Below are 72,089 nucleotides of genomic sequence, written 5' to 3' on the forward strand. Positions count from 1 at the left end.
AATTGATAGAACGGACGGAGACATCTAGAGCTCAAATAGATGGAGGGCACGCGTTCAAGTTGGTCATCAACGACCAAACTATCAACAGCATCAAGCAACGAGTAACCGGGATGGACAGAATTAAATTTCACAAGACCAAGGCAGTACCATGGAAAAAACATAACAGGAGAGGTTTTGAGAAAATAAAATTTCATGAGTTCAGACACAAGCACAACCCAAAGACCAACCAACGTCCCCAAACTCCAGTTATTTCCCACCCGGACAGCTAATCAAATTAAAAGGAACGTGAAATACGCCTCAGATCAGTTGACCAGCAGGAAGAAGAGGAACCATGTCCTACACAACATAACCTACCAATAGCCCGTCAGGACCTCGACACAAATCGGACTAAAGATAAGTGACATCACCCTGTTGCTCAACAGCAGACAGGTACCTATCTCCATTTCCCAAGGAGATGAGGTAAATAAAAGAATAAATGGTAGAGACGAGGCAGGACGATAGAAAAAATATTCCATAAGACTAGGAAGAAGGAAGGAAGGCTACCCACAAACCTCATGATCCTTTAGCGGAAGGACGCTAGCATACATCCAGAGTTTCCTCAAATAATCCCATACTTATTCGGAGAAACACCGAACGATAGATGTTAAAACGACCATATCAACAAGCATCGAAATCCACCAAGCAACACCTAGAGCGGTAGGTCGACATTAAATGAACTTATAGCAATAATAAAGGAATACATGATGACGTCAGAGAAACAGGTTATGCATGAAAACAAAGGAATGGCAGAAACAAAATACAACAGGAAACCAGTTACCTAAATCTACCTTCATACAATACTACAAGAGTTGCGTGCAACCTAAAAACAACAATTCCCAAATCTACCAGGACACAGGAGAAATCAGAAGGCCGTACAATCTTCCATCAAGTGTCATAACTACCCAATAACGACTACACAACATCAAAACGACAATAACTTCCAAAAACATGTGCCAGCCCATCAGGGTTTAAAAGATTTCACAATCTTCAACACCATGTTAAGAAGTCAACATGCGACCATCAAAATTTTACACATCAAACAACACCTCGGTACCGAAATAACACCACCAGATACAGGCCCAACACCAAACCTATCGCGGCTAAAGAAGTAGAATTCTCAGGTTAAGGACCTTACCTTGACAACCAAACGCTACAACAACAGGTAGATAAGGTAGGATACTCGACATACTACAAGAGCACACAACTCGCATAGAACAGCACAGAACAGGAAACAGACCAAATAATTTGAAACAAGGAACCTGGCGAAGAAAGCTTCCAGAGGAGCACGGAACTAAAACATTATCGTGGTGCTACAGAAAACAATGATGAAAAGGAAATTTCCAACAGTTATCAAATTGAGTACGAAGAACTATTAGGAACAACGAGCTAGCTACGAGCCAATCTCAAAAGGAACTCACAACTCCCAAAGACATGGGAATAGTAAGGAACATAACATTAGATGAATTAGCAAGGGAGGAGCACCTATTACCAACCGTCAGGCAGTGGAGAACCAGGAAGACGCAAGTCCATGCACAAGGCAAACAGGTTACCACTCTCAACACCAATCAACAGAGCTCCTTCACAACTAATCACATCCGCCAAAGATTTAACATAAAGAAGGCTTCACTGACATTAGAAGGATTTTTCAACCTACACCAATTAACAAATGATATTACAAGGGAAACCAAATCCTGGGATGACACCTTACTATCAGCAGGAAAGAGCAATCTTACAGTAGAAATGAAACAAACAGCCCAGAGACAGAAGAATCAGAGAAATCAGAGATAATGATAATGTACAACATCTCGAAAGGGAGCCCTAACCCCACATTGCATACGCAAATCACGATGAAAATCAATAGCTACAGATTATGCAGACCTATTTTTTTTTTTGGGAGAACAATCCAGGGTTGTAGACAAACCCAAGCTACCCTAGAATGGGAACAAGAAATAGAACCTAGCAGGGCACGGAAAGATAGCACAAGCAGAACGATTTTAACCAACAAGTTTTAACTTAACACGGGTAGATAGACTAGAAATTCACCATATAGCGGAGCTACAAGGTCTGCATAAGATAATAAGCTTCACATGCCAAGTCCGTTTCATCACGAAAAATCAACAAGAGACCTTACAGGATAATTTTTCCAGACCTATCAAAGGAAAAGCTCACACAGGAAACCATCATAAGCCAGGGAATCAATACAGGGATTAAAAATCAGAAAATATTACACGGTTTACACACTACCAATGAATTAACCCTAATTAGCCCACTAAAGGTAGTTCTTAGGCGCATCTTCAAACCGTACACCACATCCTACCAAAGGTTGTACCAAACACCAAAATTAAAGGGAAACCAAAGGGAAACTACACCTTAACCAGATTTGATTTGAGACAGATGAACCCGCCTAATTCTCTTAGCGATGGGATCACTAACTAACACTGATACAGGGGACAAGAACTGCAAAATGGTACAAGGTCCTTGGTACCTGGGAGCCAGTTTAGCAGTAAATTTTTTGATAGCTTTACTAATTGGGTAGCATTTAATGAAGACTTGGTCTCCAACCTTCAAACTTGTTGATTTTCTACCCTTGTTGTACCGTTTCTTAGCCTTCTCGTACGATACAGACAGATTTTTCCTCGCTTCATCCCAAATTTTCTGAAGATCATTGGGCTTAGACAGGTCAGGAAGAAGGTCATCGATTCCAAGTAGGTTGGACATGGGCGAATACGGAGGGTAACCAAACATCAGAGACATAGGCGTCTTACCATGAGTTTCGTGTAAGGCTGAGTTGAACGCATGGGCCAACCAGGGCAGGCAAGAATCCCACTTGGACTGATTGTTATGATGAAACGCAATCAAGGCGGACTTTAGATTCCTGTTCATTCTCTCAGCGTAAGATGGGTTAGGATAGTATGGAGTGGTAGTTACATGTGAGATGCACAACTCAAATAAATATTTCCTGAATGAATGGCTGGTGAAAGCACTGGCGTTGTCGGAGACTAAAAACTTGGGAGGACCAAAGGACGCAAAGATAGAGTTCAAACAACTGATAGTCGTTCGAGTGTCAGTAGATCTCGTAGGGATAATCCAGCTGAATCGAGAAAAGGCATCAATGCACACGAAGATGTGGGTGTTTCCTAAGGTAGAACGGGGGAGCGGACCCAAGAAATCGATGAAGAGCCGTTCCATTGGGCGAGAGGCTTGAGAAGAAGATAAAAATCCCACACGGTTGTTCAAACTCGGTTTGCTAATAGCACAGGCTTGACAAGATTTCACCAAGTTTCTAATGTCATTATCCATCTTTTTCCAAATGAAGATCTGTCTAATCTTTTCCCTAGTCTTGAACGTACCCAAATGTCCCCCAATGGGAGATCAGTGATAATATTTGAAAATTTCCGGGACAAGGACCCTAGGGACAACAATTTTGAAATTCCGACTCTTTCGACCTTTACAACAAAGAACACCCTTAACAAGAGAGTATGGCTTTACTACAGATCCTCCGTTAAGCTTATCAATGATATCCTTCAAATCAGGATCAGTTTTCTGATGATCTGCAATTTCATGATATAGTAGAGGAAGATCCGAAAGAATGGCATTAACTCCAAAGACGTTAGTTACAACTTTTTTATCATCAGGATTTACATCGGTGCCAAAATTATCTTCAAACATCCTACTTAGGCCGTCGGCGATGACGTTCTCAGAACCCCTGATATGCCTGACATTGAAATTGAAAGATGAAATCCTCAAAGCCCATCTAGTGATACGACCAGTTCTCTTGGGTCGGTTCAATACCCAAGAAAGAGCTTGGTTGTCTGTCTCGAGATCAAAATTAACATGCTCGATGAAGGGTCTGAATTTTTCCAGGGCAAACAACACGGCCAGAGATTCCAACTCATAAACGGAGTACTTGTTTTCTAAGTTGGTAAGAGTCCTGGACACGTAAGCTACGGGCCTACGCCCATCCTCGTACTCTTGTAGAAGAACACCAGCAACCGCTTTGCCAGAAGCGTCGGTTTGCACTATGAACCTTTTATTAAAATTTGGAATAGCCAAAACGGGAGCATTCATCAGAGCGGATTTCAAAGCTTCAAAGGCTTCTTGCTGAGGACGACCCCAGAAGAACTTCACGTCTTTACGTCTAAGATGATTTAACGGAGCAGCTATCTCGGCAAAATTAGGAATGAACTTCCTGAAAAAATTGACCATGCCTACGAACCGTGCGATGCCTTTAACATCTTTAGGGGGTCGAAAGTCCCTAATAGCCTGAGTCCTAGAGTGGTCGATGGAGATACCATCGGAGGAAACCACATGTCCAAGGAAAGACATACTCGGCTTAGCAAACGCTACCTTTGACAACTTGACAGTCAGTCCAGCTTTCCTCAAGCGATCCAGGACTTCTCTAACATGTTCAACATGTTCTTCGAAGGTTTTTGAGAATATAACCAGGTCGTCAAGGTAATTAAAGACGAACCTAAACTTAATGTCAGAGAGAATGGTGTCTAACAGCCTCGTGAGAACAGCTGCGCCACAAGAGATGCCAAACGGAAGCCTCAGAAATTCATAGAGGTTCCAATCAGTGATGAAAGCGGTCAGAGGAATGAAAGACTTAGACAATGGGACTTGGTAATATGCCTGATTGAGATCTAACACGGTGAAAAACTTGGCACCCGAGAACCACCCAAAACAAGTGTGCAGATCGGGTAAAGGGATGGATTGCAAGATGACCTTGCGGTTTAAAGCCCTGTAATCGATAACAGCCCTGAAACCTCCAGAGGGTTTAGGTACCAGGAAGACCGGGGATGCATAGGGAGAGGTAGATGGACGGATCACTCCGTCAGCTAACATTTGGTCAATAATCTTTTTAAGTTCGAGCATACGAGGAGGTGAGAGGCGGTAAGGAGGGGATCTGACAGGAGTGTTATCTGATAACTCAATCTGATACTCGAGAACATCAGTAACTCCTAGCTTGCTAGTAAACACATCGGGGAAATCGTTACATAGAGCACGAATACATTCAGCTTCCTCCTCACTCAAATGGCTGAGATCCAATTTATCAATTTCACCAACTCCTTCCGGCACTGACTCGTCTACACAGGAAACCTTGATTGCACTCGAGGAAAGATCCCTAAAATTAAATTTAGAATCAGGAGAAAATTTAAAGAAAAACATCCTAGCTTGGAGATCCATAACTAGTCCCGTTTTCGACAAGAAACCTGTCCCTAAAATCATGTTGCAAGACAGGTTAGGTGCCACAAGGCACGTGATTTTCCAGGTGAAATTCCCAATTCTTACTTTTACCTTTACAGCCCCCAGAATTTCCAACTTGTTCCCATTAGCAGCCACACACTTCACACCAACAGGTAATAATTCATCCAGTTTACAAGCACACTTCAGCTTGGAATACCATCCAAAATTGATCACGTTGACAATACTGCCAGAATCAATCAAAGCTAACAGGGGTTCGTTATTTACTTCCACTTCAGCAAAGGTACCCTGGGAAACACCACAGGTAGAAATCTTATTACACCTTTGGGGACAGATAACCTTAGCAGAGCCCGGAGGCCTTCCAAAATTAGAATTTTTATACTTTATTTGGGAAACTCCTAGTCATTGACCTGATTTTGGAGCAGACAAGGGGCAATTATTCTTAAGATGCTGAGCAGACCCACAAGTATAGCAACAACCCCTAGAGTTGCGCTTAACTACAGTACAAGCATTCCTGAGGTGATTCCTAGAACCACAGTTAAAACACTTCTTGGCATTGGCATCATTATACATAGAAGAGTGGACAGGAGGAACAGGTTTGGCAGGTGGAGGTAAACTTACAGTTCTGGAGGCATCTCCATGCTTGACATCTTCAGCGAAGGAGCATGCAACCTCCAGTTCATCAAAATTAGTGGGGCACTTACTCAGGGAAAGGTAGGACCTGTATGAAGGAGAGATCCCTTTTAAAATTCTTGCCACCATTTCTTCCTCGGGAACAGTAATTTTGAAAACTTTACAGAAAAATCTGAGGTCAAGGATATAAGAAAGTAAATTTTCATGAAGGAACTGCATCCGAAAACAATGTTGAGGAATTAAGCTCTGTAACGCCAAGGAGGGAATAAATTTTTCAACACCGATTCATGAAATTCATCAACCTTAAGTTTTGATGAAATGGCCTCTGAGATTTCCCGTTTCAGAATACCTTCACAATGGGAGAAAAGAGCACGAAGGATACCCAAATCATCGATAGAATAAACTTTACCTGAATCCTTCATTTCTACTAGAAACCGCAGAAAACGAATACTTTCCTCAATTGAATCTACTGAGAAATTTTTCACCCCATGGAAAAGCTCCTTTAAAGGGTTGTAGGTGGGAGTAAGGCTCATTTTAGACAACAAACTTTCCAGGACGGGAGAGGCAGCACAACATAAGCCTTGGTTATTAGGAGGGGTAACTACATGGTTTGAGGAACACTGAGGAATAGGGTCAGAAGGATTACATTTTTGACTGATTTTTAGGTTATCCATATCTCTGCTGGCAATCATCAGGTCCAGCTCAGCGGAAATGCTAGAGGCAATAGCCAACAATTTGGTGCACTGAGAGATAAACTCGGGTTCAGGTTTAAGCGACAACAAATCATGGATCCTTCCCAAGTAGTGATATACTCTGGCCTTTAAACGGTCAATTTGTGCTTTAGAAGGAGACAATTCCAAGAACTCTTCCCTTATTACTTCTATCTCTGTCAAGGCCTCAGTGATAAAATGAAGTGACTCACCAACATTGCTGGGGCGAACACGGGATGGATTAATGGGCACCTGAATAAGCTCGGAAAGAAGATTAGCACAATCAGCAACAGAACCAGCAGGACTAGCTCCACGTATCGCTAGCTCATAGGTTAACTCTGCCTTACGGAGCTTGTGGGGAAACAGCACCGCTCGAGACATCGTGGAGGTACATGAAACAAAATTCCAACGAATTAATCAAGATAAATGCGCTTCTTTTCACAAAAGTAAGTAACCTTTAAGACCATTCGCCTTTTTTCCGCCACTCAACTATTTGACACACTGTACGGTTTTCAAGAAAGGGGGATACGACCTACCTACAGGAAATTAACACTAGCACGAGCGTAGTCAACTTAGTAACCACGCTCTGAAGCTACCACTTACTGTCCCACCAGTTAGGTTACCCGGTGTCAAACTAAACTGATTGGCAGTAAAAACACAACACAGGACAAAGATCCAGTGGAAAGGAACAAAAACGGAAGCGTGATAAACACTACACACCCAGAAAACACCAAAAGAAAATAGTAAAAGGCAAACTTACCTCCAGGTGGTAGAAAAAAAAACAGGTGGATCAAGCTACTAACCGACAGTGTGTCAAATAAATGTTGCGTGGAAATAAAGACCAAACTTCCTTTTTTTTTTAAAAAGAAAATATATAATTCATGAAACTCAGATTAACAAATGTTAAATAAATGACATCCTCGTAGTTAGTAATATTTAAAAAAAAAAACTAGGTACCAGAAATCAAATAAAATCAGGTGACAGGTTTAAAATAAGGAGGCCTTTAGAATTTTAAAAGATTAATTTAAATTAGGTAAAATAAGGGAAGCAGACCTCACTTAAAACCACAGGAAAAACACAGTTAAACTCAAGAAACACCAAAGATAAAATTAAAGAAAAATGATTTAAAAACCGCCGGACGGTAAGAAAGTAATGAAAGTAAATGAAATGGTACCTAGAGTTTGAAAAAACCAAAATTAAGGAATTAAAACACCAAACGCCAGTCGGCAAGAAAGATATAGTCTGCAGGAAGTATTACAAACACCTCAACCTGTTTACTTAGTAACAAACACCAAATCAGTTATCAGTGGATTCCATTTGGAAAGGATACCTTGTTTAAAATTAGAAAATACAACCTTCTTGGTTCACCGTTATTCCATGAGAGATACCCACTCTCTATCCGTTTCACATCAACAAACGGGTACCATTAATACGGTGGGAGTTCCAGTCATGGGATGCTAAGTGCTTTTCATAATAATTTACCAAGGGAAGGAAAGCCACCACAACAAACGTAGAAGGAAAAGGGAAACAGAGCAACTGGGGTGCCCAAGAAACAGTAAATGCGCAACGGGGTGTCAAAGATACCGAAACAACATCAGACAGGGTAGTCTCCCAACATAAAAATCATCACCAACATCATTCCTTTTTAAAAATCAACATCCATTACCCCGGCAACAAAAGCAATTGTTAAACCATGGGAGAACCAATCCCGATGGAAGAACCAACAATGGCACCAAAACAATGGAGGCCAGAAGGGCAAAGATCAAACGCAAAACACGATTAAAGCCCCCCCCCCAAAAAAAAAATAATAAATTAAAATAAACCAGCGTAGCACAATTAATCCCTACTGGATCTCCCACGTATTACTCTACTTTTAACAACCAAAATAAATTTCAGAGCAGCAGTAACATCTTTACGGAGTGATGATAATAATAATAATAATAATGAAAATTTTACACCACTGCTTTTCTTTGGAAATTACCCCAAGTAACACTTAAATTCCATTACAAGAAATGTTATACACTAGGTAACTGAATTAACAAGGACTTTTCAACCCGATACTTTGTTTTGGAAGAGCACAATAATTTTACCCAACAGTGAAAAGGTCCACATCATTATAATCGGAACGCACAACTTGATAGTTAATAAGTTTCCTCCGAAGAAATCACACGAACAGTTTTCGGTTGATGAAAATACCAAAATAACAAGGTTGACTTACGGTTGGTTGGTTCTTCAATCAGTAGAATGATAATTCATGGCTCGGCCATGTGTACTTTACCAAGTTGGAGATCTTCCTTGCAGCTTTTTAAAACAATCACACACTACGAGGTTACAAATAGAGGAAAAAGAAAATATTATTAGGGTGTGGAGCACATCCCCACATCCTTACGATTTACTATCCACCGTCCATGATGATATCCCAAAGCATCGCCTTGAGTGCAGAACGCCAACGACCTTTAGCCATGTTTACCAAGCAGCAACTGCCTGCTCGCTTCGCTTCCCTCTCTCTCGCGCCAGAGAGAGTGTCTACATCAAGATGGCTGACACCAAGCGCTGATTGGCCGGAGCAGCTTCAAGGAGTAAGGCGACAAATACTTCTCATCATAGCCGTAGATGGCGGTAACAATCAGAGCTCACATACGCTCGCAGAGTTAAACGTGAAATATAGTGAGAACACCGTTGAAAGCAGAAGAAAATTAGAATACAGTTTTCTACACCGTAATAGGCAAACTCAAAACGTTGGTGGAAAGGAGACAAACGAAACCTCGGTTTCGGTATAAAGAGGTAATAATATCGAAATATCCCCCTAGATCTGAAATACTAAATTGAGTTAAATGTTACACTTCAAGCATTAAAAGAAATTCCCGAATCTGTACATTCCATGTCATAGGATTCAAATTCTTACCACGTGACACGGCGACGCAGCCTAACTTCTGCGGTTGTCGAATTTTATGTCCGCCATCGCTCGACGTCACACGTATTTCTTGTACCGTTGCTCGCATTTAAGTCCCACACACAGTCCTTGTATCCTATTGATGAGCAGTGAGCTCGTAAAATGAGGAAGCGCCAACACAGAATTTTGAAAAAGATCTCTTATAACAACTTCAGGTCTTACAAAATAGACTATTCCGTTAGTACAAATATTACTTTTAAAGATACTAAAATACTGAAAATATATCGTACAATACAACATAACGCCATACTCTTCATTTGGAAGTGGTACACAAGTAGAATTTATAAAAAAACTTAAAATTGGCCATTAATGCTGATGTTCATAACTACAATACAAGAAACTCTAAGAGAATACACCTTCATCCCAGAAAAACAACCAAATATGGATTAAATGGTATTTTTCACACCTTGTAAAAACTATACAATGAAATACCAAAACATGTACTTGAAATTAGGAACCCATAAAAAACGAAAGTTCAGTTAAAAAGGTATTTGTTTAATAAGCAGTTAAGCTATATTTAATTTTTAACATAGGTCTATCTATTAATTCATTTTGTTATAATATAGTCGCCATTAATCACTGTATTTATTTATGTTGCAATTATACATGCCGCTTTGTACCTCATGTATATTTCTCCCTTTAGTGAACAGTTGCTCGTGGAAGTCCTTCTTTCGAAAGATTAAAAATAAGTCGAATTATTCGACAAGAGCACGTTTTCTCAGCGAACGATGGACCGGTACGCCCTTTCGGCACCCGACACAATCCAGTACACGTGGCCGAGCTTCGCCACTCTGGATGTGGATCTGCTGCGTGTTGGTGTTCTATATATGTGCTCTCACGGGATAAGAATGTTGCACAGACTCGAGCAACGTCTCACCACTGGGCAATGTGTACACAGTTTAGAAAATATTTTGGCCCCTTCCATGTGGTTACTTCATACCGCCGGTGTTATACAATTTCAACAGAACCTGTATGCGGTTCACACGTCCTGATGAGTTCAGAAATCGCTCGCAAGGCAAGATCAGTTCGAGCTTATCGACCGGCCTTCTTGTGAGACAGACATGAATCCATCGAGAAAGTGTGGGCTTTGACGAAGAGTGTAATGATGGAGACCTGGCACGATCTCGCACCTAATACAAAGGATGCTCTTTGGGATGTTGTCAGCCGGGCTTGGGATGAGGTGGCATGTGAGGAAAATACGTATGCTTCTGCCGTAATCGATTCCATGATCACACGCTTGGAAGAGATCGTACACAACAGCAGTGCGTTGTCCTCTTACCGTGTGACAGAACTTGCGATTTAGAATGCACGGCTATCGTACTGACTGACAAAATCTGAACGTTCGGAGGCGCTTCATAAATCTATATCATGACAGCTGGATAAAATATTGTGCATGAATTACGATGTTATGTTTAATATGGCCACTGGATGGATATGTTATGTCCCACGCTGAGACGTAACAAGCCATATAATGCCAATGAAATAGAAAGCTACTCGGCATGTCCATGCTGTATGTCCTATCCTTCCACCTGTAAGTGTTTCTGGCAACCATACCTTCCAAGTGACGCTTACATTTTCTGTCGGCAAGAATACATGGCGTGAAGTCAACAGTACAGCTTGTCACAACGGGAAGGTATACATTCGTTACCTGAGGAAAGGTGTGTAGTTGGGTTAGTAAAGGTGTTTTCTTTCTATACTGAAGATTACGTAATACAAGCTCGTGACGGTTTGCTTCCAAACTTATATTTATGTAATATACAAGCTTCAATATAGTTACTTGCCAGGTAAAAACTCCTTTTTTCGACAATATTATGCATAGCTGCCATGTTATAAAGTGAAAAAGAGTTGTCAAGTACATGAACATTTATTCGTACCCTAATGACATAGTTGACCTTGCGTGTTTTTTATATTCCCCGATTAATGTGGATTTATTAAATAAACTATTTAGTCTCCCAAATGAACGTATTGCATTTCCATAGTCTGGGAATAGCGTATGTACCTCCAACTCAGTGTCTCGTGTTTCTTCCCTACCTTATTGAAAGTTATTAATCCTTTTCTGAGATGTTCGTGGGTATTTGGCCACTGCACACTGCCAGACGTATGGAAGAATACTGTCACACTATGGGCCGCTTCAATTAATATAGACCATCTCTTTGGGTAGTACACGGAAAAAGTCTCGAAAATCACGTTTTTTTTTTTTTGCTTTACGTCGCACCGACACAGATAGGTCTTATGGCGACGATGGAATGGGAAATGCCTAGGAAGTGGAATGATGCGGCCGTGGCCTTAATTAAGGTACAGCCCCGACATTTGCCTGGTGTGAAAATGGGGAAACACGGAAAACCATCTTCAGGGCTGCTGACAGTGGGGCTCGAACCCACGAGCTCCCGATTACTGGATACCGGCCGCACTTAAGCTACTGCAGCTATCGAGCTCGGTCACGGTTAGTTGGTCAGTTCTATAGCAAATGGGATTGTCTACTTCGTCCTTGCTTTGTTTGATTCTTTGTTGTACAGTGTGTGTACGTGTGTGTGTTGTCTAAGGAATAACGCAGGGAGCTGCATGGAGCGAGGGGTAAGAAGGAGAGTAAGCCAGCAAGTATAGACCAGTATAGTACTACTGTTAGTTAATTATGGTTTATCACAGCTAGAAGAGACCCCGTTGCTTTGCCTCAAGGTGGCGAAAGGAGGTCTACTCAACGTTAACTACTGTAGAAGCTACCGCTAAGTTGTTCTTCCGGCCCATCTTACACACTGTTTTAATTAGCGCTTTCATCAGGAGAAATTCTCGTACACACACTATTTACAAATACGCCTAAATTGCTATGTTATTGACGACTAATAGCTATAGCATCATCAACTGTAGGCCTAGATGCACAATTATTTCCTTTGAAGAATACAGCTGAAGTACAAGAACGGTTGTGAATTGGAATATAAAACTTGGATTTACTATTTTTTATCACTTTATGAATCATTGACTTGTATTTTGCCATAAAGGAGAGACTCGCCAATAATAATAATAATAATAATAATAATAATAATAATGGGAATGCAGTCTGGAATTATAGATGAGAAAATGCCCTTTTATGAGTACAGACCATATGATGTGCTCGAAAATGAAAAGTTCAAACTGTATTGGGAATCTATATTTTTAGAGAGTTAAGACCAAAAGTTCAAACAGGCCGGATATTATTCTTGTTGACAAGTAGCCTAAAAATACTGGTCTTCTGGATATGACTGTCCCTTCAAATCACAATGTCCAACAGGCCTATATCCAGAAGATTGTAAAGTACTCTGAAGCTCGAAAACTGGACCTACAGTCGTCTCCGCCACAGGACTTGTCCGCAATAAGCTGCAACAGCACCTGCAGGATCTGGACATCGGCTATACACTTACACAAATGCAGAAGGCATTCATTGTGAACACCTGCTTAATGACAAGTTCCTTCTTATCACAACAGTAGTGGCCGAAATAAATTGGCAAAGTCCGTCTCCCGATCGTTGAATCGCCACGGTGAGTGAAATGCGAATATTAATAATATTAATAATAATAATAATAATAATAATAATAATAATAATAATAATAATAATAATAATAATAATAATAATAATAATAATAATGTAACTGGGAAATATGACAAATTTTGACTTGACTTTAAGAGTGTCTTGAACTTTCAATTGCTTGATAAATCTACCTCTGGTCTGTATATGGCATGGAAAACTCAATATGAAATTGTTTCTGAATATCTCGAGTCATGTGATGATGTTTGCAATTTACAATTTCCGAATTTTCATTTGATATATTACATAGGAACCGTACTTAGAATGCAACAACATTTATTTCATTCTTTTTTCCTGCTCTAATTGGAATAACGACCATTAAATGACCCGGAAACCCCAATTTGATTGACCGGGGGAGGGGATGTACTTTGGGGCCCTGCATGTGCCGGATATCGATTTCCTTTTTCAACCCGTACATTTCTGTATTGTTCTCCCTACCTACATTATCTTTGGCTCGTGAGGCGGAGAGACACAAAGAATTATTGATGATTTGATATTGAATTTCTCTGCAGCAATTTGTAGAACAATGTTCTATCTCTACGCCTCTCTCAGCTCTAAACGCGAATTCCGATATATTTTAGTCATCTCGGTGGTGAGATATCACTCGACAGCTGCCAGTGGTGCAGGAATGCCTCGCTGGTCAATTCCAGCTCTTACCAGCTCGGAATAAGATTGATGATACCCAGTCGTATATTTGTAAGGGACTCGGGAATTCTAGCACAGCCTTGTATTTAACAGTGAAGTCATAGGCCTATACGGAAGTTATGCTATTCAATAGTAACAGGTTGTATCAGTACAATTATTATGAGGTTAGAAACAACCTTCTAACTCGCAAAGTAATGTCATTTTAGACGAGGACTGTGGCCGAAATATTACTAAGGGAGCCGCCCCCCCCCCCGTGCCACCTTAAATCACAGTTATGTTGCGAAATCCACAGCTTCGTTGTCTAGAGGTCATGAAACTACAAGATCCGTTAAACATCGAGATGGATATTTTGCAGAAATACTGTTATGTGCTCAAGCGAGAGTCAGCGCTGTCGTAGCCCCCTTCAGTGTTTCCTTGAAGGGATAAGTGAATCAGACTGGGGACCTCCCAGCCGATCTGAGGTGGAGAGAGGGCCGGCTTCTTATTACATTGTTCTCTCGTCTGGTTTTCTCGTGGGCCTTCTGGAACGTGAAACGAGAATGTTCTTTCTCTACCCACATTCCGAAGATTCAAGTTCTCTTCTTCAATCACCATAATATAAATAGGAGGCTAGCTCCGAGTTGGACAGCAGAAGTGCTGTCCGTCATCGGAGTTTATGTGGGTAGTAAGGGTTTCAGCAATGCTATTGCTAGTGTCAGTAGTGTTGGAGATTTGTGATTATCGTCATGTTGTGTAGATGGACAGCAGTAGTTGTTGGAATGAGTAAGCAGTAGCAATATTGGAGGAATACGACGAAGAGTAATGGCAAATTGTGTTCACTATTGTTTAGTGGTGCTGTGTTATTGTCTCGCTGAGCAATATGTGCTGAGTAGTTACCTGCCTGGAGCAGCTATGTGAAATGAATTTGTGAGTGACGGACTTGTCTGAAGTCGAGCTATGAACAGTCGTCATACGTCGTGATTGCTAATAGAACGCGTTTTCGAACCTGTGCTCGTGAAGCTGCTGAGTCGAGTGATTGAGCGTGCGAAGTGAAAGGTGAGCTGTCAATCAAGATTGCGGAAGGGGTAATCGTTCGAGGTAAATCCCAGACCTAGCGACCTGCTGTGAGGAGGGCAGGAGATATTGTAAAGAGCCACTAATTCGGGAACTGTTGCCATTCATTTTCGAGTATGATTGCGTGTGTACTAATTGGGTCACCCTACATTGAATCATATCGATAAAATAGACAGAGGGCACACAAGGGAGTGGCACAATCGACTGTGAGAGACATACTTCTCTCGTATTTTCGGACGGTTGTGTGCAACGGCAGTTCGAAATAAACTGGAGTCTGATCTGCGTTGCCAATTTACCCACATGATAATTTTGCTGCGTCGCAAATTGATGCCGTAACGATGGAATTTTTAGCTTTTCTTTTCGAACGCAGACGTTCGAACGCGGATGATAGTTCATCTGACTGAATGAGAATTTCTTTCCAAGCATTTAGCCAGCCAACCTCGACTATCTTTTTAGTCATTAATTAGAATTTCCTACAATAAAGCTAATGCTTTTTTAAACTTACACATTTCTGTGTAAAACTATCATGAATCTTCAGTTTATTCCAGTTTGAAAATCATGGTTTGGCTGAAGGGCGTGGCAGTTTTATTGAAGTCGCTGTCTCCAAACTGGCAGATTTTCTATCAGGTGCCATGCAGTCTTTTGTTAAATTATCTCAAAGAAGTTTCCTTTAATTTTTTTTTAGTTAGCCACTCACGAATGCTACATTCCCTAAAATTGTATTTCCCACCTGCAGCTTTGTTACTTGCTATTTTCGGCTTCTTAAATTATTTTGAAACCTTACTCTCTGCACTGCATCTGAGCGATAGCGGCCCATTATCAATATATTTTGTCGCTCAAATATTCACTTTCGAAACAAAACCACGAACATTAATAAATACAGCTTACTTCTGTTACCATCCAAGCAAGAATTGAGTCACGCGTGAGTGTCTCCAAGCATGGTAACACGAAGGAAGACTCGATTGTTGCCGAGAACTATGTTGTTTCCAACCTTATCCCAATTCATCCACGCAACCCGAACGTTAATGTAATATTTACAAAGAAATGCACTGATCACAGTAAATAAAAATTTCCATCGTGTGAATCAAGGTAATAATGATGTCGCGACCTGATGTTGCTGATTACTGATTAATCTCATGTCTCCTGCTGTTTGAAATCTTCTATAAGTGTAGAACACTTTGTTAGTATCTCCTTAGCAGTTGATTGACACACACAGAATGGAGAGTTCATAGCGTCTATGTGAAAACATTCTCTTAATAGTTGTCATGAATCTTTATTTTATTCGATTTTGAAAATCATGGTCTGGCTGTGTTGTTAAAGTCAACCTCCACTGATCTTCACGTAACGCTGTCGCCTAAGTGGCAGACTTCCTATCAGTTTCTCCTGCAGTCTTTTCTTGATGATCTCAAAGAGTTTGGAAATCTATCAATCATCTTTCGTGGAAGATTATCCCAAACATTAATATATCTTCCTATAAAATAATATTTGCCAAAATGTGTCCTCTTAAATTCCAACTTTATCTTCATGTTATTTTTCTACTTTTGAAACACCACTCACCCTTATTCATAAACTAATATCATTCCAAGCCATCTCTCTTTTGACAGCTCGACACATACCAGTTAGTCGAGCAGCTCGTCTCCTTACGCTTCAGTCTTCCCAGACCAAAACTTGCAGTATCTTCGCAACACTAATCTTTCGTCGGAAATACCCAGAACAAAACGCACTGCTTTACTTTCGATCTTCTCCAGTTCTCGAGTCAAATTAATCCTATTAAGTATCCCATACAGTGAGACCATACTCTAATTGTGGCATTACCAGTGACTTATACGCCTTATCTTCTACATCCCTAATAGAACCCCTAAATACTCTCATAACTACATAAAGATATCTGTAACCTACTTACAACCGCGCTAATGTGATTATCGCAATGAATATCCGTACTTGTGTTATCACCTATGTAGTTACAGTGATCATTAATTTTGAGAGGACTTATCCTCTTTGAGAGACTTACGACCTGACGTTTTATCCCGTTTACTATCATACCATTGTCTTCTGTCCATCTCACAAAGTTGTAGCAGTCTTTTTACAATCTTGCATGATCCAGTAACTAACTCTATACAGTATAAGATCATACGCATTCCAGTTCTTTATTCTTGTATAAATTTATACTGGGTTAGTAACCTAAAATTACTACCGAAAATATTTTTAAACAGCGAGGAATTTTGAAAACAACTTTCACACATATAACGTTACAACAGGAAGTCATGAAATTAGTGTATACAGTCCATTCAAAAATGTACCAAGTATATTTTCAATACTAAAATGCCATATTTATAATTGGAAACCCTTATTAAATTCAGCACAATTGAAATCCGGGGAGAGATATCAATAATGGCGTATATTTCAGTGTAGAACGTTAATTCAATCCCGAGTATAAGTGATGTGAAGTTGAATCCTGACAGTGCGTTAGAAGTTCATTCACCGGGCAAGTTGGCCGTGCGCGTAGAGGCGCGCGGCTGTGAGCTTGCATCCGGGAGATAGTAGGTTCGAATCCCACTATCGGCAGCACTGAAAGTGGTTTTCCGTGGTTTCCCATTTTCACACCAGGCAAATGCTGGGGCTGTACCTTAATTAAGGCCACGGCAGCTTCCTTCCAACTCCTAGGCCTTTCCTATCCCATCGTCGCCATAAAACCTATCTGTGTCGGTGCGACGTAAAGCCCCCTAGCAAAAAAAAAAAAAAAAAAAAAAAAAGAATTTCATTCGGGTGTTGTAACAAGACCAGAGTGCAGCACAGAGCAATGTGAAAACACGGCCGCCTAGACCTTCACTGAGCTCCTTATACCGGCCTTGACAAACGGGTCCACGTACTGTAATCATACTAGTTTCATAGATCGGCAAGTAGTATTGGCTGTCTAAGATTGAGCTGTAGAAATGCATATACCTACTCCTCTGTGGAAAATTATATATATGACAACATGTTAAATAATACTGCCTTGCAGAACATCCCGTCAATCATCAGATAATGCTTCACCTATAGTAATTCTCTATTTGCGAATTATATTTTATATAAATGTAACCAACAATTCAGTCACTCATTTTCGTCATTAGCCTCCCGTGATTGAACCTGTAAAAAAGCCTTGAAGGGCTTAACAGCGAATGCAGTCCGCTTTAAGCTACTTCCGGAATCTAAATTATCTGCTATGTAATGCTGGAATTCTACATGTTGAGTCTCACTGGAATAACCTTTCTGAAACGCGAACTGCCTTCTATACAACAAGTTAGTTATTTCGCAAACGTGTCTCATACATAAATAAAGAATGGTTCCCCAGAGCTCACGTGCAACGTCAAGCTGACTGGCCTGTAATTACCCGCTTTATGTTTATCACCGTTTACTATGCAAACATGGAAAACACGTACTATTGCAATACGACACAGTACTTCAGACATTCATATATGGTACTATATCCCAATCCATTTACTTTAGTGTATCCACAGAAATTTTATTAATTTAATCTGTTTTACTAGGTTTCAACTTAAGTATGTTTTTAAATATCTTTGGTACTATGACTCGGACAACTCGACTATTCAATCTTTACTCTGTCCGCCTCTGTAGCTTAACGGTTAGTGCTATTAGCTGCCGTCCTTAGGGGCGCGGGTTCGATTCCCAGTACTGCCAGAAATTTAAGGATTTCAGGAGGGCTGGTATGTGGTTGAAATGGTACATGCAACTGACCTCCAATGGGGGTGTGCCTGAAAAGAGCTGCAGCACCTCGGGGTTAATTTCTACCAATCTTTCCTCCGATTCACTGATATGCTCCGCGGAAGCTACCGCTATCGCCGAAGCCCTTAAATTCTTAACCTTCAATATTAGAAACTGCTCTTACTTACATTATTCATATCTTCAAACTGACTACTAATTTAAGAACAGCAGGGCATTAAACCATTTTGTATGGATACTCTCTTGCCAAAAGAACATAGTATAATAGGTTCGTGGACCATCGTGCGATGAAAGCTCTGCAAGGTAAGATAAACTGATAATAATAATAATAATAATAATAATAATAATAATAATAATAATAATAATAATAATAATAATAATAATAATAATAATAATAATAGTAATAATCGTATGGCGTCAGCTACCGTGTGCAGACATTTCAATTTTACGCCATTTGGCTGTCTGCTCGTCAATTTAGACGTTCCGTTTTACTCTAGTTATTGGACTGTAATATGCCTATCCTACATTAGCAGCGAAATAAAGTTTGAAGTCATCTGTAACTAAGACCTGGGTCACACCTCATTCCTTATTAGTGAATATCAACTGGATCATGTGCTGATTTCCCGCTTCCATACGTCAAAATTCATGAAACTCAAAGTCCTGAAAGGACTATACTTAGAATTTGATCATTATCGAAAAAAAATTTCCCTGGATGTAATCTCTGAAAAACGAAACTCTACGAATCGAGCACCATAACGAAAGTATGACAGGTTATTGAAAACAATGAAAATTTAAAGAAAGAGACAGAACAATTAGTTCGACAAAAATGGACACGACTTCAAACAGGACTCTAACAAACAGCCGAGGACATAGCAACACACACACACACACACACACACACACACACACACACACAAGAACAGTAAAACACCGGGCGAGTTGGCCGTGCGCGTAGAGGCGCGCGGCTGTGAGCTTGCATCCGGGAGATAGTAGGTTCGAATCCCACTATCGGCAGCCCTGAAGATGGTTTTCCGTGGTTTCCCATTTTCACACCAGGCAAATGCTGGGGCTGTACCTAATTAAGGCCACGGCCGCTTTCTTCCAACTCCTAGGCCTTTCCTATCCCATCGTCGCCATAAGACCTGTCTGTGTCGGTGCGACGTAAAGCCCCTAGCAAAAAAAAAAAGAACAGTAAAACACCCGTGGTGGACAGATGAATGTGACAAGTTAATTCAACTTAGGCGAGAAACATGGCATAATTGTACATGAAATAATACTCCAGCCACCTTCCAAGAAGTTCACAATGTTAGGAAGGTAGATAAAAATCAGTAAGTAAATTTTTTAAACAAAATGAAGATATACAGTTGAAACCTATAAAAGAAAAAAGAAGAAAATATATAGAACCTTCAAACAGAAGTTAACTGAATATTTTCCTCCATCACTCCATTTTGTCAATGAAGATGGAGAAACAGCTTATACCATTTTACTGTGAAATCCTCGCAGAATACTGTTTTAAATTACTTAACAGTGAAAGTCGTCTGGAAAATTTTCAGTTCCCTTCTTATCAAAGTAAGCAAATTTCAACCCTACAGACTGTCAAAGAAACTAAAGAAACCATTCAATCATGAAAATTAACAAAAATGAACAGGGCCTCAGGGGAAGTTCAAATAACTGCACAACTTTCATGAAGAAACATCACGAAATTATGTTGGAAATTTGGCAATCTGAAATGATCCCAAAGGATTGAAAATTTGAGATAATACACCCTATACACACAAAAAAAAAGAAAATGAAGTAAAACTGATCCAAACAGTTATCGAAATGTCTTCCTTATACAGATCAAATATAAAAGTCTCTCCAAAATTCTACTAAACCGTGCAGAGCGTCAACTAAACCACCAAATAATTGAATACCAAGGTATATTGAGAAAGGGGAGGTTATGTGCAGAGCAAATTATGACTATAAAAAATATTATAGCGTAAGTTCGAAATACATCTAACAAAATTTGTCACCACATTTTGTCGATTTCAAAAAAGCTACTTAATGTTTTATAGGAATTTGGACTTGTCCAACAAAAAAAAACAAGATAATATTATAAGGGATAGAGTGACTGAAAGGAAAACTAAAGTTTACGAGTGGATGGAGTGAAGAGTTCGAAATGAATACAGGTGTGCGTCAAGGTGATGGACTCTCCCCTTTACTGTTGAATTTTGGTATTGAAAAATTTGTCAGAGAGTGGAGAAAAGCCGGTGCACCATGCCATCGACTAGGACCAAAAATTAACGTATTGACATAGATTGTCCAGCGTTTGCTAATGATATGGTACTAATTGACAAATACATTTCTGATGCACAGAAGAATATTGCTTTACTGGAAAAGCAAGCAGCAAAACTAGGACTTAAGATCTCATATACGAAAGCTAAAAATGACAAACATCAACAAATGTTTCACCTGAATTTACCATTGATTAAAATTGAAAGAATAAAGGATTTTGAGAACTTAGGTGGGTAGACACTGGAAATGGCAATGAAAGTAAATCGGCGGCTTCAAGAATTCAGAAAATAGGAATTGGTTTTCAATATACAAAGAATGTTCATAACAAAATCTGCTTGTCCTGGAATAGTAAAATTCGCCATTACTTAACAGTAATCAAACCTGATGCTCTTTAGGCTTCAGAAACACTCATTTTACGTCATAGAACCACAGTAACAATTTGAGATTAAAGAAAAGAAAATAATGAGAAAAAGTCTTGGACCCAGAATTAAAAATGGAAAGCATGTCGCCAAACCCAACTCGTAAATATATTTAAACATTTCGAAACTTACTGATACGAGACAGTGACGAATTCAATTTTTAAGCCATTCGGAAAGAATAAATTACACCAGAATTACTTATCGAATGCACAAATTTCTGCAAATCAAACGTACGAGATTAAAATTGTATAAGCAAGTAGAGAAAGACCTCATTCAATCACCAAATCTGCAGGATAGAAATTTAATAAGAAAAATTGTTCACACAAGGGGATTTGATGAAGATCAGAGGAAATCAACACGTCGTACTTGGTTGTGGGAACAGAAATTACAACAATCGATGAAAATGAAAAAAAAAAACAGGTGGGCAAGGAGGAACGCTCAACAAATGTTGATTCGCGCATCAGCAGAAGGAGTAGAAGAAGAAGAAGAAGATTTATGAATTTAGATTTCATAGCTCCATAAGATTCGTAAACAGCGGAATTTAAGTGCGTTCGATTTGTAAATCAGCTTCTTTTTTTTTATTATTATTGGAAGTTGCTTTATGTCGCACCGAAACAGATAGGTCTTATGGCGACGATGGGACGTGAAAGGGATAGGAGAGGGAAAGAAGCGGCCGGGGCCTCAATTAAGGCACAGCCCCAGCATTTGTCTAGTGTAAAAATGGAAAACCACAGAAAACCATCTTCAGGGCTGCCGACAGTGGGGTTCGAACCCACTATCTGCCGAATACTGGACACTGGCTGCACTTAAGCAACTGCAGCTATCGAGCTTGGTAAAACAGCTTCTTGCTCTATGAATGGCAGAATACGGGTCAGGAGACTAGTGACATGCTTGTGAATATCTAGTGATGTAGCGAGGACACAGGTGACAAGCGTAAGAGTATCGATTAGTGAAGTGTTCCGCGCCATGATTGATGAACTTTTAATCCCTTAGCACGCAGCTGAAACATACTCAAAGGAGCTAATGATTTGAGAAATAGAGAGTGTGGTTAATTAAACTAATCAATACGACTGGAGAAGTCTTCAACACTGCCCATGCAATCATATAGTGTCTTCTTCAGCCGGGCTCAATAGCTCAGACGGTAGAGACCTTGGCCTTCAGAGCTCAACTTGGCAGATTCGATCCTGTCTCAGTCGACGGTGCTTGTGTTAGTAGATTTACTGGCACGTAAGAGAAATTTCGCGGGACTAAATCCCGGAATCTCAGAGCCTCCGGAATCATCTATCTATCTATCTATATATATATATATATGTCATTGTATGTATGTGGGTGGGTGGGTTTGTACCACATCTCTTCCCAAACCATTCGAGCGATTTCAACCAAATTTGATACACTTATGACTTGGTATCAGGAGACAAACCGCGTAGGGGTAAGACATGCCAAACACCCCTGGGGGCGGGGGGGCGAGGGGGGTCATATATAAAAATAAATGAAAATAGTGTCGAATCCATACTTTTCGGGGTCGCTGAGATGAATAGTGACATTCCAATTTTTTTAAGTCCAAGTTCAGCCCCCCTTTGTGGTGGGGGCGAGGGGGGAGTGATATATACAAATAATCGAAAATAATGTCGAATACATTGTTTTCGGGGTCGCCAAAGTGAATAGCGACACTCCGGATTTCCAGTATCAGGAGACAAACCACGTGGGGGTAAGACACGCCAGGAACCCTTAGGGGCGGGGGGCGAGGGGGTCATAAATAAAAATAAACGAAAATAGTGTCGAATCCATACTTTTCGGGGTCGCTGAGATGAATAGTGACACTCCGATATTTTTAAAAGTTCCAAGTTCAGCCCCCTTTGGGGTGGGGGCGAGGGGGGAGTGATATATACAAATAATCGAAAATAGTGTCAAATACATAGTTTTCGGGGTCGCCAAAGTGAATAGCGACACTCCGGATTGTTGGTATCAGGAGACAAATCACGTGGGGGTAAGACACCCCAGGAACCCTTAGCGGCGAGGGGCGAGGGGGGTCATATATAAAAGTAAATGAAAATAGTGTCGAATCCATACTTTTCGGGGTCACTGAGATGAATAGTGACACCCCAATTTTTTTAAAGTCCAAGTTCAGCCCCCTTGCCCCCTATGAGGTGGAGGCGAGGGGGGAGTGATATATACAAATAATCGAAAATAATGTCGAATACATAGTTTTCGGGTTCGCCAAAGTGAATGGCGACAATCCGGATTTTCAGTATCAGGTGACAAACCACGTGGGGGTAAGACACGCCAGGAACCCTTAGGGGCGAGGGGGGTTTTAATAAAAATAAACGGAAATAGTGTCGAATCCATACTTTTCGGGGTCGCTGAGATGAATAGTGACACTCCAATTTTTTTAAAAGTCCAAGTTCAGCCCCCTATTAGGGTGGGGGCGAGGGGGGAGTGATATATACAAATAATCGAAAATAGTGTCAAATACATAGTTTTCGGGGTCGCCAAACTGAATAGCGACACTCCGGATTTTTGGTATCAGGAGACAAATCACTTGGGGGTAAGACACCCCAGGAACCCTTAACGGCGGGGGGCGAGGTTGGTTATATATAAAAGTAAATGAAAATAGTGTCGAATCCATACTTTTCGGGGTCACTGAGATAAATAGTGACACTCCAATTTTTTTAAAGTCCAAGTTCAGCCCCCTTGCTCCCTTTGAGGTGGGGGCGAGGGGGGAGTGATATATACAAATAATCGAAAATAATGTCGAATACATAGTTTTCGGGTTCGCCAAAGTGAATAGCGACAATCCGGATTTTCAGTATCAGGAGACAAAGCACGTGGGGGTAAGACACGCCAGGAACCCTTAGGGGCGGGGGGCGAGGGGGTCATAAATAAAAATAAACGAAAATACTGTCGAATCCACACTTTTCGGGGTCGCTGAGATGAATAGTGACACTCCGATTTTTTTTAAAAGTCCAAGTTCAGCCCCCTTTTAGGGTGGGGGCGAGAGGGGAGTGATATATGCAAATAATCGAAAATAGTGTCAAATACATAGTTTTCGGGGTCGCCAAAGTGAATAGCGACACTCCGAATTTTTGGTATCAGGAGACAAACCACGTGGGGGTAAGACACGCCAGGAACCCTTAGGGGCGGGGGGCGAGGGGGTCATAAATAAAAATAAACGAAAGTAGTGTCGAATCCACACTTTTCGGGGTCGCTGAGATGAATAGTGACACTCCGATTTTTTTTTAAAGTCCAAGTTCAGCCCCCTTTGGGGTGGGGGCGAGGGGAGAGTGATATATACACATAATCGAAAATAGTGTCGAGTCCATACTTTTCGTGGTCGCTTAGGTGAATAGTGACATCCCGGGAATTTTTAAATTCCAAGTTCACCCCCCCTTTAGGGTGGGGGACAAGGGGGGAGTGATGTATAAAAATAATCGAAAAGAATGTCAAGTACTCTTCGGGGTCGCTGAGATGAATACTGACACTCCGGATTTTTACTATCAGGAGACCAACCACTTGGGTTAGGGCACCCCAGGAACCCATAGGGGCGGGGGGCGATGAGGTGAGATATAATAATCATCGAAAGTAGTGTCGAATGCATACTTTTGGGTTTCGGTTAGATGAATAGTGACACCCCGGGATTTTTTTAAGTCCAAGTTCATCCCGCTTTGGGGCGGGGAGCAAGGGGGGTGAGATATAAAAATAATAGTATTTAGTGTCAAATATACAGTTTTCGGGGTCGCCGAGGTGAATAGTAACACTCCGGGATTTTAATATCGGGAGACAAACCACGTGGGAATAAGACACCCCAGGAACCATTAGGGGTGGGGCCGGGGAGCTTGAGATATGAAAATCATCAAAGTAGTGTCGAATACATACTTTTTGGGGTTGCTGAGATGAATAGTGAAACTCCAATTTTTTTTAAGTCCAAGTTCAGACCCATTGGCGTGGGGGCGAGGGGGAAGTGATATATACATGTAATCGAAAATTGTGCCGAATACGGTACGTAGTTTTCTGGGTCGCCAAAGTGAATAGCGAAACTCCGGATTTTTATTATCAGGAGACAAACCACGTGGGGATAAGACACCCCAGGAACCATTAGGGGCGGGTGGCAAGGGGGGGTCATATTTAAAAATAAACGAAAATAGTGTCGAATCCATACTTTTCGGGGTCGCTTAGATGAACAGTGACATCCCGGGAAATTTTTAATATCAAGTTCAGCCCCATTTAGGGTGGGGGGCAAGGGGGAGTGATATATAAAAATAATCGCGATTAGTGTCGAATCCACAGTTTTTAGGGTCGCTGAGGTGAATAGTGGCACTCTGGACATTTAAAGTCCAAATTAAGGCGCCTTTTGTGGTGAGTGGTTAGGAAGGGAGTTAGATATAAAATAATCGAAAATAATGTCACATCCATGGTTTTAGGTGTCGCTTAAATGAGGAGTGACACTCCGGTTGTCGTTTAAGTCCAAGTTGATCCCCAATTGCCAGGCGGGTGGGAAGGAGTCAAGAACAGAAAATATCCAAATGACCGAGGTTAGGGATGTTTTTTGTACGTTCCAGTATAACTGTCAGCAGAACTTAATACAAATATTACCTACTACCTGAAAAAAATACTGAGGGGGAAAGACACCCCTTGAAGCCTTAGATAAGGGTACGAAATGTAATTAAGACTGAAAATGACCTATATTAGTGTTGAATCCATACGTTTCGGGACTACGGGAACAATTTCAAACAAACTTGGTCACTTATGACTTATTATCAGGAGACAAAGTGCGTGGAGGTATGACAACCCTAGCACACCTACGACGGGATGAGATGTAGAAATAATGGAAAGTAGTGTCGAATCCATTCTTTTCGGGGTCGCTGAGATGAATAGTAACGCTCCAACTTTTTAGAAGTCAAATTTCTGCCTCCTTTCGCATAGCGGTTAGAAAAAGTGGAGAAATATACGCTAGGGGTAAGAGACTCCTAGCCTCTAAAGTAGGGGCGGAATGTAAATATTAACCGAAAATGACCGAAATTTGTGTCTAATCCATAGTTTTCGGGGTCGCTGAGATGAACTGTAACACTCTGGATGCCGTTTAAGATAAAGCTCAGTCCTACTCGGCAGGCGGATAGGAACTGGCAAAAAATTGAAAACGTCCAAAGGGACAGAGTTTAAGGATGTGTGTATGTTTTAGCATATCTCTCAATCAAACTTGGTATACACATGACTTACTATATAGAAAACATTACTGTGGGGGTCAGATACACTTAGCCCCCGCTGTTGTTGGAGAATGAGAGGGGCTGACTTGCAAAAATAAGGAAAATAACCAATATTAATGTCGAAATCCATTGTTTATGTGTCGCTGATACGAACTGTGACGCTGTGGATAGCGTTTAAGTCCACGTTCAGCCTCCATCGATGCAGGAGCTGAGAAGGGCTTAAAAGTAAATAGTATAAAATGACCGAGATTAGTGTTTACTCGAAAATTAAATAATCTAAAACTTGAAATCAGATACATCTAAATAACTATAAAACTACATGACAAGTCGTAAAATCAACATCTCAAAAAGAATTCTACCAGCATTCACTTCACACTCAACTAACTGGTAATACAAATATTAAAGGTAAACATTCAAAAACTATCCGGGCAACGCCGGGTACTACAGCTAGTATATATATAAAAGTCATTGTATGTATGTGGGTGGGTGGGTGGGTTTGTACCACATCTCCTCCCAAACCATTCGAGCGATTTCAACCAAATTTGATACACTTATGACTTGGTATCAGGAGACAAACCGCGTGGGGGTAAGACATTCCAAACACCCCTGGGGGCGGGGGGGGGCGAGGGGGGTTATATATAAAAATAAATGAAAATAGAGTCGAATCCATACTTTCCGGGGTCGCTGAGATGAAGAGTGACACTCCATTTTTTTAAAGTCCAAGTTTAGCCCCCCTTTGGGGTGGGGTCGAGGAGGGAGTGATATATACAAATAATCGAAAATAATGTCGAATACATAGTTTTCGGGGTCGCCAAAGTGAATAGCGACACTCCGGATTTTCAGTATCAGGAGACAAACTGCGTGGGGGTAAGACACGCCAGGAACCCTTTAGGGGTGGGGGGCGAGGGGGTTCATAAATAAAAATAAATGAAAATAGTGTCGAATCCACACTTTTCGGGGTCGCTGAGATGAATAGTGACACTCCGATATTTTTAAAAGTCCAAGTTCAGCCCCCTTTGGGGTGGGGGCGAGGGGGGAGTGATATATACAAATAATCGAAAATAGTGTCAAATACATAGTTTTCGGGGTCGCCAAAGTGAATAGCGACACTCCGGATTTTTGTTATCAGGAGACAAACCACGTGGGGGTAAGACACCCCAGAAACCCTTAGCGGCGGGGGGCGAGGGGGGTCATATATAAAAATAAATGAAAATAGTGTCGAATCCATACTTTTCGGGGTCGCTGAGATGAATAGTGACATTCCAATTTTTTTAAAGTCCAAGTTCAGCCCCCTTTGAGGTGGGGGCGAGGGGGAAGTGATATATACAAATAATCGAAAATAATGTCGAATACATAGTTTTCGGGGACGCCAAAGTGAATAGCGACAATGCGGATTTTCAGTATCAGGTGACAAACCACGTGGAGGTGAGACACGCCAGGAACCCTTAGGGGCGGGGGGCGAGGGGGGTCATAAACAAAAATAAACTAAAATAGTGTCGAATCCACACTTTTCGGGGTCGCTGAAATGAATAGTAAGATGTTTTTAAAGTCCAAGTTCTGTCCCCTTTTAGGGTGAGGGCGAGGGGGGAGTGATATATACAAATAATCGAAAATAGTGTCAAATACATAGTTTTCGGGGTCGCCAAAGTGAATAGCGACACTCCGGATTTTTGGTATCAGGAGACAAACCACGTGGGGGTAAGAGACCCCAGGAACCCTTAGGGGCGGGGGGCGAGGGGGGTCATATATAAAAATAAACGAAAATAGTGTCGAATCCATACTTTTCGTGGTCGCTGTCTCCTGATAACAAAAATCCGGAGTGTCGCTATTCACTTTGGCGACCCCGAAAACTATGTATTTGACACTATTTTCGATTATTTGTATATATCACATCCCTGGAATTTTTAAATTCCAAGTTCTGCCCCCTATAGGGTGGGGGGTAAGGGGGTGTGATATATTAAAATAATCGTAATTAGTGTCGAATCCACAGTTTTTAGGGTCGCTGAGGTGAATAGTGGCACTCTGGACTTTTAAGGTCCAAATTAAGGCCCCTTTTGTGGTGAGTGGTTAGGAAGGGAGTTAGATATAAAATAATCGAAAATAATGTCACATCCATCGTTTAAAGTGTCGCTTAAATGAGGAGTGACACTCCGGTTGTCGTTTAAGTCCAAGTTGATCCCCAATTGCCAGGCGGGTGAGAAGGAGTCAAGAACAGAAAATATCCAAATGACCGAGATTAAGGATGTTTTTTTCTACGTTCCAGTATAACTGTCAGCAGAACATAATGCAAATATTACCTATTACCTGAAAAAAATACTAAGGTGGAAAGACACCCCTTGAATCCTTAGATAAGGGTACGAAATGTAATTAAGACTGAAAATGACCTATATTAGTGTTGAATCCATACGTTTCGGGACTACGGGAACAATTTCAAACAAACTTGGTCACTTATGACTTATTATCAGGAGACAAAGTGCGTGGAGGTATGACAACCCTAGCACACCTACGACGGGATGAGGTGTAGAAATAATCGAAAATAGTGTCGAATCCATTCTTTTCGGGGTCGCTGAGATATAATAGTAACGCTCCAATTTTTTTAGAAGTCAAATTTCTGCCTCCTTTCGCATAGCGGTGAGAAAAAGTGAAAAACAAAATTTCGAAAATGACCGAGAGAATGGACGCATGTGTGTATACTGGACCTACTGTCTCGAAAAATATACCCTAGGGGTAAGAGACTCCTAGCTTCTAAAGTAGGGGCGAAATGTAAATATTAACCGAAAATGACCGAAATTTGTGTTTAATCCATATTTTTCGGGGTCGCTGAGATGAACTGTAACACTCTGGATGCCGTTTTAAGATAAAGCTCAGTCCTAATCGGCAGGCGGATGAGAACTGGCAAAAAACTGAAAACGTCCAAAGGGACAGAGTTTAAGGATGTGTGTATGTTTTAGCATATCTCTCAATCAAACTTGGTATACACATGACTTACTATATAGAAAACATTACTGTGGAGGTCAGATACACCTAGCCCCTGCTGGTGTTGGGGAATGAGAGGGGCTGACGTGCAAAAATAAGGAAAATAACCAATATTAATGTCGAAATCCATTGCTTATGTGTCGCTGATACGAACTGTGACGCTGTGGATAGCGTTTAAGTCCACGTTCAGCCTCCATCGAGGCAGGAGCTGAGAAGGGCTTAAAAGTAAATAGTATAAAATGACCGAGATTAGTGTTTACTCGATAATTAAATAATCTAAAACTTGAAGTCAGATACATCTAAATAACTATAAAACTACATGATATGTCGTAAAATCAACATCTCAAAAAGAATTCTATAAGCATTCACTTCACAATCAACATTCAAAAACTATCCGGGCAACGCCGTGTACTACAACTAGTTATACATATAGTTAGTGGGGCATAAAACAAATAACCTAAATTTCTAGTGTTTTAGAGGAATAGTCGGCTTGACAAGTTAATCATACTTCATGTACCAGAAGAAACATTTAATTTTGGTTGTTATTATTATGAATAATGACGCAGCTAATTCCCATGGTCCTTTTATCATTTGATCGTAAAGGATCCTGACTCAGTCCGGTGGTACTTGGAGGTGCTCAAAGATGTCAGCCTCGAGTCTGTAGATTTATTGGCACGTAAAATAACTCCTGCGTAACTACTGTAAATTCCGGCACCTCGGCGTGGGACGTAAGGCCAATAACATTATTTTATTAGTTAATCGTAAAGAAGCTATAGTTATGAATACCATCCAATGGATGATACGAGTGAATCAGTTGTGTTATGTGCTGCTTCAGAAATACGACATCTCACCGTTGCGCTGCGGAAGGCGCGATGTGATAATATTTTTAGAGAAATACTGACATATGTTTTGAAGTGTGAGAATTCCTGGACAATATTCTCACAATATTAAATCTGTGATGACAGAACCTTACCGGCCAAAGCTCTAGCTAAAATATTTCAGATAGTGGTTTCTATAGGCGCAACGACGATATTACCAGGGAGAAAGCTTCAGCAGTAATTATGCCACACGAAAACTCAATTTAGGACTTTTTAAGCACCTTTATCTGAAATGTCGTCACCATTGTATATACGCAGCTGACATTTTGTAGACGACATCTAACTTCAAATATAATGTAATTTTTAAACTTCAGTGTTATGTGTATAATTCAATCTGTAAGATAAAGGAATGAGATATAAAAAGGACTAACTCATAATTTTATTTTTTCAACTTGTCACCTCATGTGATGGTGTGACCAACCATTGTACGGATCAGAATTGAATTTTCCTGTGACATGCAAGACAGTAACTTTGGACAAGAATTATTTTTAATATCAAATGGCGAGAGAATATTTTTAATCAACTTCGTGAGAGACTCGGGAAGTGAGCTCCCAATCACAATGAGATTACTGTACGTTCCTGAAACTCGTAGGTTGGTATGACGTTGTTGCGGTTAACTTATATTACATGTAAAGCCGTGATGTAACATCACTGTAGGAATTAATTACATTATAGCGTTGAAAATTAAAGAGCTTGGTTCTATTTTTCCTTCATAATATTTAATCCAGATTTACTCTAACGGAAATTGCGAGACAAAACTCATCGCATAACCAGATACATTTTCGCATTTTCTTTCCGTTGAAACTGTAATTATTAAGAATGTGCAATATGATCTGACACCGTTAAAACTAAGAATGACGTTTGGTAAGAGTACTCCATTGCCCTCTACAGATAATTGAATTATAATTTATAATGCCTAGGCACACGTAGGGGAATTATACCAGAAAATAATGTGTGAAATTACACGAAATAGTCTCATGAAAATAATAAGCTAGGACGGTAGAGCAATGGACTTGGGAGCCCAACATAGCAGGTTCGATCCTGGATCAGTTCGGTTGTATTCGAAGTTGCTCAAATACGTCAGCCTCGTGTCGGTAAATTTACTGGCACGTTAAAGATCTTCTGCGGGCAAAATTTCGACACCTCGGCATCTCCGAAAACCGTAAAAGTAATTAGTGGAACGTAAAATTAATAGCACTAATATTATAAAATATAAGCTACGATAATGTTATTGAAAGTATAGGATTTTCTGTTGTTGTTGTTGTTGTTGTTGTTTCATGTAAAGGATTTGGAACATAGGAATCAATAGATCTACGAGATTAGTGTTACATCTACAGATAAGTTGTGACGACGTCCGTGACGTAGTGCTGAGATTTTGAATACTAACAGCAGATTTTCAAGATGTCTCTAAAGTTACCACACGGGCTATCAACTTCGATGGGTCGACTACGTCATCCGTATGTCTAACACCCGCTGTCCAAAGCAAGTGGTGAATTCTCAACTGAAGGATTGACGAATGACTAGGCAGGATAGCCCAAGTAGTACAAGGACGTTATAAAATCAAAATTGGACAACTGGGAGGATATAACGGGTGATCGGCCAACGAGACCATGTATTATCACAATTTAGACTACATCGACGAACACGCGATTCTGATAAATATGATCATAGCAAGATGAAAAATCAGAACCGATTGCCAGGTTGGACGACGTCGGCTACATGCCCGAACTTTGTACCAGGATTATCACAGAGCTTGTGTTTCTAGAAATAGTCTGTTTAGCATGCTAAATATCCATGATTGAAGAAAATGATCAACACCGTTACACTGTGAATACCGTATCTTCATAAGCCAATGAGTGATAATTAATACCCGAACATTAAGTCACATTAACTAAAGTCAGGGAAGCAAGGTGGCTAATTAAATATTTATTTGCACCATCGACTGAGCGGCTAAATAATAGCTTCTGAATCGTGCTCTATAGCATTATCCTGGAGAATGATTGGTTGATTTGTGCATGAAATATGAGCAGTATTTTCCTCAGTCTGTCCCAGATTATGTTCTAAGAATTCGCTCAACATTTCACATGACGGCGCCCAAGTGAATGTTGTGCAAGCGGTGGCTGAGTTGCTCCATTGATTAAGCATAAATATGCTCCACCTCCCACCTGACTACTCGAATTAAACTTCATACTTAAAATCGATTCAGAATTATAGTAAATTTATTCAAGCAGTAGACTGCTCTATTCAAACTATCAACCAAACACAAGCTCCACTTTCCTTGTAACGGGACTCACACAAAGCTGGTGACTCCGTCCAAAGGCAGTAAACCATTAAGCATGTACCTATTTGTAATCTGCTGTAAGAGAATTTTTTTTTCATTTCTGTGTAATTACTGACCCCAAGCTTTATACAATTTTAGGGTAGTGGGAAGTTGAGACGTCCGGAAACAGCTAATTGTACAGTAAGGCTTCCTGGTAATACTATTCAATTAATGCAGAATATTCGCATATCCGTGTCAGAACACTATTAAATGATTGAAGTAGTAATGATGATTGTTATGGTATAATAATAATAATAATAATAATAATAATAATAATAATAATAATAATAATAATAATAATAGTAATAATAATAATAATAATAATAATAATAATCAATTAAGGTATTATTAATTGCTACATAACTTCAGTCACCAGGGTTCGAAATTTATCCCACACTTTCCTTGAAATGCTGGAAGCGTATGTCATAAGAATGTAGCATGTGGGTACCCTTAAACGCCACCACTCTAGTTAGAATCAAACTCTCTATGCTGGGAATAGGACAATGAATAATTGAGTCACAGAGGCCAACAATGTTGAAATAATCTTGTCATACACAAATGTCATAATCATTATCCACCGGGTGAGTTGGCCGTGCGATTAAGGGCGTGCGGTTGTGAAGTTGCATCCGGGAGATAGTGGGTTCAAATCGCACTGTCGGCAGCCCTGAAGACGGTTTTCCGTGGTTTGCCAATTTCACACCAGGCAAATGTCCGGCTCCATGGCTAAATGGTTAGCGTGCTGGCACCGACCACTATACCGCGTTCGAACGGTGTCAGCTCACGACGACGTTCCATGTTACACCTGTCGCATGCACAGCCACTGCTCACAAGATCTTCTATACAACTGCCGCTGGCACAGGGGGCGTGTGATGCACGGACAACACACCTGCGCATCAGTGGTTCGCTATACCATGACATTTGCTCATTCAGTGTATATTCACTGATGTCGATTTGTAGCGATCGATAAAGTGTGTGTCTGCTATTGTAATCAGTACTCCCCACACCGACTTAACTCAAGAGCGGGTGCGTGTAAAGCGTATTTCTTTCAACTTGAAAACCACTGAAGATATTCGAACCAAACTTTATATTTAGCATCCATCTGTCCAAAGGTGGGTTTTAAAGGTCAATAACATTTCATGTTCCCGGAATGGACTGGTGGTTTACAGGGAACAGAAATGGTGATTTTACTCTTCCACAATATATACAGTACAAGACCAACCTGACTGGAAATCGACCAAACGTGATGGAATTCCATCTCTAAAACTTTCTTCATGTGCAAATTTTCGTCAGGAGAATTAATAAGGAAGATATCATGAATGGTTATTTATGCATGTTAAGTCCAGCGGACATACCCCGAAAGGTGTTGTACGTGGAGCAGATTCCTTATCTATCTATATAAATAAAATCGTAATGACTGTGTGCCTCTACATTGACTATTTTGACGAAATTTTCGCTCAGCTACCCGTTTAAGGGGTAATAATGACCATCTGCATATTTTTTTGGTTTAGTTTCCTGAATTTTTGCGTCTCACTAATCAAATGAAATGGCGTATGGCTTTTTGTGCAGGGAGTGTCCGAGGACAAGTTCAGCTCGCCAAATGCAGGTCTGTTGATTTGACTCCCGTTGGCGACCTGCGCGTCGTGATCAGGATGAAATTATGATGAAGACGTCATATACACTCAGCCCCCGTGCCAGTGAAATTAACCAATTATGGTTGAAATTCCCGACCCTGGCAGGAATCGAACCCGGGAACCCTGTGACCAAAGGCCAGCACGCTAACCATTTAGCCTTGGAGCCGGACGTCTCACCAATACTTTTACGGTTTCTGATACGCTGAGATGTTGAAAATTCCTCGCACAGGAGCTTTTCCTCCGTGCTGGTATACCTACAGACAATAGAATGGCATATTTAAGCACCTTCAAATATCACTAGACTGAGCTGCAATCGAACCGGCTAACAAGGGCTCAGAAAATCTGTGCGCTACCGCCCTGCCATTCAGCTTCATCATTAATAACCGTAAAACACCTAAAGTGTGTGATGATTACTATAAAGGATACCTAGACTTCTTCAAGACGTGAGAAGTGATGGGGTGTTCACTTATCCTCAAGGTACTAGTCGTGCAGGAACTTCTTAAATGTTTCTACTATAAAGTGGGATATTATTAGTACATCCAAGTGCGTGGCACGACTCAGCCAAGCTTCTGAATTAATAGTCTCCTCTAATGCACCAGTAAGCACGTAATTGCATGGCACTGAGTGGCATTAGTTGTACCCACTAAAGTGAAATTACATAGGAGGCCATAGAACGGACATTAAGCCTCGAATGATCCAAGATCTACGTCGCGGAAGAGAAGGTCACGCTCTGCAACTAAACGCATTATGTCCCCTAAGGGCCTTGCACACGCAAAGCATTGACAGGGAGTTTAAACGTAGGTCAGAAACACTTAGGCTGATGGATATCAGTAATATGTTAATAATAATAATAATAATAATAATAATAATAATAATAATAATAATAATAATAATCCAACTCCTTGGGTGGCTGCTCCGCTTCGGACGGACGTGGATTAGATTTCCACCCAGGCCAAGGATTTTGACGCATTTGGTGAATTCTCGTAGCTCGGAGACTGGGTGTTTGTCGTCGTCTTATTACACATATTAACTGACATACCAGGTGTCTCACCTAGGAGTCACCAGGCGTATTTTCTCCTGTGTCTCGGAAGATATTTTTAATTTTTGTTTGTAATACAGTGAACCCGAAAAAAGAATGTTCTACAACGACGTCATACGACGTGTAATGTCAACGAAAAACGTCGTCTTGGTTCTCACGGAAAGCGAAATATTATTTGCTGTGCAATTTTATGCGCTCAATCGATAGAGCAGCCTCATATTAGTCTAGTGAAGTATTACGTTCATGTATATTTTCTTGACGGTCGCAGTACAACATGAGAAATAGTTCCGCATAGGCCTATCGGTACACTTCCTCACTACGTCATCTCACCTGACCGCGCTGCCTTGCCCTCGACACTACGGTCATGCAGCATACTAACTCAGTGGCTACTGGAAATACTTGATTTTGTTATACTGTCACCGCCAGTAAATATCCTTAAACAGAATATCGTACTAGACGAATCTGAGTCCGCTTAATCGAATGGGCGCATAAAATTAGACTTAAAACACAATTTCGTTTGCTGTGAGAAACAAACCCAAGGTTTCCGTCTACACTGGTGTCGCATGACATAACCGATAAGCATTCTTTGTTTGGGCTGGCTTTTTTTACATGTTTTATTCATTTTCCAAAATTACAAATCAATCAATAAAAATTCCAACACGACACTTTAAAGAAATGTAGTGACCTGAAAAGTATAAGCGCACCTGTGTAACTGTATAACAGTAGTGAGACTATAATAAAACACAAATTACAATTTGTAATTTAAAGAAGGAAATACAAAAAATAGAATATTATTAGAGAAACTATGCAATGCATCTCATTGTTGTCAATTTCATTACATATCCATTTCAAATAAATTTAAAATTCATTATTTGAAAATCAAATAAATGTTTCTCAAATTTCTCAATATTGCGTTTTTTCACCACTTCAGCTTTACCTACACATTATGACAAAGAAATGTAAAATATTTTCCGAAAGACCAGAGAAAAAGCGTTTGCTGAATCTTAGGTGAGACACCCGGTATAACACAGAACACTCGAATGCGATGGGGGTTACGGAGGATGATATAATGGATAGAAATCGATTTGGACAACTCACCGAAACGTTCAGTGGTTTGCAGGAGACTGTGGGCACACAAGTCAGAAAAGGAAGATCATATAACGGGAAGGAAGTAGGAGAAAGGAAGAAAATTTACTGACAGATAAGGCTAAAAGTAATGCAGGGATTGTCAAACGTGGTATATAAATCACCGAAACGAAAGCAAACAATAATTAATTATTATTATCTGGCTCCTTTGTTGAATGATCAGCTCGGAGGCTTTCTTTTAAAAGAATCTGTGGCTCGATTCCATGGCAAGTAGGGAATTGGAACTGATTCTTGTTAATTCCTCTGTCTTTAGAAATGGGTTGTGTCTGCCCCAACAGACTCCTCTTCATATACAGACGACACACCATTCTATCAACCACCACAAAAAACAAACTGTTAAACTGTTAACATGAAATGAGATTCTTTCAAGATCTGTTGCTGTACGCCAGGATGGTTTTCTTGATTTCAGTCGTTGATGAACAGTGTTTGTAGTATCTTCATGGATGGGTAGTTGGGGCTTCTACTGAATGTTTTTCCAAACATTTTTTACAAGGACAAGGAGTGGGAAAAATCAGCCATGGCCTTAAAGGTACAGTCAAGAATTTCCCTCAGTGGAAATGGGAAACCACGGAAAACCATCTTCGGGGCTGCCGATAGTGGAGATCGAACTCACTATCTTTCGAATACTGGATACTGGCCGCACTTAAGCAACTGCAGCTATGGAGCTCGGTTTTCCAAACATTTAGGAGAGCTTCTGATCTTCTTAGGGCTGAAGGTGGAATGTTGCTGAGACGTATTTGTGCTCCGAATGCATCCCGTGATCATGCGCATTGCCTGATTGAGTTGTACATAAAATTTCTTAGTGTGAACACTATTGATCCAGGAGAGACATCAGTATTCAGCAACAGAATATGATAAGGCTAATGCTGATGATCATAGAACATGAGTATTGGCTCCCCATGATGTACCATCAAGTTTCTGAGGAGTATTGTTTCTAGTTTTTACTTTAGCAGCTACAATTGAGAGATGTTGCTGGAAAATCAAAGTTGTATCAAGTGTTATTCCCAAGTATTTCGGTGTACTTCAGAACGGGAACACTTGAACTCGGAATCTGATGGTTGGTTTGTAATTAGACTGTCTGATGCATAAGTGGAATGTAGATATAACTGTTCCTTGAGGATTTAGGCGCAGGCCCCATTTCTTCAAGTATGCATCCAAGGCTTCCATATCAGTGGTTAAAGTAGTTTCAGCGTCATATAAGTTCAAGCACTGTGTCACCAAACTAATGTCATCAGCACAAAGGAACTTTCTTGACGATGTGTCTGAGAAGTCGTGTATATACAGACTGAAAAGAAGGGGAGCCAGGACTGATCCTTGAGGTAAGCCATAGTTCAATTTAAACACTCTACTTCTGTCATTATCAGCGTATATCTGGAAGTGCCTCATGTTAAGCATATTGCTAAGTAAAGTCGTATGTTTACGACATGGGATAACACTAAAATATTTAGAAGGATTCCTTCTCGCCAGACAGTATCATAGGTAGCTGATAGATCCAAAAAGGCAGCCACGCTTAATGGTTTCCTCTTATATATCTATTTTCGATATACGTGTTGAGAGATATTACTTGATCATTGCAACTTTTTCCAGGTCAAAATCCTGTTTGCTCTATAGGAGTATAGCTGTTGATTGTTTCATAAATTCTATTGTAGTTTAGTCGTTCAAGGAGTTCTTATGTGACGCTTAGAAGTGCTGTTGAACGGTAATTTATCACTTTAGATGGATCATTATTTGGTTCCAGTATGGCCATTAATTCTTTTCCTTCATCAAAGGTGGGATTTTTTCCAGTTTGCAGAATGCTAGAGACGAAGTTGGTTAACCATTTTATTGTGGCTGGTCCGCAATGAGCCAAAAATTCAGGATAAATGCCATCAAATGCGGCAGCTTTTATATTATACTTTTGATGCGGCCTTAGTTTCCTCTTCCTTGAATGGAGTAGAGAGTTCAGAAGATTGCGGTGTTGCTCTTTTCTTTATGTTCATCTTTAATTTGATATAATTTTTGGTTCGCTTGTCTTTTTTGTTTTCGTAAACTAATATTAGATGATTAACAAAATCATTCAGATAGACGGCCGTTTTTGATCTTCTAGTTGCAGGGTTTAAAGAGTCCAATTTGCTAATTATAGGCCAGGCCTTCCTGCTAGAATGGATGTCATCTACTTATTCTACTGTTTCATGCCACATCCTTCCTTGAATCTCATCCGAGTATCGGAGGAGACCAGTTGAGTTGTCGGAATTAGGATGTTCTTCATATTCTTTTAGTAATTCCTCACTCTCTTAACACCATACAGAGATATACTCCTTACAGTATCCTCTAGATATGCATCGTCTGGCTGCAGCTTTTATAACCCCTACAAATCTTCTGCAGTTGTATGTTGGTTTGATACATCTTGCTTTGCAAATTCAGTCCAGTTGGCTTTCTTGAAGTTCCACCTCGGTTTAGGATGTGATTGTACAAAAGGTATAGACATCCCAACCTCCAAGAGAACAGGCTTATTTTGACTATGTGAGAAATCGTTGAGCACTGCACGTCGAACTTGATTGTGTAAATTAAGCAGCCGTTTTGTGAAACAAAGTTCTGGGTTGAAGCCTCGATACCAGCGAGCTGATTGAAAGGCAGGATGGTTTTTAGCGCATAAAAAGATAAATTTCAAATTTTAATTTTCCACCCAGTCCACAAGAACTTCGCCATTAGGGTCATCCTTTTTATATCCCCAAAGATGATGATGATGATGACTGTTGAAACCTCAGGGATTTGGTATATTAGGATACCACAGAGAAGGTATAAGGGGATTAACCCAAGTAATATCTCGTGGCTGGTACACATTAACTATTGTCAAGTTTTCAGTGTTAACTGTAGTAGTAAAAATGTCATTTTCAGAGTTTACTAATGGTAGTTGGTAATTTATGATATAATTCCTTGACATAAGTTGCAAGGCCAAAATTTTGATAACGGACGCTATCAATTTAAAGCCTGGAATTTTCCCCCTACTCTGTAACAGTAGTTCGACTGCTATGTGTGTTCCTTGAATCAGGATTACATCCACTGTATGTTTCAGTGCAATCCTGGAAAGATACTCACATTTCGTTCGATTAATCCCTTCGATATTCACTTGACAAATGCACAGCGATGGTCAAATTCTACGAACTTCAGGGTCCTGAAAGGGACCACACACATCCTCCTTGTTCGCTCTTTGACCGCAAGGTCGTTTCTTACAGTTCGGTCTCATCTTATTACTGTTGCTTTCTTAGCACCATCCGGAGGACACGTGTAGGGCAGTGTGGTGGTTAAACCTACGGACGTGAAGTAATAATAATAATAATAATAATAATAATAATAATAATAATAATAATAATAATCGGATGGCCTCAGCTAGCGTGTGCAGTCATTTAGATATGACCTCTTTAGACTAAATGCCTGTCAATCTCGAAGTTTCATTCATGTCCAACAGATGGCAGAGAAATTGCTTTTGGACCCTCTATAGCTCAGTTTCAATTAAATTTGTAAGAAAAACTCCACGGATACTACTAGATATTGTCCACATGGCGAAATTGTACGGCATGGTGTGCCAAATGGACATTTTTCGCCCTTCAATAATCCTACTATCTCTGCTGGTTTTGAACCCGCGGTCTTCAAATCCGGATGTCGACACCCTCCCATTAATCCAGTGAGGGAGTTTCATGGGAAATGCTCGTAGGTCATGGAACCATTTTCATAGTTTTATTTCGTATATTTATTATTTTTGATCACCGTTATGATTGCTTAATATTACAATCTAATCTGTTTCAAAGTTCCTGCTGTTACTATGGATTTATGAGACTTCAAAGTACCGGGTTGAAAATTAATTCAGTAACAAATCATTGCAAATGATACAGATGTTACTCATATCAAGGCCAACCGACTACTCAAGGATTTAACATGGCAATCTTGGGCATAGAAAACGATTATCTAAACAACTACCTCGTACGATTATAAAAATTGTGTTTTTAGTATTTGTAAGAGTGGCATGATTACCTCTTACCTGGAAGCCCGAATCAGAAAAGTGTTCTGGCAACGGTGGAAAAGGAGAGAGCTCGGAATGAAATCGAAGTGGCCGTGGCTTTAATTGAGGTACAGTCCCAGCATTTGTCAAGTGTGTAAACGGGAACCCACAGAGCAGGCCTGCCGACAGTGGGGTTCACATGAACCGTCTCGGCGGTGATTTTTCCCAAATACGCACACATTCATGGTATACTTTTGATACGGTAGCCCTTGGAAAGCGCAGTGCCTGCACGATTTCAGGGAGTGTCTGGCGCCGACAATGTGGCCACAAACAAATGCGATGAGCTCATGTATCTTATCCGCCCTGAAGTCAGCTATTACTCATACACCCCATAGGAGGTCTGGTGTCTTCACTGTTATTGGACCAACCTTTCTATGACATTCGCCGGGCCGAGAAAAGTGCCATTTCTCCACTACCATACCTATCTCTCATTTGAATTGTTCATAATTATACCGGAAGTGATTTCACATTTATAATCTCATATGTATTGGCTGTGTTTTAAACAGTGGGCATATTAGTCAGAAGCCATTGAAATAATTAAAATAACGGAAAAGAAATCGAAATAGAGATCGAGAGACTGTAGAATAAATCAGAGGCACAGACAAAAGATACAGAAGGACAACAGAAGAAAAGATACGCAATTATTTGTGTCCATAATTCCTTCTGTCTTCATATCTTTGAATGCTATTGTTTTCCTTTTCTTTGAATACTGCCTCTCCATTTACTGGTCTATTGACCATGTTACTTTATATCTCCTAACGCATTTTCAAGGGAAAAAATGTTGCCTTAAGAACTTAGTGCATAGTGACCCACCTGGTTATCTAGAAGGGTAATATTTCGTCAACGAAGTATCGATCAGTTGAATTCAAACCTTCCGAAGTTATCACACTAGTCGGGATCGGTCGTGGTTCTCTTCTGAGAAAGCGGATCAAAGTCTTAGTAAAACGCAAAGATTCCCTACAGGGCTTCTATTTAACACGAAATAAATCCAAAAGGTATCACGTCAGTTGTTCGGGGTTACGGGAGTTCCAATCTAATATACCATTGTAGCAGTTAACTGTGAACGGGTTCTTTTGTACCAGATGTCGGATCCTCAGTCGTGCGTAAACAGTTCTGCGTTCCACTGTCACAGAAAGCTTGAATGTAACTGAAGGGGTGTACGGGATATGAGGAGCAAGGTATTGTTTCGTTGCTTTGCTCAGCGAGCCGCAAGGAGCTATTACATATTATCAATCTGGCAAGTTCTGTGAAATACCATCTTCAACAGACCTCACAAGCGGCACATCACAGGGACTGGCTGCATGTGGCATGGTATTAATAGCCTCTATCGTACCTTCATAGCGTCCAAGCTAAAAGAGACGGAGTCAGATCGATGAAAATAACGAACGTGGTGTACTCCTAACAGAGGAAATGGTACATTGATAATATATCATGCTATAAATGGAGCTAAAATGATGCTTGAAGATAAAAAGAGGTAGGAAATAAATGCAGTCTGAATATTTCCATGAATATTTTTTGGATGCACAACGCTGTGAGTTCATTAAACGGTAATTCGAACAGAGTTTAGGTTAAGAAAATGAAACCCATGGTGCTAGAACTGTGATTGGCTTTGGTCTACCAAGCCACCACTACTCATCCTAAAGGCTAGCAGATTACCAGGTAATGCGTGATTAGGCGGCAAATTTTCTCCCCCGCTATTCTTGGATTTCTTGGTCCAGGACCGCTAATCTCACAGTCAGATACCTCCTGAAGTGTTCTCACGTAGGCTGAGTGAACCTCGAACAAGCCCTCAGGTCCAGATAAAAATATCTGACCTCGCCAGATCTCCAACACGAAATATTCTGATAAGAGATAGTCTCACTACCCATAAACCTCGAGGTTATCTAGAAATTCCGTTTCTTACATTGGCGAGGTTTTAAAGAGTGACTGGGATGCTTAATTATTTTTCGCCGTTTCGAGCTTTTAATCAAGAATGATTTATCACACTCCATTAATCATAACACCACAGAGATATACAACAAGAATTGGCTGTGTCGCATATTTATGATACGAACTCCAGGATCCCATAGTCTGTGAGCATAGAATGGAGATCGCGGGTTTCGAGTTGAGCCTGGCAGTAATTCAAATTACTTCTCTATCAAGCTCCTGTGCGTAATATGTATTCGACATCTCTTTTTCACATCTTTTGTTTTGTTTAGGTTGCGATGATATTAGGTGTTAGAGGGCAAGAGCGTGGCTCACTATTGAAGGGAATCTCGTTCTATATACGATACCTTCATTTTCGATTATGTGGATCTCCTTTCTGTAGGAGCCGGCCTGAGTGGCTCAGAAGGTTGAGGCGCTGGCCTTCAGACCACAGCCATGCAGGATCGATACGGGCTCAGTCCACTGGTATTTGAAGGTGCTCGAATACGTCAGCCTCATGTGGGTAGATTTACTGGCACGTAAAATAACTCCTGCGGGACAAACTCTCGGCACCTCAGCGTCTCCAAAAACCGTAAAAGTAGTTAGTGGGAAGGAAAAACAAATTAAATTAATTACCTCCTTTTAGGATTTGAAATGATAGGGGATTATAAAATTGTGGGTTCGTAGATCAGTAACTACCACCACAACCATTCGCTATCTATGTTCGATGTTGCGGTATTAAATCCCAGTTTTGTAATACTAATGGTGTCTGGCCTCCGGAGAGGCCTGGTGCAGGTCTTTCGGGTTCAAGCCGTATAGAATACCAGAGCGTCTGTGTTGTTAGTGCTCTACCTATAATGCTTAATACGGATGAAACACCCGGCGCCGAAGACAGAGGAAATAACTAATGAAAGTTAAAGCCGTGGAACCGATCGGGAATCTAGTCCGGGACCCCTAGAACCGAAGTCCATCATGCTAATCATTTAACCATGGAGCCAGGCATCCCAGTGCTGTGTCTTAGCAATTACACAGCCTGCCAAGAGTCATGGGAAGTAGTCTGTGAAAGATCAGTTGTGATTTGATACCACAAGATAGAGTGTAAAACACCGTCTGTGCTGGTCATGGCAATATGATGTGAATTATCGGCTTTCAAACGGAGCATGACAGTTTGAAGTGGACGGATCGGACATTCCATTGCCAAAGTTATGCAGAGATATAACATTCCTCATTCGATGGAGTCACGTATGTCTGGAATACCTCACGGACGGAATACCACCTACAGAGGACAGTGCACTGCCCGACCACAGGTGCTTATTATCGTGGTCAGTGGCGTCAAGGGATCAATCGGTGCTAACAGGAAAGCCACGCACGTTCAGATAACGTCCATATTCAACGCAGGTGGTACCAGCGTAGTGGTCTCAAGCGTCTATGGAATATGGGAGCAGAAGACCAACCCGAGTATCTTTTGTTATCACCATGACACCGGGTACAGTGCCTCACCTGGGTGTGTCACATTGCTGTTTATTTCCAGGAAGACTGGCGGTATGTTGTATGTTATGACGAGACATGGATTCAGTTGCTTCGAATTAATGGCAGGGGTCGTGTATGGAGCAGGTCCCATGGATTCATGGACGGCATTTGTGAGCAAAGCAATGTACAGGCTGGTGGTGGATCTATGATGATGAGGGGTGTTTTTATGTGGCATGATCTGGATCCTCTGATCCACCTGAACAGTTCCTTGACAAGCGACTGCTACGTTGAACTGCCTGGTGAGCACTTGCAGCTCGACATAGACTTCATGTACCCCACATGGAGGGGATAATCCAGCCATCAAGAGGATAGTCCAGAAGGATATTTCACAGCGTCATCGAAACATGGTTCGAGGAACATTCAGAATCGTTTTCAAAGACTCCTGTTGACGCCTGGTTTGCTCGACACCAGAGAGCTATCTGTAGTTACCTAGTTGGCATGAATCAACCTCTCTCTAGAAGTGTTTCGGCCACTTGTAGAATTGATGCCATTATTAGTTGCTGCATTTCGCCCGGTTAGTGTAACGCTACACGTTACTGGACCACTACCCAGTGACTTGTGGGTTATCAGTGTATGGACTGCTTAATTCAAAAGACCCGTGTCATTCTTGTTCTAGTTAAAATTCAGTTATTCCGGCATTAATTAATTATATAATATTACTGTATTATTAAACATACATGAACAATAAAAAGGACGCCTACAAGAAAGTTTAGGAAGTTCCAAGCAACTCTATTGTAACTTCATGCAGAAGAAGATTTGAGTGACGCTGATGGTAGAACCAGAGTTGAGAGGTTCAGTCCTGCCTCAGTCTGGTTGTATTCGAAGATACTGAACCAAGCTTATTTAGGAGTCGGTATATCGACCGGAACTTAGATGATGTCATGGGGGACTAAATTCTTGCACGTCGATGTCTCCGAAATCGTAAATGTTGTTAAAGGCACGTTTAACTAATTACATGCTTATTATATTACACCAAACTGTTTTGGATATAATTAAATAAATTTTGACGTTTTTAGAGAAATTATGCAATGTATTCAAGTTTTCCTATAAACACCAGGCAGGTATAACTACTACTACTACTACTACTACTACTACTACTACTACTAATATTACTACTACTATATACTCGTACATTCCAGAAATTCCCATCTAAATTTCCCACCCAAAATGAGATATCACTTCCTAATTGTCCGCCTCCGTAGCGTAACGGTTTGTGTTATCTCTCGTCCTCGGGGCCCCGGGTTCGATTTCCGGTACTGCCAGAAATTTAAGAATGGCAGGAAGGCTGGTATATGGAGCTGCTCCAACCCGGGATGACACGAGTTTACTTGCCCGGAACCATGGCTAAATGGTTAGCGTGCTGGCCTTTGGTCACAGTGGACCCGGGTTCGATTCAAGGCAGGGTCGGGAAATTTAACCATAAATGTTTAATTCCCGTGGCAAGGGGACTGGCTGTATGTGCCGTCCTCATCATTTCATCCTCATCACGACGCTCAGTCTGCCTATGGGCGCCAATTCAAAAGACCTGCACAAGACCACTGCGGAGGCCACACGTCATTAAAAATCTTCCTAATTTTGTTCAATACATTCAAATTATGGTTAATATGGTTAAAATTCTTCGCGTTGCACTGATTACATGTATCATGCAACATTTTTACAAGTTGCTTACGTCGCACCGACACAGATAGGTCTTACAGCGACGATGGGATAGGGAGGGCCAGGAGTGGGAAGGAAGCGGTCGTGGGCTTGATTAAGGTACAGCCCCAGCATTTGTTTGGTGTGAAAATGGGAAACCACGGAAAACCATCTTCAGGACTGCCGACAGTGGGATTCGAACAAACTATCTCCCGAATACTGGATACTGGCCGCACTTAAGCGACTGCAGCTATCGAGCTCGGTCATGCAACATTAAACAATTGGAATGCTTATTTGGGTACAATAATTTTGACAACTGACGTAATATCCTTGACAGCATGGCAGCATTCTATGTAGTAAGTTTGATTGAAAAATATCCAGCAATGCCCAAATATAATAAAATTAGGAATCTGAAACAAGGGAGGTGAACAGCGCAGTTACACTATCGGTATCAACTGTAATTTACATCTGTTGGGTAATGAGTCATATATGGTCAAATTAGGAAACACAGACCGTTTATTGATATACTGTTTCATAATGTTGCTAACACTCATTTTATATTATCCTAAATACTGTATGAAACACTTTAATACGACCGGTGTACAGATTAAAACAATGAACTATATAACTGGTGAATTAAAATTGAAGATAAATATAAATATAGGTATTCTGAACAATATTTGTATTTCTTTCCTTCTTTAATCCATTTAGTCTCCGGGGTTTGTTTTTCCCTCAGACTCAGCGATGAATCTCTCTTCTACCGCCTCAAGTGCAGTGTCCTGGAGTGTGATATTTTATGTCTGGGATACAACTGCGGAGAGGGCCAGGAGGACCTCGCCCAGGCGGCGTTACCTCCTATGCTGAACAGGGGCCTTCTGAGGGGGGGCGGGGGGTGAGATTGGAGGGGATAGACAAGGAAGAGAGCAGGAAGCGGCTGTGACCTTAAGTTAGGTACCATCCCGGCATTTGCCTGGAGAAGTGGGAATCCACGGAAAACCACTTCGAGGATGGATGAGGAGGGAATCGAACCTGCTTCTACTCAGTTAACCTCCCGACGCTTAGTGGATATCATTCCACGTTCTAGCCTGCGTACCACTTTTCAAATTTCGTAACAGAGCCGAGGATGGTACACGGGCCTCCGGGGGCGACAGTTAATAGCACTAACTACTACACCACAGAGGCGGACTAACTTCATTTACAAGGATAGAAGTAACTATTACTGGTTAGCCGCGGCTTTGACAGTAAATTGAACTGAATTTTATCACTTACGTATCGCATTACTTTCCTCGGATTTTCAAAACACAGTAAATATTTGACCAAGAAGGTGTTTCAGGTTGGTAGGTCATTATATTCAGTTTGTGGTGTAAAATTTTCATCCACTACCGTTCTTGCTGACCCTTCTGTCTTCCGGCACCCAAAGACTGCAAGTTCTCATATTTATATTTTATAATCACCTTTGTTGCGTACTTCACTCTCTGGATTTTGGATGGAAACCAACATAATTTCTCTATCTAGTTCACAACTGTTGCTCATGTCCGTAGGTTTAACCTTAAATTACCCTACACATGTCCCCCGGGTGGTGCTAAGTGAGCAACATCAGAATAAGATGAGACCGAACTGTCGTATACGACCTCCCGGTCAAGGAAAATGGAGAAGAATCATACCTAGAGGCCCTTCTCAGGGCCCTCAAGTTCGTAACATTGGCCCTTCAATGAAAATATGCCAGCTTAACATCGAGGGCATAAGCAGAGCAAAGTGTGAACACCTAGCAAAGATTCTCAAAGAACACCAGACTCATATCATCCTGCTTCAAGAAACCCACACGGAAAATGATCTCCAGCTGCAATCCAGAGGGAGAATTCCAGGATTTAAATTAGTGTCCGCAGTTAATCACGCAAAGTATGGGATTGCCACCTATGTGAGGAGTGATATTACCCACTATCAAGTCTTGCCATCCTTCTCAGATAATGAAATATTTACTACCTCAATCAAAGTTTGTGATTTGACAGTAGTTAACGTATATAAACCTCCTGGAACTCCCTGGCCGTCTCCACCAATTCCATCTCTCCAAATTCCAAGTATAATTGCAGGCGACTTCAACAGCCATCACACACTATGGGGATACAAAGAGAATGACAGTAATGGGGAAAAGCTCACTGACTGGATGGAAACTGAAAACCTTAAGCTTATCTATGATGCCAAGGATAAGGCTTCCTTCTCTTCTGCACGATGGAACAAAGAATACACCCCGGATCTCTGTTTTGTAACGCAGTCACAACACCCACTCAGCAACATACGACGCACAGTGCTCAACAAATTTCCTCACAGTCAGCACAGACCAATAATTATCCAGTCTGGATTGCTTGTGCCCATCGTTCACTCCTGCCCGAAACAGAGATGGAATTTTAAAAAAGCCAATTGGGAAGAATTTTCTAAACAGATTGACTCCAACCTGCGATGGATAAGACCTATCCATAGTAACTACAGCAGATTCATCGGTGTGGTTAAAAGTGCAGCAAAACGATGTATCCCAAGAGGATATCGTAAACAATACATCCCCGGCTGGAACGAGGAGAGTGAAAGGCTCTTCAAAGAATTTGAGGCCAATGGTGACCCAGATACAGCTTCGGAACTGTTACAATCCCTAGATGAAAATAGGAAGAGAATTTGGCAAGAAACAGTAGAGTCCCTAGACTTCACTCACTCCAGCAGAGAAGCTTGGAGCCTGATCAGGAAATTGGACACACCAAATAGCAAAATTAGACCGAAAACAAGCATCAGTCTAGACGACATGGCCAAGCATATGATCTGTACCTCAAAGGTCTCAGTTGAAAAGCATCGTAGAAGGCACGTAAAGCACCTCCTGAAGGAAAAGAAATGTTCGGCTCAACGATCCTCTGAATTCTCTGCCCCATTTCAACTACAAGAAACTAAGCAGGCCTTAGAAAGTCTAAAACCTGGCAAAGCGGCAGGCGCTGATGGTATATATCCAGAGTTCCTTCTTCATCTTGGACCAGCTGCTGCTAAATGGCTTACTAACTTCTTCACAAACATACTAGAGACAGGTAACCTACCTTCAGTCTTCAAGAAAACAAAAATAATAGCTGTATTGAAAACATCTAAGGACCCAACAAAAGTTGAGAGTTACCGGCCAATAGCACTACTCAGTGTTACAATGAAGCTTATGGAAAGGCTGATATATAACAGGATTTTTGCGACAATAAACCAGCATATTCCAGTCGAGCAAGCTGGATTTAGACCTGGACGAGGATGTGAAGAACAGGTTTTAGCACTAGTTACCCATATTGAAAATGGATTTGAGAACAAAATGGTAAGCACGGCCGTCTTCTTAGATCTGACAGCTGCATATGACACCGTGTGGAAAGATAAGCTCCTTCTCAAATTTATCAGCATCATCCCTTGTCTGAAACTCTCCACATTACTCAGTAACATGCTGAGTAATAGGTACTTCCAGATTTTTTCCGAAGACTCCAGAAGTAAAGTACATAAGATAAATGGCGGACTCCCTCAGGGCTCTGTATTGGCCCCTCTTCTATTCAACCTGTACACACATGACCTTCCTGTAACTAAATCCAGAAAATTCATCTACGCAGATGACATCGCATTGGTTGCCCAACATCAACGCTTCGATGAGTCTGAGTCGACGCTTACATCAGACTTAAAGATTCTAGACAGTTACTTTTATCACAACAACCTTAGACCAAACCCCAAGAAAACTGTTGTGTCTACCTTCCACGTTCGGAATAGAAGTGCTGGGTACAAACCAACCATACCATTCAAAGGAGAGAATCTACAGTATTGTAGTAACCCAAAATACCTGGGAGTCACCCTGGACAGGTCCTTGACCTACAATAATCACCTCTATAATGTGTCAGCCAAGATCAAGACCAGAAATAACATCCTCCAAAAGCTGGCAGGTACATCCTGGGGTGCTAATGCTCAAGTCCTGAGATCCACTGCTCTTGCACTCTCTTATTCCGTCGCTGAATATTGCTGCTCTACCTGGCTTAACAGTGCTCACACTGGATTAGTAGACACCCAGCTGAACCAAGCAATGCGTATCATTACAGGATGCATCCGACCAACGAACACACACTGGCTTCCCACCCTAAGCCACATACCACCTCCATCCCTAAGAAGATCACAGTCACTGCTTAACTTGTGGAAGAAAATTGAAAACAATCCTCACCTCCCTATTCATTCTGACATAGCAGCTTCCCCAGCTAAACGACTGAAATCCAGACACCCTTCTTGGCGTACTGCAATGAATTTACAGGACACCTCCTTTAATGTATCGGACGCCTGGAAAGAACAATGGCAACAGCAATCCGCATTACCACATCACCACATCATTGAGAACCCATGCAAGTGCCCAGATGGTTTTTCTCTTCCCAGACGGCAGTGGAGGATGCTAAATCGAATTAGAACCGGCCAAGGTAGATGTGGAGCCACTCTCTTCAAATGGGGATGGAAAACATCACCGCAATGTGACTGCGGACAAGGGGAACAGACAGTGGAACACCTTGCATTTGAGTGTCCTTTGCGTAGTTACAGAGGCTCTATTGAGGACTTAAACTGTGTCTCAAACGAAGCTCTTCTCTGGCTATTAAATTTTGACATGGAACTTTAGTTATGAGCTTGAGATGGTAGTTGTATATATTGTAAATAATATTGTATTCATCATACGCTAAATAAATAAACAACTAATATTTGTTCACCCTTGCTGCCTTTTGGACTGAATGTCTGCCATGTGCTCTCCCCATGACCATCCATATTCCACGTTTGGTGTGAAGAATGTGTATTTAAATATTTGGCTAAAATGGATGCCAACCTGTGCCTGTTCTTGTATCATCAGTATAATCTAAAAGTTTATACATTTCTGCTGTTTGAATTTATTTTCAAGTGGTATTTACATTTAACAAGATTTCTGAGACAATTAGATGTGCATATACAAAGTTTCGTATATAAGCTCTAATTAACCAAGTGAACCCTGAAATCAGGACTCTCCGACTTACACACCACTGATTACTGAATGCTGTGTTCATCACAACGAAGACTCTCTAGAAAAAAAAAGTTTGTTAATTATCAGTAACATTACGGTCAGATATTTAAAACAGAGGAGCCTCCGTGGCTCAGACGGCAGCGCGTCGGCCTCTCACCGCTGGATACCGTGGTTCAAATCCCGGTCGTTCCATGTGAGATTTATGCTGGCCAAAGCGGAGGTGGGACAGGTTTTTCTCCGGGTACTCCGGTTTTCCCTGTCATCTTTCATTCCAGCAACACTTTCCGTTCACTTCGTAGCATCTATCAGTCATTAATATACATCACTTTGGGAGTGGCGACCCCATCGTAATAATGGCCTACATATGATTCATTCATTAAATCCCTGACCCTGTCAATGAATGGAAAACAGGTTGTATGTTTTCATTTTTTACTTAAAACAGATACTATCATCACATAGTTAACTGGCAAATACATTTTAGAACTATTCAGGATCATAGGGTAAGAAGGAATGATTCAGCTTCATAGGACACAAGTATTATAAATATGATATAATTAGAACGGCAAAGTCCATAAGGATGTAGTCTTACCATCAAGGTGATAATAATAATAATAATAATAATAATAATAATAATAATAATAATAATAATAATAATAATAATAATAATAAATAATTGTACCGGAAGGTACACCTCAATGCCGCGCTTTATAACTAGCGCCTAAATGAACTCCTTTATTGGCAAAAGCAGTGAAACTGAAACTACACCTACTTAGAAATGTAATCAGAAGTTGTCACCACTAAAATATCGAGTAATTTTGTTATTGTGCAGCTGCCTACACTGACTGAATTTATCAGTGTATTGGTTGCCATTCATCAAGAAGTTTGGACATTTTACCACAGATGACACTACAAAAACTATGATCATGCACCTTGCTGCGAAGTGAAAGAACTTCTGATTTAAAGAAGTTTTGTATTCATAATTTTTTTTCTAATTAATGTTCATTTATTTTTGGGTTGGCAATATTTTCCTTTCCTTTCCGCCAGTTTTGAATCTGGCCAATCCCCAATTTCTGTAATTAATTTCCTACGAATCACTGGCTTCTTGTTCGATCCTGAAGTATAACTCTGAATTGGACCAATTAAATGGAGAGGGTGTGGCTGGTTTATTCATGAATGATCTCGAACCTTCCCTGAGGGTTTATAAACTGCGGCTTTTCACGTCTCTTGGCCACTTGATCGTCATCTTATTGAGTTTGGGTATCAAAGCAGGAGGCGGGCGGCCTCTTACGTCGGTCAGCAGTACATCTACAAGGTAATGGCCACAGAATATCTTCCTTTCTTGGTACCTCCGCAGTTTAAACCGAGGGAAAGGTCCGAATCTTTAACTATGTAAATCTTTCGGCTAATGTAAAAGCTTCGTAAACTCTTTAACTGTAGAGGGGGGGAGAGAGTGAAATACACTCTCGAGCTCCCCTTCATCTTGGTTTGAGGTGACTACGTTTATAACTGTTTTTCATTCTGTAATGTGGTAAATTACTTCCGATACGAGTCACCTCAGTTTGCGAATAGCCCCTGTTTCACCGGCCTAGTGCCCTTTAGGTTTTGAAGTTTTCACTATCTTGTAGCACTGTACGCCTCCATTCAATTTGTGTTTCGGGCCATCTACTTAACCTGTTCTTTTCCGCAAAGGCCCCGTAGGTTGGGTACTAGATACCCCTGTATAACATTACCTTTCAATTTGAAAGTTGTGCCTTGATGGCGAATGATTGTAATTTTCTGATATTGCCTTGAAAAGGCTAGAAGAAACTGAGAGCCTGTTAGCCCGTTTTCAATTTTGTGATTGTTACGAGTGCCTCTGGAAGGCTAGACATTGTATTTTGGGAGCAAGTGCTCCATGAATTAGGGGGATTTCTGCCCTTGAGTAAATTTGTGCTCTCTGTAAATTTGAGCTTGTAGCTCAGGAAATGTAAAGCTAGGGGCTTAAAGCCCAAGGTGTTAAGGTTCTGAATCTTGGATTTTTTCCCAATCTTGTTTAATGTTTGCTTCTTGTACTTGTAAAAATTTTAAATTTTGAGTTTTGAAAATAGGCAACCTTCAGTTTAAGCTTTTAATTAATTTTGACGTTGTAGTTAGACCCACTCTCCCCAGCACCTTCCTTAACTTCTTTCTGCTCCACGTGTAACCCCGTAACAATAATAATAATAATAATAATAATAATAATAATAATAATAATAATAATAATAATAATGGCGTGTGGCCTCCAATGAGGCCTGGTGCGGGTCTTTCGAGTTAACGCCATATAGGCGACCTGCGCGTCTATAAGGGTGGAGCCCTTTATGATGTTTCTAATGATGACAACGTCACACGCACCCAGCCCCGAGGCAACTGAATTAACCAATTACGGTTAAAATCCCCGAACCGACCATGAATCTAACCCGGTACGCCTTGGATCAAGGCCGGCAGGCTAACAATTTAGCCATGGAGCCGGACATCAACTCGGTGTTCATATCTACCAGAGACCATCAGTGAATGTCCTAGTGCCTAGTTAGAAATTGGGCCGATTACCTAGATGTTAGACCCCTTTAAACAACAAGCACGACCATCATCCATAATCAGTTAAAATTAGATGTGCAAGTCATCAAGTTGCATACATAAGCTCTAGTTAACAAGGTGAACCCTGAAACAGCCAACTATTTCTTAATTCAGAAATCTAATTGCGTAGTTTATTTTAAGCTTCATGACATAAACTTTCCTATTAATAATTTATTTTCTTAAAATAATCGTTAAAAGGACCGTTATTTATTACCCTCTCCTTTCTTTATCATCAATTAAACCTCGTCCTTCATCATCCACAAAAATCTATCTTCGTAAACCTGACCTGTTCTTTTCCAGAATGATTTTCGAAAACCTGGTTTTAGGTACACCATCGTTTAAAATTACTAAGTGAAATTCCGTTCTTTTGCCTTAAAATATGATGTGCGCTCTAGTGTGTTATCGAAGAAAAATCCTACATTTAATTGTATCCAGCAACCGAAGCTACTAAATGTACTGCGTCATATTTTATTTCATATTTATTTATTTATTTAGAACGTTCCCTGTATATCATCACGTTTGAAGGATGTATACGAAATTCCTGCCATACATAGTTTCACCAGAATTACTTCTGACTGATTAGAGAAAAAAAAGTGTATTTATTTATACTTACGCAGCTGATAACAATAAGGCCGTAAATTAGATATCAGAAGTGCTCATTTCCGTAACAAAATACCTCAATTTTTATGGAAATCCTGGTCTACGTAGCCTGTATATTAAAATCAATTGGCAGTGATGATTTTTGTACCTTTGAAATCCGAAATTTAATATTTTTATTTATACATTTAACAAATTGTAGCTTTTGTGTGTTCGTATTTTAGGGTTTTATAGTGTTTTGAAAGATAAAGTAGATGGATGGGTAATTTCCTTTAGTAATAATAGTGAAAAATGAAATGAAGTATGGCTTTTAGTGTCGGGAGTGTCCGAGGACATGTTCGGCTCGCCAGGTGCAGGTCTTCTGATTTGACGACCGTAGGCGACCTGCGCGTCGTGATGAGGAATAAATGATGATGAAGACGACACATACACCCAGTCCTCGTACCAGCAAAATTAACCAATTATGGTTAAAATTCCCGACCTTGGCGGGAATCGAACCCGGGACCCCTGTGACCAAAGGCCAGCACGCTAACCATTTAGCCATGGAGCCGGACAGTAATAATAATGTGAAATCAAAATTAAATATAAGCTGTCGTTCCTCGTCCGCCATTTCGGGAGCAGTTAATTCCGTTCGGGACTGTGTCAGACGAACTGGTGCAGGGGTGCCCGCACTGAGACTCAATGAGGCTGACGTTGCCTTGTTGCGTTTAGTCGTGGCTGTGGTGGCCTTGGTTTCCGTAAAGTACAGGTTCACAGGTTGTTGTTTCGACATTCTAAAGAAGACCTCCCTCTCTCTGCCACCAGCAGACTGCTCGCATGGCCAAGGGTCCTCCTGGATTATATATTGCACTCACAAGGCGAAAAAGAGCACAAATCAGCACGGGCGAGTTGCCGAGAGTGATCGGCGAGCAGGCCCTCCCGGAAACCCGAGGCAGACCGACCCCACCCTCCCTCGCAGCACCCAGCGTCAGCACTCCATGTCCTGACACCGTGGTGCCCGGAAAGAGAAGAGCCCGGCAACTCGGTCCCCTGAAGATGGACCTCTCAAGTGCTTTATTGAATATATATACAGAGAAGCTTAAACAGATTTACAAACTTGGGACAAGAATATAATCAAGGCGACATAAGCCGTAATACATAATACAGCACAAGAAACAATGAGAAAAAATTATTTAACTGGTGAGGCAGCAAGCGGGCAGGCAGGACGTCCCCCAGCTGCGTTTCTAGGTTCCTCCTCCGGAGGCTCCACCTCGGGCGCCACGTGCACCGCGACCCCTGCCTCGTCTTCACGTGCCGCGGCTGACCGCGGCCACCCAGGTGGGCTACTGGAACAGGAAACCTGCAGGCAAGCTGACGAGATCATCGCCGGTCGCATAAGCAAGTTGTACGGTGAAGGTCCAGCCCCTTGTAAGTGGGTAGTACACCAATCCGGCACGAATAAAGAAGTATTTGCGCTGCCGAAGATCCATCCGGGGCCACATGGACAGCGCCCACACCAGTCCCTGGGCCTCATGCTGGTCGAAGCCTTGCGGAGTGGGAGCCACGGGCTGCTTCAGTGCCTCGGCAAGGCTATAAATCCGTTGATTGTCCGGGACAAGGAGGCAATTCGGGTAAGTCGGCGGTGCCAGATTACGCCAGTTGATGCCGTCGTCGTTTTGGTCGATCATGGCGTCGAGATCCTGGTAGTCCTCATCTTCCTCGGAGTGTTCCGAGGGCGGCGGTTGTGGCTGACGGTCCGCGTCGGGGTGCCGACATCGTTGTGGTGGGGCTTGTTCTTGAAGACGTTGTTCCAATCGTTGGACTTTCTGCAACAGAGCTTGCCAATCTATTTGCGTTAGAGGGTTTGGAGATTATTTTTTGTAACGTGAAAGTTTTCATTCTGTCAAACACACTAATTAGAACATAATTCGTAAGAGTTAACGTATCTGTAATTAATACACACTATTAAAACAAGGAATGGCGTGTTTCGTTTCTATCGAATCCCTTTAAACCACGCTCATAATTGTAGATTAGTGTTTAGGGTGGTTGAACTCCTCCTAACACAATAATTCGTAATTAGAGGAAATTTTCCTGTTACTGTACTTATCTTAGCTCCTATCGTCCATCACATTTATAACATCACCAATTCATAATCATTGACTATTTTACGCAACGTAATCAATATTTTACATAAATGAGCTTGATTTAAAGTGATCTGATAGAATCTGATGATGTTCTTTAGAACATTCTTTGTTGAAAAGTGCGTATTTTAGCAAATGTGTTACAGTGTTAATAATTATATTATGTTTGAACGTGTGTTTTCAACACACTTAAAAGCTTTTAAGTTATACTAGCAAATGTACCCGTCCTTCGCTACGGTATTCTACATTGTATACGGATATTTACGTGCAGTAAACAGAATTGTTTTAAAATTGCATGTGCTTTAGCGTTATCCGAGAAATAGCATAGGGTGGTCCCCATACGTTGTTTCCAATGTAAAGTGTGGGTTGCGTAGTTGTGATGATACGGCAGGCTCACTTGCCTACTACCATTCACACTCGAGTTGAGAAGTTTTCAATATAACGGCAGGCAACTTCCCTACTACCAGTAAAAATTGAGTTGTGCAGTTATCATTATAATGACAGACCCTTTTTCCTTCTGCCAGCCAGCTTACTGCCAGTCACACAGAGTTGGAGTTTCCATTAAAATAGCAGGCCACTAAGCCTAATGATAGTCGCATTTTAGATTGGTACATTTGTTTATAATAGCGGGCACCTTGGCCTACAACCAAATACAATCGGGTTGGGGGGGTTGTGAACAAAACTGCATACTCCCTTGCCTTCTACAAGTCAAATCGAGAAGTGAATTATTATTCATTACAATGGTAGCCCCTCCTTACTAATGCCAGTTACACAGGAACTGTGGAAGGAACACATTCCTACTCCCAGTCAAAGTCGGTGTGGGGAGTACTGATTACAATAGCAGACACACCCTTTCTCGGTCGCTACAAATCGACATAAATGAATATATATAGATCGACATACGAAAGTATTTGCCTTTTTAATATTGTGGACTTTCATTTACAGTTTAACTGCTGCTAAACGGTACGTCATATCTACAAAGGATTGCATCATAAGACGCAGTATTTAGCGGCCTAAATGGCTGGTCATATGTTATTTTCTCGCATCTCATCTACTGTGTTCATGCGTCAGATTAAGTTCGAAACGTTGAATAGCGTGAAATTTGTGTAAGATTAACTTACATTGTATTACTTATCGGAAAATTGTGACATAGCATATGGCTCACATATGGGTACTGGATGGGCCAATGTTAGTGTAGAATTTCATGATTCTATCTTTCGTGTAAGTGATTGAAAGTATGAATTATGAATGTAAAATCGAGAAATAGAGACGAATCTAACGTATAAGGGATACAGATACGACAAAAAGTCATAAGACCAAGGTTGAAGATCACTCCAGATTGAACGGAGATTGTGCCATCCGTTATGTGGTAGGACTTCCCGTTTATCCCACGAAATACCTCGAAACGGAGGTCTGCACCGTCATTAAAATTGTCTCCATATCTGGATATTCTTCGGTGATAAAAAGTGAAATATTTAAAGATCTTGGAAGTTTTCCGTCCGTTACAAGCTAAAACGTATAATTTTTCCAAATTTCAATTTTCTTGTTCCTTTGGCAGATTATGCCGCAACCTGGATTTTAGGTGAAGGGGGGTAAAAATTAGGATTTCATGAAACTACACCAAAAATATGCAGATGGTCATTATTACCCCTCAAACGTCCGACTCGTTGGCTGAATGGTCAGCCCACTGGCCTTCGGTTCAGAGGGTCCCGGGTTCGATTCCCGGCCGGGTCGGGAATTTTAACCTCCATTGGTTAATTCCAATGGCCCGGGGGTTGGGAGTTTGTGCTGTCCCCAACATCCCTGCAACTCACACACCACACATAACACTATCATCCACCACAGTAACACGCAGTTACCTATACATGGCAGATGCCGCCCACCTTCATCGGAGGGTCTGCCTTACAAGGGCTGCACTCGGCTAGAAATAGCCACACGAAATTATTATTATTATACCCCTCAAACGGGTAGCTGTTGAAATATTGCACCAAAATAGTCAATGTACAGGCAAACACGGTCGTTACGATTTTATTTATATAGATAAATAAGGAATCTGCTCCACGTACTACATCTTTTGCGCTATGTCCGCTGGACTTAACCTGCAAAAACGACCGTTCATGATATCACACTTATTAATTCTCCTGTCGAAAAATGCTCATGATAAAAAAAGTTTTACTAATGGATTTCCATTAAGGATTGTAGATATTCATTAATTTCGGATGTACATGTTTTGAGGGAGTGACAAATAATTGTTTCTGTTTCGGATAAATCCCCAGTAAATGTAGGTATTCAGAAATAATATTGGCCCTTAAACCTACTCAAGGACAGGTGGATTCTAAATATCAAGTTTGTTAAAAATATATTCAGGAGTTTTCAAGTTATAAGAACTCATACAATCAAACAGACAAAGAGGCACCAAAGCTAAGAAACATGCAGATGGTCATTATTACACCTGAAACGGATAACTGTACGTAAATTCCGCCAAAACAGTCAATGTACAGATACAGGGTTGTTACGATTTTATTTATGAAGATAGAAGATAAAGTCGACATTGGAAAGTATGGCTTCCTTCTTAATAAAGGAGGTTTTTTTATTACCGACTAGCAAATGTACCCGTGCTTCGTAACGGTATTCTACATTATATACAGATATCGAAGTAAATTACTGTGCATGCAGTGAATGAGATATTTTAATTCGCATGCCACTTGGCGTTATCCAGAAACAGCACGGGGAAGTTATCGTACGTTGTTTCCAATGTAAAGTGCGAGTTGCGGAGTTGTGATGATAAAGGCAGGCTCACTTGCCTACTGCCATTCACAATAGAGTAACAAATTTGTCATTATAATTGGAGGTTCCATTTCCTACTACGCGGTCACAATCGATTTTGGGAGTTTTCGTTACAATGGCAGGCGCCCTTTCCTACTTCCGGACAGATTACAGTTCAGGAGTTTTTATTATAAAATCAGGCACCTTCCCTACTGCCAGTCTAAACTGAGTTGTGCTGTTATCATTATAATGACAGGCCCCTTTTCTTAATGACAGTCACACCGAGTTCGTGAGTTTCCATTATATTAGCAAGAACACTATGCCTTGTGCCAGTCACATTTTATATGGGTAAATTTGTTTATAATGGAGGGCACACTTGCCTACACTCATACACAATCGGAGTTGAGAAAAAATTTGCATGTTTCCTTGACTTCTGGCAGTCAAATCGAGAAGTGAATTATTATTTACAATGGTAGTCCTCGTTACTAATGCTAGATGAAAAGGAGTTGGAAAAGGATCCCGTTCCTACTGCAGTCAAAGTCCATAGGGAGAGTAATGATTACATTAGCAGACGCCCTCCTGCTGAGAGTCGCTATCGATGTAAAATATTAATTATAATGGCAAACACAACCTTTCTACATCGCTACAAATCGACTTTAATGAATGTATATATATCGGCATGCAAAGTATATGCATGTTTACAAAATTGCAAACCTTCATTTACAGATTAATTGCTGCTAAACGATACATCATATCGGCAAGTGGATTGTACTATAAGACGTGTCATTTAGCGGTCTAAATGGCTGGTCTTACGAAATTGTCTCCTGTCTTATCTATTAATGGGTGAAATTGACTTAAAAACATTGAATAGGGTGAAATTTGGGCAAGGATTTCTCACAATGCATTATTTTTGGGGTACTAATATGACAGCTACAACATAGAATTTGGGTCACGTATGGATACTGGGTGGGCCATGCTCCTGTAGAATTACATGACTACCTTTTGTATATGTGATTCGAACTACGAATTATACGTGTACAAAGAGAAATATGTAGGTATAATCGAGAAATAGAGACAAATGTAACATATAAGGTATAGAGATACGACGAAACGTCATAGGCCCAAAGTTGTAGATCACTCCGAATTGAACTGAGATTGTGCCATCCGTTTTGTGATACGACTTACGGTTTAGCTGCGAAATGCCTCGAAACGAAGGTTTGCACCATCATTGAAATTGCCTAAATATTTCTCAGGGATAGATAGTGAAATATTAAATGATCTTGGAAGCTTTCCGTCGATTACAGGTTAATACATATAACTTCTCTAAATTTTAATTTTCTAGCTCTAGATAAGGAATCTGCTACACGTAAAACACATTTTGGCTCTATGTCCGCTGGGCTTAAGCTGCAAAACAGACCATTCATAATATCTCCATTTCCATCAGAAAAAATTTAGAAATAGTTTTCCATCAAGGTTGGTCGATTTCCAGTCATATTGTTCTTGTATATTGTAACAGTATAAGTTGATTATGTCGGCTAGCTGAACCCGAAACTCGACACAGGGGTGTTCGGTCTCGTTCTGATTTGCTACAGAGAAGAGGGAAGTAAAATAAGTATAATAGAATGTTTTAATTTTGCTCAAAAGTTTATTCATAAAATAGAATCAGAATTCAACATCATCTCAGCACAGTAGTTACAACGAGTATTTCTCCTGGGATTGAACTAGTCCTGGTAGACTGCAGGATGGCAATGTTCGTTCATAGCGGCACCATCATCCGAGAAGGTCTCGAATATCTCGAGTTTCTAGAAGGTCTTGTTATATCTAGAAGATCTGGATGATCTAGCAGTATTCCTAGTATTAGTGTAACACTGCACTAGGATTCGAAATGGACTCGTAAAGTATTTGATTTGCACAAACAAAGTTATTGTTAATGGCGATTTTAAACAAATCACACGTGACGATGAACCGTCCTCACAGTTTGATTGCACTGGATAATTGCGATGTAATATCACTGAACTCGACGCACACAGTCATTACTACTGGATTGAGTTAAGTAATAAATTGAACTCATAATTCAATCTGTGATGTATCAGCCACGGAAAATAAATAAGTCACTTTATCAAAGTTAAATATAAGAACATCGGTTGAATAATGACGTAGAAAATAAAATGTCTCACTTTCAAATTTACACAGTTCAAGTTCGAATTACTTCTTGAGATAAAATGAAACTAAGGAATTTGTTGTGCGAATTTAGTCCTGTTCACGATTAAATAATGGCGAAAAGGAAAATACTGTCCTTTCTAGAACCGTCCTGGGTTCAACACAAGTTCTATCTGGATAATTAAGAAATGTTAACTGCACCATTTTATTTAACCGCAGATCTAAGGCTATGTTATATCAAGAATGTGGTCACTTGGAAATAAATCCTAAGTTCACTAGCACTGTTAAATTCAACTACTTGTGTCAGTAACTTGCAACATAAACGTACACTTTGACGAAATGTTCTAACCGTGGTAAAGTAATCGTGAACTTCGACATTTTACTACCACAAAATTCTGAAATACTGAATTATATTTCGCCATTAGCACAGTTTAATCACTTGTTGCGATTAAACACAAATTATGTACAGTTTTGACGTTTCAATGTCGACAAAGTTTTATCACCTTTAGCATCCAATGTTAAATCACTTCGTAAAGTTTAAAAAACTGTCATTCAAATCATATCACCTCTTGAAATTCAAACATCAAATTACGTTTACGTACTTGGTAGCGTAATCTCGTACACTGTTCCTGTAAATAGTTAAATATCTGAACTGTTCACGTCTCAGCTCATACGCAACTTCTATTGCCACAAGCAAATGGTACTGTAATTCTTCTAAGTCTTGTAGATACGTTGTAGAACCAGACTTCAGTAGTACGCGGACTTAAACTTTCATCGGAGAGTCGAACTGGCGACTTACATCACGGCGGGGAAATGACCAACAGCCGACCGACCGGCCTCGATTGTGGCACAAAGTAGACTGGCTTTACAGGCAAAATGCCTTCCTTTTTATACTGGATCCCCAAGAAATTGTGACTGTTTCATTTCTTCCAATATCTCCCTTAATCCTTAACATAATTCCTTGAAACTTGGGAGTCATAATCATAAAAAAATCAGACTATACGACGACGTAGTTCATTTCCTCGTACCTTAATCCATTCGAAAGATATCAACGATGGAAATAATCGATCATTATATCGGCTGACGCAACTCGGCTTTGACCGTGTTCCACAGTTCGTGACATCACAACTCCTCGTCGCTCTCAGCTAGCATGCTTGCAGATTGCTGCATGAGCTCGCTCGGCGAGCAACATAACTTCACACATCGGGAACTCTCTTAGAACACTATTCCTGGTATAATATATTGTGGGAGAGTAAAATTACTGTTTCGGTCCCCTATACACCCCCAGTCCATTCCGGGAATTTGACATAGTATGGACCTAAAAGCTCACATTTCGACAGTGGATGCTAAATATGAAATTTGGTTGAAATATCTCCAGTAGTTTTCAAGTTATAAGAAATACGCTATACTAGCACCCGCTCTTGCGTTAAGTCCGGTGAGACTTGTAGCGAAAAACGGTTCATTAATGATATCTCCCTTATTAATCCTGGCATAGAAATGATGCACATGAGAAAAAAGATTTAGAAATTAATTTCCATTAAGGCAGGTAGATTTCCATTAAGTTTGGTTGTTTATATTTTCGGGGGCGCAAAATCATGGTTTCGGTTTCGTATAAACCTCCAGGATTTCAGGGATTTAGAAAGAATATTCACCCTAAAACCTACCCAAGGCCAGGTGGATTCTAAATATGAAGTTTGATGGAAATATATCCAGTAGTTTGCAAGTTATAGAAGGACTGACAGACACCAAAGATAAACATTATGCAGATGATCATTATTACACCTGAAAAGGATAACTGTAAGGGAATTTCGCCAAAATAGTCAATGTGTAGACACATGGTCGTTACGATTTTATTTATATAGATAAAAGATGACAAGAAAGGTTTCTCTCCAACCCTAACTAAGACTTCCCTGGTTGATTTAAAAATCCTCCTAGGATTTCGCTTTGGACTCTACATTGTTCATATAGTTTATTGCTTCCTCAGTATACATTTCTAAATCTATATCAGTAATTATTTGGAGCTATTTTACATAATCCGTTCTTTTATATGTTTACATTCTGCCTTAACTTCCCACCTGTATGTGCGTTTTTCTTCATCTCTACCTTCTGTTTTGAAATGCTCGGTACCGTTTAGCAAATGGCATGCCTGTTTATCATTAATTTATTTATTTATTCCTGTCGTTATACATCTTCTGTAAGTTCGTACGTATTTCGTAATTTATCTGCTATACGCGGAAGACTTATTTACAATTTTATTGAAAAGGGATCTACTTAGCGATCCTCGTGATAGGAGTACAAACCAGTGACTGAATGAGCAATAAATATGTGTGGGTTTGCTCTTTACCAACGCAGCCCTTCCTTGCGCCACGAACTCCAAAACTCTAAATTGGTTAATTTGAATAAAAACTGGTAGAAAAAACTAATATCTCCTTCACCAGAGTTCCTGTACATGCCGATATTAACGATGTAACATGTTGGTAGAGTATTTATTCCCAATTTAGTCCCAAATATTTATGGACCGTTGCGGTTATTGAACCCGTAATCTTTGCCGTGGTATATGATGCACACTATAGTAGTAGTATCTTGAACTCCTATCACGTGAAATCATTATTCGTGTGATTTTCTTTTGTATTATCTATCGCCCTAAACCTGGAGAAAGCACTTTAAGGAATTTGCTGTAGGGAACACTGCACCCACACATCACATCAACATGCTGATCGCGATTCGCTCTCCGGACGATAATGTCCCCGCAAGTGACACATCAGCATCTGCATGCCGCCTTCCTGCCAATTTCATGGCTGACAGACCCAGGCGATGTGGTCTGCGTACTAATCGTCGTCCGCACACTTCCTATTCCATTAGCATACACGCCTGTGACCCGCGCTAAATTCTTAAGGTACTTACAACCGGCACCTTGGAACGATATATTTGTGTGTGATGACTAGACTCCCTATTTCCTGGAGAGTTTTATGGCGCTCTTTTATGATCAATGAACATGAAACCAAAGTTGCTAGTCTGAAAAGAAATTTACAAATTGATAGTAGGAACTATGTGGCTGATGTGCTGCAGGATAAGTAACTTCTGAAAATAAATATAAATCAATTGGTGAAATATACGTTACCTATTTCTATTAACTTCATCGGGACCTTGCAAATTGCGAACATTTCCATCCAGCAGTAACATGATGGTTTCAGTTCACACAGTCTTAATGCGAATGTCTGTTTGTGTAAAAAACTTTAGAAATAAGCAGGTTAATTATTAGTTGTTAGCTGTTAGTTTTAGTTTTTAATTTTTAGTTTTTAGTTTTTAGTTTTTAGTTAATAGTTAATAGTTTTAAATGACATCAACTACTTCCACAATTTTTGGAGATGGTGAGGTTCAAGTATCTTGCCCCACAGTTATTGTTTTACTCAGAGATTTCTAATGTACTTGAGTGCCTACAGATACCATCCAACTGAACCAAAATCGAACACGACTACGTGGATCGGAAAGCCAGCAATATACTGTACAATAAACCTAGCCCAGGGGTAACATAACCTTTTAAGACCAAACGATATAGGCCTATCAATTACGTTTATGCATTATTTCAATGTAATGGTAGTAATAATGTGGGAGTCCAAAATATTTTCAAATTCCTCATCTTCTCCATATCTTGGTATGGGGCGTTACTTACTGTAATATTGCTTCCATTGAAATAATAATTGTGATGATAATAATAATAATATAATATAATATAATATAATATAATATAATATAATATAATATAATATAATATAATATAATATAATATAATATAATATAATATAATATAATATAATATAATATAATATAATATAATATAATATAATATAATATAATATAATATAATATAATTCTGTAGATAATTTCCATCCTTTTATCACCCAGGAAAACTTTCAGATATAGGAGATATCACTCAATTCCCGTGATGTGGTGAACCTGACTGTTCCCGCTTAAAATTGTCGTTAGAGTGGCATGGTGCTTCCCCAAACAAATGTTTATCTCTCTTTCTTCCTTCCACATATATCCTTTCTCACTTGTGCATAACCTAGGGAATCACCTTCAGAGTTCCAGCGTTCTATATGGCATCACGCCCTTCCAGTTGGCGTCATGTTGCGCAATATTATTTCTGCGTTAAATATCATTTGTTAATAACTGGACAGAATGGTACAATATGCTTTTCGTCAACAGCCACTGCACCCTTGTCCCTTGAAGTAGGTTTCTGTGTTCCATCCTCCTTCAAAGCTTTTGAGTTTCTTCTCTCAACAATGCATTAATAGTCACGTAGCTCTTCTTTGAACTTAAAGTTCCTGGTTCCATACAGAATCATATACTGCAGGACTCGTCTTCTAAACCATTAATAATGTACTGTATCAGGGAATTATCATCAATCTCACCTCGATGTGCAATCTCCTTTATTAGAAGCAGGTAGTTTTGTAATGTTTCTTCTTTCCTCTTCTTCCATTTAATTAGCACTCAATGGATTTCTGTACTACTCACCTTGATACTAAACTCTTCTATCAAAAGTTCATTTAATTTCTTCCATGTTGATAATCCAGTTTCACTTTGAATGAATAGTTTTGCTTACCCGGATAATGATTTGTCCCATCCCATCAGAACAGCTGTTCCTTCAAATTCCGTACCCAATTTTCTGACTAGATAATCTCCTTTAGCATGAAACTTCGACGTCACGACAGGTCAGTGCCAATATGCGGCCTGAGTTTCCCCGTTTTCTTGATGAGGTATGGTCTGTAAGCAAGTCATCTTAGTATTCTTTTGTAGATGGTTCTGATTTGTAGGTTACTTTCTTCTAATTCGACTGCGCTCTTCTGAATTCCCTTTAGTCTTTAAGCGCGAACTTCATTGTACAGCATATTCCCCTTCGTCTTGTTCTTCGTCGCCGTCACCTATGCCTTCTTCTTCTTCGTCGTCGTCGTCGTCGTCTTTTTCATCTACGTCGCCCTCAACTTTGACAGAAATTCTAAGAGGTGTCATAAAATGCGCTTCGTTAGCTTGTATTTACCTCCCTCAGATCCAAAGCGAAACACATTACACTCTAATCAAGTCACATTCAGCGAAATTGTCATTGGCGTACTTAACATTATCATCATACTCGGCGGAACATTCTGAAAACTGAAATCTTGTGAACTCTCGTAACCTCCTAGCGTTCTGTCGGTCACCTTCCATAGTATAGACTATATCAGTAACAATGTTATTTGATTTAAGTCCCACTAACTACTTTCACTTTTTTTCGAAGACGCCGAGGTGCCGGAATTTAGTCCCGGAGAAGTTCTTTAACGTGCCAGTAAATATACCGGCACGAGGCTGACTTATTAGAGCACCTTCAAATACCACCAGAATGAGCCAGATTCGAACCTGCTAAGTTGGGGTCAGAAGGCCGTGACCAACTCAACCCGGCTTTACTATATATGAATTTATGCATGGTTTTAATAGCAGTCACAGACACAGTAGAAATATTCTTGTTTATTCCCTGAATGTCTCCTAGCATTTTTCTTTCTGGATTGCTACTGGTGTATTTACTCGAATCTCGCGTTGTTAACTCACACGTAACACCCTGTCTCCATCATAGTTCACTATCGTCGTCATCGATTTAAACACTCTACGTCTTCATTCTTCTATTACGTCGTTTCACTTCGATTATAATGCACCAAAAGCAATATCTTCAAGTCTACTTACACTAGCCGGCGTCTGCCATTCTATTTGCGTCTTACCAGCGTATCATTATTTTGGAAAGTTCACGATCCTTCCTGATTCCGGACGAGCCCCCAAAGTTTGTAGGATCTAAGAGAGATTTATTACACACCTAATATTACTTGACCGGGCGAGTTGGCCGTGCGCGTAGAGGCGCGTGGCTGTGAGCTTGCATCCGGGAGATAGTAGGTTCGAATCCCACTATCGGCAGCCCTGAAGATGGTTTTCCGTGGTTACCCATTTTCACACCAGGCAAATGCTGGGGCTGTACCTTAATTAAGGCCACGGCCGCTTCCTTCCAACTCCTAGGCCTTTCCTATCCCATCGTCGCCATAAGACCTATCTGTGTCGGTGCGACGTAAAGCCCCTAGCAAAAAAAAAAAATATTACTTGAACATAGAAACACGCAGTGAATTTAAAAAAAAATAAGGAGATGAACACAACACACAAGTCTGAACTGTGAGCATATCAAATATAAAAAATAAACTGTGAGTATATCAACACATGACAATTGACCATCTGTCCCTTTTTCGCCGAGTTCCCTTTATACAAACCAACCCTCCTCCTTGACACTGCCCATATGATTCACTCTCCCACAATAATAATTTTTTACCGGGCTGAGTGGCTCAGACGGTTAAGGCGCTGGCCTTCTAACCCCAACTTGGCAGGTTCGATCCTGGCTCAGTCCGGTGGTATTTGAAGGTGCTCAAATACGACAGCCCCGTGTCGGTAGATTTACTGGCACGTAAAAGAACTCCTGCGGGACTAAATTCCGGCACCTCGGCGTCTCCGAAGACCTTAAAAAGTAGTTAGTGGGACGTAAAACAAATAACATTATTATTATTAATAATAATTTTATTAAAATAAGTAAAACATTGTCATAGCTACTGAGCTGCAGACAGTTGTGTCATTTATGTGGCCTGACTGAAAATTTATTCTGAAAATACTGTTTTATAGTAACAAAATCGAAATTCCAATTATGGTTCCTGTGGCCAAGTAAATTTTATTTTGTCAACTGACAACAATGATAAAGAATACGAAGACTTTTGTCGTCCGTTACTAATCGACTTTCTCGGCTGGGATGGGACCCGCGAACTTGGTATCATGAGTTAAATATTCTAAAAGATATGAGTAAATTAATTCAAAGGTAATTTCACCTCTGAGCTAACTGACGGCTGGCACCATTCACTTTCTTCAGCTGGAGGAGACAAGCGTCATTCTGCTACCCATCAAGAGTCCTCTTCAGTTCCGAGGAAAGCAATGTAAAGCCAAGCACCTTCCCAAATGACAAGATGTGCTGACGTGGCGAAGATCAAAGAAATTCTTGGTCTATTCTTGTAAGATTTCTCGACTTAATGAATATTCAGAGAAGGGGAGAAGATTGCAGCGTAAGAACATAAGACGTCAGAATCCTGAGAGGTATGACCTATAAATGTCATTCCACATTAATAAGATACTGAATAAAAAGTACGTGTGTTTCTAGCCCAACATAAATATGAATACATTGTTATAGCCTTCTGAAGGCATTCTAAGAAGGAATCTGTACATGTTTTATTTAATTTACAGAATTAACTTCAATCAATCTCTCAGCATTGTCACCCAGGAAGCATGTTCTTTTTGAATTGTTTACCTAATCCTGTTTTAAACGTTTTCAGAAAACTCGGAAATTTACCGATGATTTTACTTGGAAAACGATTCCAAACCCTAATTCCACTTCTTATAACGGAATACTTGTCCCAATTTGTCATCTTTAATTGCAACATTATATTATGATCCTTACTGCCTTTAAGAGCTCCATTAAAGCTTATTCGTCTACTGATACCTTCCGCTGACAGCTCTAAACATACCACTTAGTCGAAGAGCTTGTCTCGTTACTCCAAAGTCTTCACAGTCTAAAGTTTGCAACATTTTCATAACATTACTCTTGTCAGAAATCACCCAGAACAAATCTTGCTACTTTCTTTCGGATCTTTTCCGGTTCTCGTATCAAGTAATCCTGGTGAGGGTCTCATACACTGGAACCCTACACTAATTGGGGTCGTACCAAAAACTTATACGTCCTCGCCTTTATAGCTTTAAAACAACCCCTAAATACACTTATAAATAAGGGTGGATTTCTATGACAATTCATGTCTTAACATTATATCATCTAGTCTTGTCTTTTGAACATGTTTGCAAGAATGATAATCAAAATTAAACAGGTTTTATTGGACATATAAGAGCCTCCGTGGCTCAGACGGCAGCGCGTCGGCCTCTCACCGCTGGATACCGTGGTTCAAATCCCGGTCACTCCATGTGAGATTTGTGCTGGACAAAGCGGAGGCGGGACAGGTTTTCCTCCGGGTACTCCGGTTTTCCCTGTCATCTTTCATTCCAGCAACACTCTCCATTCTCATTTCATAGCATCTATCACTCATTAATGTAAATCACTTTGGGAGTGGCGACCCTATCGTAATAATAGCCTATAACTGATTCATTCATTACATCCCTGACCTGGTCAATGACTGGAAAGCAGGTTGTAGGTTTTCATTTTCATTATTGGACATATAAAAGTCCATTTAGGTTTTTTAATTTTCTGGGATATTTTGAACAAAATCTCATAATAACGACTTACTTTAGTAATTTTCATTTGAACTTCACTTTTTAAAAGCCAGACTGAGATCTGGAAATTATTTTTTCAGGATAGACTGGAATATACTTTTACTGAACTACTATTGGAATATAGTGTATGGAATGTTTCTAGCAGCTAAGAGCTATTGTTTGCTGGTTGGGTTAATTACTGGAAACCGGGCTATTGCTCTCACGGAAGCAAATGCAATTCTGCAGTTCTTTATCTGCATATTTCCAGGAATATCCTCCAAATGATTTAACTCTATGGAAGTACGCTCCCGTGCATCATGTGATGTTGAAAGAAGTTTTCTCGCTACAAGACGACACTCTGCGAGAATAGGAGAGTATTCTCATACAACATTCTTAAGATGCATGTGATCATAAACCTGCAACAAACCTGATAATAGACACTACATCAGGTATGAAAGCTTCATTCAAATAACACATATTGTGTGCATAACGTAAAACTGATTGAGTGGAAGAAACTGCAGTGTGTAGTATGTCTTCCTTGTCGAGAACTATGCAGTGTAACCTTAACGAGTTCATGGACTATTCAGTATAATAGTTTATTTTTATTTTAAAGATTTGGAAGAATTAGAACTATTTTAAATACTTTAACTATAGGCCCCTACATTAATTTCAACCAGTATCAATCGTAATAAAATTGTTTCTCTATGTAGATGCCATACATTAAAGTCACATTTTAAATTTTATAGGCCATGTTATATGGTTTTTAGGTTATAAATGCATACACATATATTTTAAGTCATAGAAATCCGCGCGCTACTCATAAAAAAGGGTGAGTTGGCCGTGTGGTTAGGGCCGCGCAGCTGTGAGCTTGCATCCGGAAGATAGTGGGTTCCAGCCCCAATATCGGCGGCCCTGAAGATGGTTTTCCGTGGTTTCCCATTTTCACACGAGTCAAATGCTGGGGCTGTACCGTAATTAAGGCCACAGCCACTTCCTTCCCACTCCTAACCATCGTCGCCATAAGACCTATTTGTGTCGGTGCGACGTAAAACAACTTGTAAGAAAAAAGGCAAACCTACTCATAAACATAAGAGGAGACCTGTGACGTGTTCTTTTTTTTTTTTTTTTTTCATTTCTTCTGCAACGCGGTTTATGTGATTTCCCCAATGAAGATCTTATAATAACCCTTAAGTACTTAGAATGATCCCCGTGAGGTACATTCAAAATTCAACTGGTTGGAAAAAATTACCCGTACTGTTTCAAAGGACGTGTTTCTAAATATGAATGTATGTCACCCGCTGTATCCTTGCATCCTACCGTTGATATTAATTTTCTTATATTTATGTTTTGTGCATGTTGTTAATCACAATTCAAAAATATTTGTTATTTTTTATTAAATTAACATTTTAAAATGATCTACGCTATTTTCTTGGATGCAATTAATTTAACAAGTGATAAGTAATGATTTGTGAGAAAATGAGAAGTAAAGCTAACGATTAAGGAAGATATTTTCTGACGAAATATGTTGGTTATTTTACTGTACTTTCTTCATATAAGCCTTTACAGTGTTTCAGCAAAGGGATCTTTTGAAATGCACAGAAGTGTAGTATTTATGCAGATGTATCTCAGTTCTTATTACCTATTTACCTCGGGGCTTGTCGAGAGGGCCGGGTAGATAACATTTCGGACAGAATTACAAAGGGCACTAGGAAAGTTTTGCAATACGCAAAAACGGTTGGCTGGACACCCCTTTTATGATGAGGGATGAAAAGAGGGGTGAAAACCGGTCTAGAAGAGAGCAAGACGCGACCTTCACACCAGTTGTTACCAAGCAGTGGGACTGAACGCAAGTTAAGTTGTCAGTGTGGTCCAAAGGTGAATATCGCGCAATTATCCGCTAGAATTTTATTCGTGGATTAACTGTTGACCAGCGCCTGGAGGAAACGACTTCTGTGCTGGGGAAAGACTGTCCACATCGGACAACAATTTTCTGCTGGTACAAAGAGTTCCAGATGGGAAATTTTGGGGTTCAAGAATGTTAGGAAGGAGGGGAGAAAGGATGTCAACAGTGTTTTTGGCAATTCAGATGAAGTTATAATAATCTCAGGGAATCACTGAACAGGCTGGGGGAATATTTTGAAAATATTCTCAACGTAAGAAGAAATATTTCTTGTGACGTTCCGAACAACAGAGCCAACCTCTGAAATGGTCAGAATCGTACAATTTTTTTCAAGAGAATATCGTACGACTTAAAATAAGCATTAAAATAGTCGCTATTTAAGTCTCTTTACAGACGCAATAGCTCACTCACGCGGCAGCTTGCTTCTCAGGAAGCTGACTAGTTCGATTCTTGGTTAATACACTGACTGACAGAGCAAATGCAACACCAAGAAGGAGTGGTCAGAACTTTATGCCAATTGCAGGGTAGACTGACGTCACTGAGGTATGCTCATGATGTGAAATGTGCCGCTGTGCTGCGCACGTAGCGAACGATAAATGGGACACGGCGTTGGCGAATGGCCCAATTCGTACCGTGATTTCTCAGCCGACAGTCATTGTAGAACGTGTTGTCGTGTGCCACAGGACAAGTGTATAGCTAAGAATGCCAGGCCGCCGTCAACGGAGGCATTTCCAGCAGACAGACGACTTTACGAGGGGTATGGTGATCGGGCTGAGAAGGGCAGGTTGGTCGCTTCGTCAAATCGCAACCGATACCCATAGGAATGTGTCCACGGTGCAGCGCCTGTGGCGAAGATGGTTGGCGCAGGGACATGTGGCACGTGCGAGGGGTCCAGGCGCAGCTCGAGTGACGTCAGCACGCGAGGATCGGCGCATCCGCCGCCAAGCGGTGGCAGCCCCGCACGCCACGTCAACCGCCATTCTTCAGCATGTGCAAGACACCCTGGCTGTTCCAATATCGACCAGAACAATTTCCCGTCGATTGGTTGAAGGAGGCCTGCACTCCCGGCGTGCGCTCAGAAGACTACCATTGACTCCACAGCATAGACGTG

This window comes from Anabrus simplex, chromosome 5 (genome assembly GCF_040414725.1).
Source record: "Anabrus simplex isolate iqAnaSimp1 chromosome 5, ASM4041472v1, whole genome shotgun sequence".
Classification (NCBI taxonomy): domain Eukaryota; kingdom Metazoa; phylum Arthropoda; class Insecta; order Orthoptera; family Tettigoniidae; genus Anabrus; species Anabrus simplex.